The following is a 72,089-nucleotide window of genomic DNA, read 5'->3' on the forward strand; positions in this document are numbered from 1 at the left end:
TCAATATTTTCGAATTGCATCGAGGACCAATCAGAAGCCAGTCAGTACTGATTCTGTCTTGGAACAGTCGGCTGGTCCCATTGGAATAGTCGCCATTAAACTACGGTTGGGATTATATGATACCGGTCGGTCAGTATCAACGTAACTTTGTGTTCTAGGAATAGAGTTCTTCGGGACCATTAACAAGATTAATTACCACCGTTCAATCAAGTATTAGCGGGTGCTACCTACACTGAATCTCAGTGTAAGGTTGTCTTCTCGGTGACGTGTGAGAATAGAAACAATTGAAACAACAATCCAACATAACACGCAAGAATATGTGCGGTTCGCCACATTGAGACATACGACTTCAGTGAATAGACATTTCCATGCCATGTGTGCTCAGTAAAGACGTTTGTACGAGTTAGTAACACGTAAATCATATACAGACTTCGCGTATCTTCTGAAGCTGGACCTATGTATTTTGAGAACATATATTCTTTTTAACGATGACTGGGGACACTGTAGTAATTACATATAGTGTAATATAAAATTAAAAAATATTTTAATAAATCATACTTCGTGTGACAACATGTATACTTCCACAATGAAATTTTCAATAACATCATATTTAAGTGATAAGTGATTGGTGTACTTGCAATTACTGAAAGTATGTGTCCAATAAAATATCCTTGTAAAAAAATTAAATCAGGTATGAAAGTAAAGCCCAGAATATAATATACTTCTTAAAGTGACGGAATCGAATTTTTGAGTGTTTAATAATATACAATTAACCATAACGAGCTCAAGGTGCCCTCACATGCGCAAGTCATACGACTGCACTGCGCAACAACGTCTGCGCAGGTGCCCCACTAACCTAACCTAACCTAACCCAACCCAAACCAACCAAAACGGGGTAATCTGCATCAGTGCAAAATGGTTTCCTGCGCACGAATTTTGGAAAAACCGAATGGATGCTCAGAAATTATTGAAATTTTGTATGGACGTCATGCCACAGGTAAGTTAATGATATTCATACTCTATTATGTCTTATAGCTTTTTAGAAATTCGCACGAAGGCATCAAATTCGTGAGGTGAAGGATGAGCAAAGTCGGCCACGACCACTTATCAAAAAGGATATTAAGCGCTCACACAATCCCCATATAACACAATTAGTGCTTATATGCGTGTAAGACGTCATAAAACGTCTAAAATTACATAATGTTTCCACAAGAAATATTTCTTCCAAAATTGATGCAGTGTAGATGTTGACGCAGATACGTAGCAAATTCATGCTTAACGATGACCCAATCTAACACACTATAACTAAGTATCATGTAACGAAAGAATCGGAATAAACATACGTGAATGATAGTACGTCATTTATTAATATAAATTGCCTCACAAAGAAACTGAATATAAATCTCTGGTACATCAATTGCAATGTTTGGTGGGCGCGGAACTCGTGGCGCACGTCAAACTTGTGGTAACATATTGGTGTCCTATGTCAAATTTCTACAAAATATATCGAAAATATTGCCTCACATTAACTCGAGGACACGACGTACAAACACAATGACGAAGTCTATCAGAAAAATACGGAACCAAAGATAAGACGAGACATCTGTGATGACCTCAATGGAAAGAAATCAATACTTTCGAATGGCATCGAGGACCAATCAGAAGACAGTCATTACTGATTCTGCCTAGAAACAGTCGGCTGGTCCCATTGGAATAGTCGCCATTAAACTACGGTTGGGATTATTTGATACCGGTCGGTCAGTATCAACGTAACTTTGTGTTCTAGGAATAGAGTTCTTCGGGACCATTAACAAGATTAATTACCACCGTTCAATCAAGTATTAACGGGTGCTACCTACACTGAATCTCAGTGTAAGGATGTCTTCTCGGTGGCGTGTGAGAATAGAAACAATTGAAACAACAATCCAACATAACACGCAAGAATATGTGCGGTTCGCCACATTGAGACATACGACTTCAGTGAATGGACATTTCCATGCCATGTGTGCTCAGTAAAGACTTTTATATGAGTTAGTAACACGTAAATCATATACAGACATCGCGTATCTTCTGAAGCTGGACCTATGTATTTTGAGAACATTTATTCTTTATAACGATGACTGGGGGCACTGTAGTAATTACATGTAGTGTAATATAAAATTAAATAAATATTTTAATAAATTATTCTTCGTGTGACAACATATATACTTCCACAATGAAATATTCAATAACATCATATTTAAGTGATAAGTAATTGGTGTACATGCAATTACTGAAAGTATGTGTCCAATAAAATATCCTTTTAAAAAAATTAAATCAGGTATGAAAGTGGAGTCCAGAATATAATATACTTTTTAAAGTGACGGAATCGAATTTTTGAGTGTTTAATAATATACAATTAACCAAAACGAGCTCAAGGTGCCCTCACATGCGCAAGTCATATGACTGCACTGCGCAACAACGTCTGCGCAGCTGCCCCACTAACCTAACCTAACCTAACCCAACACAAACCAACCAAAACGGGGTAATCTGCATCAGTGCAAAATGGTTTCCTGCGCACGAATTTTGGAAAAAGCGAATGGATGCTCAGAAATTATTGAAATTTTGTATGGACGTCATGCCACAGGTAAGTTAATGATATTCATACTCTATTATGTCTTATCGATTTTTAGAAATTCGCACGAAGGCATCAAAGTCGTGAGGTGGAGGATGCGCAAAGTCGGCCACGACGACTTATCAATAACGATATTAAGCGCTCACACAATTCCTATATAACACAATTAGTGCTTAAATGCATGTAAAATGTCATAACACGTCTAAAATTACATAATGTTTCCACAAGAAATATTTCTTCCAAAATTGATGCTGTGTAGATGTTGACGCAAATACGTAGCAGATTCATGCTTAACGATGACCCAATCTAACTCACTATAAATAAGTATCATGTAACGAAAGAATCGGAATAAACATACGTGAATGATAGTACGTCATTTATTAATATAAATCGCCTCACAAAGAAACTGAATATAAATCTCTGGTACATCAATTGCAATGTTTGGTGGGCGCGTAATTCGTGGCGCACGTCAAACTTGTGGTAACATATTGGTGTCCTATGTCAAACTTCTACAAAATATATCGAAAATATTGCCTCACATTTACTCGAGGACACGACGTTCAAACACAATGACGCAGTCTATCGGAAAAATACGGAACCAAAGATAAGACGAGCCATCTGTGACGAACTCAATGGAAAGAAATCAATACTTTCGAATTGCATCGAGGACCAATCAGAAGACAGTCAGTACTGATTCTGTCTTGGAAAAGTCGGCTGGTCCCATTGGAATAGTCGCCATTAAACTACGGTTGGGATTATTCGATTTCTGTCCGTCAGTATCAACCTAACTTTGTGTTCTAGGAATAGAGTTCTTCGGGACCATTAACAAGATTAATTACCACCGTTCAATCAAGTATTAACGGGTGCTACCTACACTGAATCTCAGTGTAAGGATGTGCTGCAAACAGACCTTCTTCAAGTTTTGCTATTATTCTCGAGACATTGTTCAATGGCGCAACAAATATTCGAGCTGAGGAACGACTGGATTTTAGAGCAACACACACCTGAACGCGGTCCTAAATTCGTCAGAATCTGTCGAGAATCGATGAACCAATTTACTGTAACCTGAGTGTCAACCTATCCTAATCTTCGGAACTTATTAAAAACACAGACAGACAGACAGACAGAGAGAGAGATGCTTCAACTGAGTTAACAGTCCTATAATATTTCTTGATGATTTAGACAGGCGTAATACTTCGTTTCTCACTCTGTAAGACAATCCGAACTTGAAAACACTTAGGGAAAGAGATTCAAGAAGATTATTTACTAGCGAGTAGGGGGAAGTAATACTGATAAAGAAAAAGTTATGTAACCGGTACATTAAGCCTTCAACAGAAAATGCTAAACACCAATTAGTTCAATTCTGAAAGTTTACTTCAACGTACGTACCAAGTGCTTTAATTATGATGCCTTTTATATTTATGGATTTTCTATGATTCTCACTATAAACAGCGATCATTTCCTTAAACAGCGTTAACCAGTTGATCTTCGTAATGGTGAAGAGTTGTGTTTTCTCCGCGGTACGGACTGAATTCTTAAATATAATTCAGACGAACTATGATTCTCGGAATAAACAGCGATCATTTCCTTAAACAGCGTTAACCAGTTGTTCTTCGTAATGGTGAAGTGTTGTGTTTTCTTCGCTGTACGGACTGAATTCTTAAATATTATTCAGACGACCTACGGCTTCATGGGGTTAATGATGCTTATTTTTTCATTTCAAAGAGCACACATAAAGTTAATTTATGAACCCTCTTAGGAAGGGAATGAATTATTTCGGAAGATTTAGTAGCGGTGAGACTTAATATTAAACTGTGTTTTTGTATAAAGAGTATCCAGAGATGTGAATCAGACTGCAGTGACTCACGATAGACTCAAATTTCGGTTTCCTTGCAGTTGTAACCCTTCAGTTTCCATAACAGAGGAATTTCATTGATTAGGAAAATACATCAGGTACTCAATTTGACGATATTTTATATTACTATACACAGAATAAACTGAAAGTCCACAAAACTGCAATTTGTATTAGCGAAGAGTAATTATAACTGTTATAAATTACGCCTTCATAGCTTTCTGACTCGAGATACTGTAAACTGGTGCAGCTTTAATTCAATATATATCTCTACTGTGTTGCTACAAGTGGACTTGAATATCAACGCACTTCCTCTTGGTCTACGCTCCTGTATCCCATCACCATCCTTCGGGATACAACGCAGAACGATACTTCGTTCTGATGACTGCCTCAATCAAGCAAAGGATGTTGAAAATGTTTCTCCATATTTTGGGAACCTCTGCTCTATACAGCACTACATTCTAGCAGCTCTGTCTAATTCCATCACCGCGTAAAGAACGCCTACTCAGTCGCGTCCCTGGCAGACGGCTAATCCAAATCAATACAGACTCCGTACGCAATACTCGGTCCACCTAACACCAACAGCATTTCCTTACGAAATTTATCCAACAGAAATGAAGTAAGGACGACCAGTCAGTTTTTAAAATTTCTGTGTCTATACACGAAGAGAAAGGCTTTGACCAGTTAAACGACTGTCAGCTACACGATGACTGCCGTACATGTTTACAACAAGACAGACGCAAGAAACTGGTCTCATACCGCAAGTGTGCGTGTCCATTTGTCTGCATTTTCTCCTTTTCCAATCTTTCCCATCAACAATTCTCAAATGATCTGTAACTTTTCCTTTCTGTTTCAAACTCATAAAAGAACTCGATTCCTTACCGTACGTAGGGGGTTTCAAACATTCTTTGATTTTGGCGATATCGGTACCTTCGCGAAACCCCATCCACGTAGACCAGGCTTTACTCAGACACTACATTACCGTCGAGACATACTAATTTTTAATTTCCCACAGAACACTATCTACGAAAGTCATTATAATTTTTAATCAACCTCGAAATAATACATCACCGTACTCACCCGAGTCCATCGCTCACTGGTGCCTCATCGTTTCAGACGTCTCGAGCCAGACGACGTCACAGAGCAGCGTCCAGGAGCGAGACGTGGAAAAAACTTCAGAGGGTTCACGACGGCGATGAAGAATGATGATATCATAATCACCGTGAATGTGAAGAGGGCTCCGCCAATCACCTCAAAGCAGACATAATAACAAGAATTTATAATTACGTCGCTTCTGTACGTACGCTCTGAAACTCGATCAGTGGGCATTATCTGACAATTTCTCATTGTACTCAGCGGAGTCCTTAGTTCGCTGCTGCTGTAATATAATTTTCGGGTTGTCGTGTTAGCGACCTCACGATGTAAGCGGCCGTCATCCTCACCGCTCCGTGAACCTCAAGTCTTGAACGAGTGTCACGTGGTTGTTACCACTGACCTAGAAGGAGACGGAATGCGTGGGCAGAATCACAGAACAATCAAAACGTAAAATAAAATAATATCTCAGAATACTTAGTTCAGTGTTGCAAAGTCATTTCAGCCATCTTGTCTTGTGCGACCTAGGCCAAGTCACGTTTTATCCTCAACGTACTTTAAGAACTCTCTACTTCAGAGGACGGAATATTTCATGCAACTCACCTTGAATGACTTAAGTAGGCTCTCGTTGTACAGGACGTAGCACCCGAGGACACACAACAGGACACATGTACTCTCGCATGTGCGTTGTCACAGTCCTAGAGAAAAATATATAGACGATCTTATATCACGCCAGACACAAATGCATATAAGTCAGGGTCGTTATCTAGAGCCTCGTACTACCACCACGAAAGCTTCAACAACTCTTTGGCTGTCGAATAAATCGAGAATTAAACCAAACACAAGCTGAGACGTAATATCAAAATGGCCGACTGAAGCCCCAACTTACGTAAAGACTGCGTACATCCGCGCTGTACCGAAGCAGGAGACAGACAACCGGGAAAAACTCAACTTGTTCGGAGAAAACAAGTTTCGCGGAGCATGCTGGGAAAGGCAAAGATGAAAAACTCATCCACCGCGTGTCGGCAGAGATGAATAAGGGGCAGATAAAATTATACGTCCAGTAATAAAACACTCGAAGCGAAAATACTACGAGCAGCGAAAACTCAATGATTTAATCGAATGAAACCAAATCGCGGGACGGAGGGTGAGCCTCAGCCCCTAGACAAGATCTGTTGCCAGGTCGGTTAGTCGAAAGAGTTGGACGACTTGCCTCGCCCACGAGGTCCTGTTTCCTGTAGCGTGCGAGCGCAAAGCCAACGAGTTGGACTCGTCCGACTCGGGCGGTTCGTTGGAACCCGGCGCCCGGGCCATTGTCCGGAGCCGGGTCCGCGCCTCTGCTCGCTCAAGAAACGGCCTGGGCCTCCACCTCCCTTCGTGGGGCGCGGGGTGGTTAGGGCGCGGGGTGGTTAGGGCGCGGGGGTTAGGGCGCGGGGGTTAGAGCGCGGGGGTTAGGGCGCGTTTTGAATTCTGGTTGTGGAACCTATGTGGGATAATATGGGGATTTTTGGTGGGGAATCCTGCAGGATCGTGGGTAATATTATGTGGTGAATCCAGGGGAATATCCTGGGAATCATGGGTTGCGATCGTGGGAAATTCTGTTGGAAATGTTTGGTGGCAGATTCTGCTAGATCTGGGTAGGGAATCCTTTTTTGGGGATCCTAGGAAATCTGTGGGGAATACTAGGATGGTCATGGGGAGTCCTGGTAAATCCGAGGAATCCTGGAGGGGGTAATAGGGGATCCTAGAGGTGATTGTCTTCGGGGATCCTGCCGTGATCCTAGAGGGCAGTGTCCAGGGAATCCTGGGGTCCTAGGGGATCCTGTGGTTCCTGGGATATGGTGATGCTGCAGGGATCCTGAGGGGATGGTCCCGGGGGGGCGATCTTGGGTAGGGGTGAACATGAGGGTTGGCCCAAAGAAGGGGATAGCCCTGGGAAGGGGTGCGACTGGGGTAGTGGCCCTGGGGTAAAGGGTGTGGCCCTAGGATGGCTGGCTAGCAGAAATATTGGTGAGAAGATATAACCTTGAGATTTTTTAAGACCAGTATCTACGAAACTATTGGGCCGAATTTGTCGTGGCTTCCTTGACCTATACGTGACCTCATTTTGACATGAGTATGGTCAATCAGGTATTTGCCGTTTGGCATAAATACGTATGACCTTGAGAATTTTAAAGACCTCTATCTGGCAAACTATTGGGGCGATCTTGTCTTGACTTTGTCATGACCTTGACCTAACAGTGACATCAATGTTACAAGAGAATAATCACTCTGATAACTGATGAAGATGTGAGGGCGAAATAATGTACAACAGTGGTCCCCAACGCGGTGCCCGCGTTGATAAGGAAAGAGGTTATACTGAATAATAAATGCCGTTCAACCATGAACATTATAAAATCAAAGCACAGTTCTCTACGTACTAATGCCCATCTTGACGATTGCGAGCAGCAACATCATCCTACTCTCCCAAATTTGTAAAACTGGCCGCTGAAATGCAGTGCCAAACATCACACTAACTTCCCACTTGAGTAATAATAATTGTACTTATAAAATTAAGTATTTTTGATTGCGTGGTTTCTTGTATCAATAAACGTCGTGTTGTTTTGTGTATTATTTGGTGTCCGTATCTTATTTGTCCAGAGAAAGGAAAAAAAAGGTTGGGGACCACTGACGTAAGGCAATACATGGCAAACATTATCATCAGTGCGTTTGGTGTAATCACGCACGTCTGCTGATATCGAAGTTTCAACGTTCCTACGTGCGGATATCCGTATATCCCATGTATACATAAGATCGAGATTAAATACATTTCTTTTGTACATTCATGTATGTCTGATGGTACTCATGTTGATATGGGTTGCCATTATCCACACATTGAAGGCAGATTCATATTTATTTATGACGGACTTTGCCACAGTACGTATGTGTTTGCCGCGTGGTATTCTACGTCCATACAGCATCCAGTTGATGTGATGTGTCCAGATGGGGGGGAGGAGGTCATAAATGCAGAGGGAGTTAAAGAGAGAAAAGTAATGCCGCACCAGCTTGGCCCAAAAGTTATATTCTGAGCAAAAAATTTCGAAAAGGAATTCCCACATCTAGCATCTTAGCTTGGTAGGTCATGTAATCCTCTACTTACCCCCTCAAACCAGAACTATATTGTAAGATTTGAGGTTTCCACAGCAGATATTGTTTCTGTCATAATTGCGTTTGCGCAAATAGACTGGGAGCTTACGCCTGAATGAGGTACCCATCAACGCTTGTAGGGGGAGGTATTCCCATATGTCATTTCAGATAAATCCATTCAAACAGCACACCCAAGTTACTGCTATTCTTATGGGCACACACTCCAGAAGCATCTATACGTTAATGTGATTAAGTCAAGGTTGTGTACAATGTCTTCCGTGGTTTAATGCGTCACTGGGACATACGATTGTGTGGGTCGTATTAACCCGGTCAGTATCGCACTCCATTGCAGCAAGCTGCCACTACAAACAGTCCTACATATCGGGTGGCCATTATGTCCCATTCCACTTGCATGAATAAACGGAAAATCAGTTAACACTAACACGATATCTAGTTGCTACAGGTTGCAGCGTGAACTTGTAACTTAATCAGTACACGAACTGTAAAGAAGTTCTTGACATAATCTCGCACAGTGCTAGGACAATGGATGTAAAATAAAATGTCGTACCTTTAGTTGCAACGAAGGTAACTGTTGCGAGCAGCGCCAACTGGGACAATCATAATTAATAAGAAAGCTGGTCATGTCGTTGACCGATTAACTAACTAGATGGCTTACCGAACCAGAAGGTTCATCACCGAACTAACCAAAGCCCTCCACCGGACCCTGTCCTGGGCCAACAAAATCCAGTCTCCTTCAATTCCTATCTCCCATAGATCCCGCCTGAGATTATCCTCCCATCTACGTCTAGGTCTCCCCAGAGGTCTCTCCCCCTCAGGCTTCCCGGTGCAAACCTCTTGTCCCATCCATGCACGCTACATGCCCAGACCATCTCATTCTTCTCGACTTAATCACCCTGACAATATTGGGGGAGGAGTACATATTTTTAAGCTCGTCATTGTGCAGTTTTCTCCATGCCCCATCATCTTCTCTCCTAGGCCCAAATATCCTCCTAAACACCCGATTCTCAAACACCTGCAATCTGTGTTCCTCCCTCTGAGTGAGAGACCATGTTTCGCACCCATACCACACAACAGGCAAGATTATTGTTTTGTATATTTTAATCTTCAGGTTCTTAGAAATCAGACGGGAAGACAAAATATTTTGAACTGAGATGTAGCGAGCATTTCCGGAATTTAGTCTCCTCCTAACTTCGTCGTGAGCATCATTTTGAATCGTTTTTGTTGTTCCCAAGTATTTGAACTTTGTCACACTTTCAAAGGATTTATGAGCCACCTTAATGTCTGTCGGGTACATCATCGTGTTCACAAAAGCCCACCACCGGGGTCTATCCTGAGTCAGTTGCATCCAGTTCACTCCATTGAGACCCATCTTCGTAAGATTCGTCTTAATGTTATCTTCCCACCTACGCCGAGGTGTTCCCTTCAGGCCTTGTAAACTTTCAACTCGCCCTAAAAACATCGGCTGAGGAGCTCGTCATGCATTTTTCTCTGTTATCCGTCCCACTCCCGTTTTGGGTCCAGACATCTTCCTCGACACTCTGTTCTCAGAGCCCCTCAGTCTATGTTCCTCCCTGAAAGAGAGAGACCACGTTTTGCACCCATAAATTCTTTGCACTCAATAATAGCAAACATTCCCCGGATTTAATCTGCTGATGTAGGGAGATAATGAGAGGGAGATTTGTCGATAATTAGGCTTGTGAAACCGGAATAAAATTTCTTCTCAGTTCCCTAAAACGCTTTAATAATGTCGATGTATCAAGATATGAAAAGCGTTAGAATTATTGTTCAGAATATAAACCCCACTTCTTAGCATCGACATATTTTTATTTAGATTCTGGGATACGAAACACGTTTAATTCCTTTAAAATTGTAAAAAGTTAATTGCCTACTGGAATATTCTTTTATTATCAATGTTGCCGTGAACACACACAAGTCAATCTAATGTTAATTGAAATTGTGTTAAAAAGAAGACAAGTCTAATTCTAGTACACGAGTTCAAAAATGCAGATGAAAACAATAAATGTGATGAACAATAATAATAAATAGGAATCCCTTACCTCAAACTTTGTTCAATTGTATGAGACCACGACGTCCACCAGCAATGATCGATCTAATCAAAACTAAAATGGAAAGAGTGGAGGGCAGTTTGACAGATTTCTTAATAATTCTTTTATTAGATAAGAACTTGCGTTTTCTATATTAGTAAGAATTGCCACAAACAACATATTCCTTCCACCTAACATTTACCTTGTTACAGCTGAACCTAAACGATAACAAGCCGCTGCATCCAGTCTGTACAGAAAGTCATTATTTCACGGTCACCAACTCTGAAATGACAAATGTTCGTGTAAAAGACAGATCAATGGAAATGTCACCTTATATTTTAAACTGCGGCGTAGCTCAGACTTTTGTGTGGAAGGAAACAATCTTGGATGAAGATAAGTGCAAAATTCCTCTGACAGCATAGCCGAGTTTCCAGAAAATTTCAAAGTGCAATGGCCGTGACATTCCACATGAAACCAGATTCATTCAGAATGGAGTTGCCTCTTTCCACATCCTACGTCATTAGGAACCCTGCTTATTCCAAACTGCATTACAACACTGATATTTAAACACCGCAACCTATCTGCTGTCACACCACAGCGACCAGAATGGCATATCCAGATCACATCAGGTGTTCCGAGTAAAGGTGACGATTCTGAAAAAAAAAGTAAGACAAGTTTACTGCAATTACTGTCATCATCATTATTGCCATCTTCTTCTTCCAAACATCTGATCTGCCATATGCAACTTCCATGCTCATTCTTTTCCTTTCTGACTGCCTCACTAGAATCGTAACAAACTGGTAATATTACCAACTACAAAACATCAGTGCCTTCCTGGACAAACACGTAGTAGCTAGTTTTAACACTTTTCTTAGTATTCAAATTGAGCCGAGTTGTTTTCTAACGATTACGAGGACGAACAAGACCTCAAAACAATGTAGAAATACACGAATTCTGTCGGCCAATGTACAAACGTTCTAGGCTACGCTTCAGGAAGTTGTCAAATGTCACTTTCATAAATTACAAAGGGACCCTTTTCCCCCGCCCAGTAATGTATCCAACGCAACGAATTATGGTCGTATCACGTAGGAAGATGGTGGGGACAAACGAAGTCAAATCAGACGACAAAACGATGAAGTAAAGCAAAAGCGAAAAGCCGTTCAATATGACCTTCATGACTGTGTGTTCGTAAATAATTTGTTTCGGCTACGGTAAAAAAATGATCATTTCCTTGTTAACCAAAGCAACGCGCCATTCATTACGCTAAACTACGTTCAATTTTTCTGCTACCCTTTTTAAAACAATCCGCAAACCTACGCCCACATCTTGGGGCAGATTTTTATTCAAAGTCTTGGTTACTCGTATGGTCACATTTCCAGCAATTACAGAAGCAGCAGTTTGCCAGAAGACAACTGCCTGCCTTCTCTCCCTCGCTCCACACCCAATTCACATAACATGATGGAAGGATGACTGTAAGTGCCAAAGAAACTGGCAGGGTGCTGGGGCCACCAACCCGGTCGCAAATACTTAGACATTCTGTAATGTGGACGTGGGGATTCCCCACTAAGTAAAGGAGAGCCACCAAAAATTTCTTACTTTGAGGAAACATCTCTCCATGACACACCAGCAGCAGCAATCTCAATGTAACAAGTAGAAACACAACAAAATAAAGAAAGCAATTCTACAAAACAATATTTGTATCTGACATTACGTCAATAAACAGTTTTACGAGATGAGTTTTAGTGCACGCTGATTACTGAATTGACAGCATGTCTACACGAGAATTTCTGATTGTGGTCACAATGTTTATTAATATCCCGGGACCCCTTCAACATCGTGATCGTATGTTGATTGACTACCCAATAACAAGATCAATAAAACGTGCAACAAACAAAGCTACGTTCTACCTCCAAGAATCATACGCAAAGGAATCTTCACTCACAGACAGCTCAAACACTCTAATATTTTAACAAAAATCCTGCAAAAGAGCTGTACCACTTAAAGTCCTCTCCCTTCCATTTCAGCGCGGATTCTTACAGTAGTAGTTCTAGAAATGAAAGGAGGGGAGACACGGGTTTCGTATTGTATGCATTTCCTTCCTGATTTCTGCCCTCTAAAAAAATAACTGAGGGTTTTAGTGGGTGCGATATGGGAGCCCAAGATGAGAGGAAGGAGGGGTTATGTAAAAATATATTTATGAGGGAGCAGCTAAGGTGGTCAACGAACACCAAACAGACATCATATATCATTTCATTTCCAGGTCAACAATCTTTAACCAAGCTAAATGGTCAATAACTTCGGCCTGTCTCTCTCTCACACACACAAAAACACAATCTCTACATTCTTCCTATAAACAATCTGACTGACAACACTAACAAATTAGTCTTTCGTAAGCCAAGAACTCTTCACAACCATTTTACAGACATAAAATAACAATCCTGACAACACCAGCACTGGTACATTGTGACCCACATAAGTGGCACTGCCTTTCTATACTTGGTTCCAACCAACCAAACCACTCCTCAATCCTAATGCAAATCCCCTTACCCCACACGCAACCCCGGAATATACCAGAAGTAATACTGAGCCTCATCACATGTCCATGAGACTGACACCTGACAACTCTCAACTTATGGTTAAGTCTCAAATAAATGGAACCTCTGACAGTCATCTCCATTTTTGCAAGCAAATCCAAATTCATAACGAACACCACACCACAAACTTACAAGTTTTGTAACCGATCCCCTTGCTCAACACAGCAAACTCTCAAAATTAACCAAAAGCACAGAAAATATCCCGGCAGCTCCGCTCACTGTGCACAAAACTAAATTACTTACACTGGCAAATGCTCACTTATTAATTAGTAAACAGACCACATTAAAGGCTCCTCAGCACTGCACACATCTCACATGTAACAAAACCTTATCACAAATAGTCACCACCCTCGTCTAAAAAGGATAAATAAACCTCACATTCTGATATCCTATGAACAATATCATGAATGCCTCTAGCGTACCACAGATACTGCAATAATGCCAATCCCTCACCACATTTACGTCTTTCAACATATCAACTCTCACACTTACAATCACAACATCTAAAGTACCTAATAAAATTGGACAGACTCATCTCTCTCACACAACAACCACATCAAACACATTCTAATGCTCATGTACTCACACAACGAATGCCTGGTTCAGACCGATATCAGTCTCTTGCGGATACGAGGTTCCTTCTTTGTCCCAGCAGGTTTAATCTTCTGACATCAAGTCGGTCTGCCAACTGTTGCCGCACGTACTTCAACGCTTCTCTGGCTGGCAGTACGCGGATCACGTGGTGCTCAGTAGAATCTGAAGGATCATTCTGTTTCTCGTAATCTGCTACTCCCAGAAAGAGAAAATACATTCACATTCAAGAAATCAAGACATCACACTCTTCTAAGAACACACAGTTTTACTTCACCAAGCAGTTAACACTCCCACCTTAGCCAATGAACAAGGACCTTCCATTTTCAGAAGACAAATTCTGTCAAGTTCATTACAAACCCATTCACAAGTTAACTTTAAATACGGGTCACAACCAGCGACCTGACAAATTCTTAACTCCCTCGCTCACAGATTCATACTGGAGCCTTTCTTTCCTCCTCCCCAGCAAATTTAAAACATTCGCCAAGTGGGCCATTATTCCACACGTCATAATACTGCAACTACAAACTCTACAACTCACACACGTCACGTCAGACCCACGCAACTTCCCTTGCCACTGATTCAGTGGATATTTAACGAACAGTTCGCTTGCCGTCTGTTTGGAGCCGAGGTGTCCCGGCTTACACGGCTCCCTCTCCTCGTGCCCCATTATGACAGCAAGGGAGTCTATAAACACCAGTCGGTCCATGCCCTTCAGGTTCGCCTGTTTTGATGTCATAAAAAAAGGACGTAAATGAAAGATTAAGAAATGGCAAGCCACTACAACACAGCCAACATCTGTAGCACTTCTACTACTAAGGTGAATTCAACCGACAAGGGGCAAGAGGTAGCCGTATCAATTAGATTTATTTTCCATATCACCATCAGTAATGCCACTTTATAATGCCTTCTGGAAGCAAAGGTGGAAACTTCACCAACAGTAATATAAATTGTTTCAATGTTGAACAATCTAAATTTATAAAACTGAACTCACCAGCTGCCTGTGATATCGCCACCATTGTGCAGTGACACACAAGGAACACCGTCGTAACTCTTTCATGGCTGCAGCAACAAACACTCCTACCAACTTACACAACAGGCCTTACTGGCTGTTCCAGATATGAAGCAGACGCTTTCAACAAGTTCACGTACTAAATGTGGTTTTAAGAGAGATTTCAGGTTCTCACAGTGGTCTTTGGGTTCTAACACCACTTGGACTTACAGAAAACAAACACCGATTATGGTTTTTAAACATTTAATGGTTCGCTATATCAGCTGAAGTTATCGTTGTGACTAAGCGCAATGCCATGAGGCAGTGGGAGCATGGAGGTAAACTCCATGCATTCTCAATTATAGAACTATGTGGAGGTCAGCCTCAAAATGTGGTTCCTTAAACTGGCAAAGAAAAATCACGTTCTTCATTGTTTCTTTGTAGTCTCAATAGAAGAAATAGACAAGTTCTTTATTTCATTAAAAACATTTACTACTTTTCAGGACAAAAGGTCTTCTTCCTTCAATAATGGCATTGTAATTCAGAAAAGAATTTTATTAAACAATTTACTCAAATGGATGAACTTACCTGTGACTGCCATCTGGTGAGTGGCTCTGGCTTGCTTGTCCTGCAATCTGAACGGAATCCCATGGACTGCGGAGATCTCCACATGTGGATCATCAAAACTGCAACAGCGAATCACAATGAGTACAGATAATTACACTCACATCCTAATGTTCAATGGTCACAGCAGTGGCCAATGCAGTAGCTGCTTCCTAAATCAGCAACTGATGTAAGAGGCACAGAGCAAATGGGAAATCTGGGTTTATGATATGACAAAGAAATACATTACTTGTAGAAGCCTCCTGGTACTGGCATGATACTAAACACAAACTAATTGTGATACAGCCTCTAACGGGCTCACTGTACCAGTAAATAATGAGTTCTGGGTGCTCAGAGAAAAATCTATATCAGTGCCTCATAGACTGCCTTGGGACTCGCTTACAATTCTGCGAAGAAAAGCCAGTGATTAACAATCTGTTATGTCATGTTAGTACCATCAGGCTGGAAAAACATCTTTTATTTTGTACACTATTTTAATATCAAGAATGAGGTTAGTTTGACAATATTCTTCTGCCTCCAACTGCTCTTATATACCTTGGACAGGAGAAAAGCTGCTGCACTCTATTCTCATCATCATTAAAATTCAGGGATGCCACCAAGAAACAGCAAATTATTTCCCAGCACTGACGACGGTAGAACGGATCCGTCGTGCTTGACTTCTGAGCACTAGATGCTGTCTCCACGAACTGGAAAACACAACCAACAGTTTCAAGTTATAACGAGTAAGGAAAGTCAAATGTTTTAGTTACAGTAACTTCCATGCGGCATTGTTATAATACTTTCACGTACTGCACTTACTGTAATACTCTAAACACCTTTTCTCCACATCAGGGCGCATGTCATATTTATTTCCAGAAACTTTGGGTTTCATGGACACATAGACTTTTATTTTGCAAGTGGAAACAAGTTTGACAAATCTCAACAACACTGAAATAAAAATTAACTACAAGCATATAATTTTTGTATAGTCTATGCTAACCCTAATAAACGTCAAAAAGGAACGTAGTATACGCGTACCAAGTTATTTAATAATCTTCCACCAACAATTTAAACTCTAAATGATTTAAAGGTGTTCAAGCGTGCATTGAGAGGTCACCTCATCACTCACACTTTCCATTCTGCAGTTTATTTCACCTCTGCTGAAATTTCTTCAGTTTTATGTATATCTATAATCTATATTTAAAGTGGTTTTGCATTTCTATTTAAAATTCTGAGGTTTATGTATATTAATTTGTAATTTTTTTTAATACCTGTATTGCAGAATCTGAAGGTTATGTACATTCACATATGAAACACGTCCTTGCATTGTGTCAAAAGTACTGAGGTTTACATATATTGAATGAAGTCCTGAAGTTTATGTTTATTGTATGAAATGACTTGTACTGCATCCTTTGGATTACTCCTAAGAAGGATCTATGGAATGCAAAGAAACTCTACTCTCTAACATACCTGAATAATGCAATTCCTTATCACACACACTAATAAGGCTTTTTACATGCAAAAGAAAATAATCACAACAATGGCAGGTGTCAAAAGCTGCTTACCTTATAGAGAATAATTTCGTAAATTTAATATACTTCCACTTGCAAGTGAATTTATATTCTGCTTGCTATCATTTGTGGTGGAAAAGTTGGATAATTTTAAAAGAAATACAGATGTACATAATTGAATTACAAGATGTAAACCCTGCTAAATGTCAAAGAGGAGTGTACTTTACACGTGTCAAGTTATTTAATAATTAAAACTCTAAATTGTGATATAAATGTATTCAAGCCTGCACTGAAATTAGCTTTCATACTTGAATTGCAAAATCTGAAGGTTATGTACATTCATATGTGAAACACGTTCTTGTAATTGTGTCAAAAGTACCGAGGTTTACGTATATTGAATGAAGTCCTGAAGTTTATGTTTATTGTATGAAATGACTTGTACTGCATCCTTTGGATTACTCCTAAGAAGGATCTATGGAATGCAAACAAACTCTACTCTCTAACATACCTGAATAATGCAATTCCTTATCCAAGTAACAAACACTCCAGGTGCTTCGTTCTGTCTCGTTCTTCACATCTCCAACTCCAAATAAGCTGCTTCCCCATCACGCACACAACTGATCTTCTGAAACACTGATATTCAGACAAATTGGTCCTCCATGTCTTCGTTGATGCCAGTAAACACACACTACAGCTACAGTTCACATGAAAGTTGCTACTCAGCACATCCCCTGATCTCAAACTCCTCTTTGAGACAGACTAGGCACTCCCACTAAATCTATAACAGTACACCTCCTCGGAAAGCAAGGTATATAATCGCACGAGGGCCTGAGGTCTTCCTTGTGGCATTGTGAGGCATGCTACGAACACCCCATACTTGGTCACTAGGAATCAAAAGTGGGCAACTGTGGTGTGGTGTGGTGTGGTGGCCACATAACCAACATTACAACCTGTAACCCTAGCTGCTTACTTCTAGCTTCTTCACTGCGATAAGCTCTTGCACAAAGTTAAATCAACAGCTACTGAATTTCCACATGCAAGTCACAAAAACAGAGGCTGCCACCACGAGTCTGTGGGTCATCCCAACCGCATCGACTGATGAATTGTGTCCATCATGCACAGTGGTCATGTCAGCTACCGGAGCAAAGTCTTGCTACCTCCGTAGTAATGATGGACTCGAAACTGCATAACGGCTGAAGTATCCCATATGCTTGCATTCACGCCTACCTGAAACAAAACCATGTACAGAAATAAACATCCGCATTGAGAGACCAGTATTAATTCTTACTACGAAGGCACTCTACACCACATTAATAACCTACTGGCAACTAATCCGGCCTTTCGTGCAACCAAAATATTTCCCACTTTACGTACTTCACACAGGAGAAAGATGACAAACATCAGTTCAAATAAACTTGCAAGCATTGGAAATATAAGAGAGTAAAGCTGCACTCGACTGGGCATGCATCCTACTATCACGCCGTCCGAAGTAAACAATAACAGCAGAGGAGCTGCGCCATTTTCTCGCACGCAGGGACGGCAACGTCTGAAAAACAGCGAACACATCCCGCCACCGGCGGAGCATGAGGGATATTCAATGATCAATATGTGCGCACCCTGACGAACTGTCCTGTCATCTACCGACAATACACCTGAGGTACATGCCCGTCCGCGAACACTACACGGCACTGCCGAACCAAATGCTGACTGAAATACCACTCCAAAGACTGTAAAATTATGAAGACCTCAAACTTTATTCCGTGAATACCATTAGTGACACATCTTCTCCTTTAAAAACGACAGGAAGTAAAGAAAAAAATTAAGGCGAAACGAGCTACCAACTTCGCCTATAAGAAACCAACTACCAATCACTTCCATAACCTCAAAAATCATAAAATAATTTATGAATCCAACCACACCCAATAAACTACAGCTCAATCAACTTAGCACGAAGCACTATGAAACAAGTAGCCCACAATTTGCATCTACATCGCCTACATCCTAGGGCACATTTGTCACATAACCTGTCGGTCGCCGTTATGACACTGCTCAGATTGATACCAGACACAACTCTTGAATACCTGCACGTCTACCTATAAATCACCCAGTGAAATCGTCCACGTCCTTTCCAACACGAACTTATCCTCGTCACATTTCATGTTGGCACTCAAGACATCACGGAAATTCAGCACCGACATTCTCCCTACGCGATAATTTCTCACAAGTAATTTTGCAGAAGGGCGAAAACGTCTCGCGAGCTGAGTCATTTGAAAAGTACGACCAACATCACCTATAAGACACCAACTAATAAACATTTCCATAACCTAAATATCTTCCATCATTTATGAAAACAGGTGGGATTTCGTAAACTACAGCTCAATGAACGAAGCACTATAAACGATTATTGCATATGTCGCCACTACACAGCCCCTCTGCTACCAGGTTGTACTTCACGAGCATCTATAACACACCCAACGACCCAGCCCACTGGTGACCGTACTTCAACAACACCAACTTCACTTCGTCAGACTCCATTTTGGCACATGCAGCAATCAACACTTAATACACTACCAACAAAATTAATGCCGGCAATATTCGCTGAAAACCACTTGCAGAAAAACACACACAATCCAGAAAACTCATTGCACTTACCTGACTTACAAAAAGCAATCTCATCACTGGCAAGTCACACTTTTCGATCATAGGACAACTGCTATTGCGCATCTCCCGTTAACGACTGTTTGGAAACTCCCTCTCGGTGGTGATCACCAAGTATTCCCGTTACCTCCCGCTTTGACATCTCTTTACAGATTTACATAGAGAAAATACAAACTAAGTAATGCGTGGTCAGCACACTTTTAAAGCCCTCCTGGGTCAGAGAACGGACACCCACTATTATCAAGACTGTCCGGTATAGCTATGCCAGAGATCTTCATCACCGCACTTCCTAAACGAGTGAAACTGCAGAGCCCCCCCCCCATCTGCTTCCGAACAGATTCACAATGACTGACGTTTTGAAGATCTTTCTGTGGCATTAGCTTGAACTGAGAATGTGAAATGGGATGAAGCAGATAAAAGGAAATAACATATTCTTTCCAGGAAGCAGACTCTTATCAACGCAATGTGATTGCGGCCGACATTTCTACTATTTTACTACACTCCGTAGAACACCCCACACACATAACTAGACATCCACACCTTACACGTTCACATAATTCATATCTAAGTTGCTATCACACTTGCAACACAATTACCACAACAGAGCAAGCCCCTGTCAATGGGTTAAATTTTTAGAAATTATTCGAAAGTCAATTTTCAAAAGGCAAATATCTCCCGATCTGTAGGAATCTGAGAGACAAACCTTATGTCACTTTGAGGGAAACTATATGTCAACTTCCTGTCAGAGTCACGTCAATGTATGTCCAAGGGTTTGGAGGATAGAGACATTTAAATTTTTCGAGATTATTCGAAAGTCAATTATTAAAAGGCAAATATCTCCCGATCTGTAGGAATCTGATACACAAAACTTATGTCACTTTGAGGGAACGTATATGTCAACTTCATGTCATAGTCACGTCAATGTATGTCCAAGGGTTTGGAGGATAGAGACATTTAAATTTTTAGAGATTATTCGAAAGTCAATTTTTAAAAGGCAAATATCTCCCGATCTGTAGGAATCTGAGAGACAAAACTTATGCCACTTTGAGGGAACGTATATGTCAACTTCATGTCATAGACACGTCAATGTATGTCCAAGGGTTTGGAGGATAGAGACATTTAAATTTTTCGAGATTATTCGAAAGTCAATTTTTAAAAAACAAATATCTAACGATCTGTAATCATCTGAGAGACAAACCTTATGTCACTTTGAGGGAACGCATATGTCAACTTTTTGTCATAGTCACGTCAATGTATGTCCAAGGTTTTGGACGATAGAGACATTTAAATCTTTCGAGATTATTCGAAAGTCAATTTTTAAAAGGCAAATATCTCCCGATCTGTAGGCATCTGAGAGACAAACCTTATGTTACTTTGAGGGAACGCATATGTCAACTTCATGTCAGAGTCTCGTCAATGTATGTCCAAGGGTTTGCAGGATAGATACATTTAAATTTTTCGAGATTATTCGAAAGTAAATTTTTGAATAGGCAAATATCTCCCGATCTGTATTAATCTGAGAGACAAAACTTATGTCACTTTGAGGGAACGTATATGTGAACTTCATGTCATAGTCACGTCAATGTATGTCGAAGGGTTTGGAGGATAGAGACATATAAATTTTTAGAGATTATACGAAAGTCAATTATTAAAAGGCAAATATCTCCCGATCTGTAGGCATCTGAGAGACAAAACTTATGTCACTTTGAGGGAACGTATATGTCAACTTCATGTCAGAATCTCGTCAATGTATGTCCAAGGGGTTGGACGATAGAGACATTTAAATTTTTAGAGATTATTCGAAAGTCAATATTTAAAAGGCAAATATCTCCCGATCTGTAGGCATCTGAGAGACAAAACTTATGTCACTTTGAGGGAACGCATATGTCAACTTCATGTCAGAGTCACGTCAATGTATGTCCAAGGGTTTGGAGAATAGAGACATTTTAATTTTACGAGATTATTCGAAAGTAAATTATTAAAAGGCAAATATCTCCCGATCTGTAGGAATCTGAGAGACAAAACTTAAGTCACTTTGAGGGAACGTATATGTAAATCTCCTGTCAGAGTCACGTCAATGTATGTCCAAGGGTTTGGAGGATAGAGACATTTTAATTTTACAAGATTATTCGAAATTCAATTTTTAAAAGGCAAATATCTCCCGATCTGTATTAATCTGAGAGACAAAACTTATGTCACTTTGAGGGAACGTATATGTCAACTTCATATCAGAATCTCGTCAATGTATGTCCAAGGGTTTGGACGATAGACACATTTAAATTCTTCGAGATTATTTGAAAGTCAATATGTAAAAGGCAAATATCTCCCGAACTGTTGGCATCTGAGAGACAAACCTTATGTCATTTTGAGGGAACGGATATGTCAACTTCATGTCAGAGTCTCGTCAATGTATGTATAAGGGTTTGGAGGATAGAGACATTTTAATTTTTCGAGATTATTCGAAATTCAATTTTTAAAAGGCAAATATCTCCCGATCTGTAGGAATCTGAGAGACAAACCTAATGTCACTTTGAGGGAACATATATGTCAACTTCCTGTCAGAGTCACGTCAATGTATGTCCAAGGGTTTGGAGGATAGAGACATTTAAATTTTTAGAGATTATTCGAAAGTAAATTTTTAAAAGGCAAATATCTCCCGATCTGTAGGAATCTGAGAGACAGAACTTATGTCACTTTGAGGGAACGTATATGTAAACGTCCTGTCAGAGTCACGTCAATGTATGTCCAAGGGTTTGGAGGATAGAGATATTTTAATTTTACGAGATTATTCGAAAGTCAATTTTTAAAAGGCAAATATCTCCTGATCTGTAGGAATCTGAGAGACAAAACTTATATCACTTTGAGGGAACGTATATGCCAACTACATGTCAGAATCTCGTCAATGTATGTCCAAGGGTTTGGACGATAGAGAAATTTTAATTTTTCGAGATTATTCGAAAGTCAATTTTTAAAAGGCAAATATCTCCCGATCTGTGGGCATCTGAGAGACAAACCTTTTGTCACTTTGAGGGAAAGCATATGTCAACTAGATGTCAGAATCTCGTCAATGTATGTCCAAGGGTTTGGACGATAGAGATATTTAAATTTTTCGAGATTATTCGAAATTCAATTTCTAAAAGGCAAATATCTCCCGATCTGTAGGCATCTGAGAGACAAACCTTATGTCACATGAGGGAACGCATATGTCAACTTCATGTCAGAGTCTCAACAATGTATGTTAAAGGGTTTGGAGGATAGAGACATTTAAATTTTTCGAGATTATTCGAAAGTCAATTTTTAAAAGGCAAATATCTCCCGATCTGTAGGAATCTGAGAGACAAAACTTATGTCACTTTGAGGGAACGTATATGTCAACTTGCTGTCAGAGGCACGTCAATGTATGTCCAAGGGTTTGGAGGATAGAGACATTTAAATTTTTAGAGATTATTCGAAAGTCAATTTTTGAAAAGGCAAATATCTCCCGATCAATAGGAATCTAAGAGACAAAACTTATGTCACTTTGAGGGAACGTATATGTCAACTTCATGTGAGAATCTCGTCAATGTATGTCCAAGGGTTTGGACGATAGAGACATTTTAATTTTTCGAGATCATTCGAAAGTCAATTTTTAAAAGGCAAATATCTCCCGATCTGTAGGCATCTGAGAGAAAACCCTTATGCCACTTTGAGGGAACGCATATGTCAACTTCATGTCAGAGTCTCGTCAATGTATGTCCAAGGGTTTTGAGGATATAGACATTTTAATTTTTCGAGATTATTCGAAAGTCAATTTTTGAAAAGGCAAATATCTCCCGATCTGTATGAATCTGAGAGACAAAACTTATGTTTTTTGAGGAAACGTATATGTCAACTTCCTGTCATAGTCACGTCAATGTATGTCCAAGGTTTTGGACGATAGAGACATTTAAATTTTTCGAGATTATTCGAAAGTCAATTTTTTAAAGGCAAATATCTCCCGATCTGTAGGCATCTGAGAGACAAACCTTATGTCACTTTGAGGGAACGCATATGTCAACTTCATGTCAGAGTCTCGTCAATGTATGTCCAAGGGTTTGCAGGATAGATACATTTAAATTATTCGAGATTATTCGAAAGTCAATTTTTGAATAGGCAAATATCTTCCGATCTGTATTAATCTGAGAGACAAAACTTATGTCACTTTGAGGGAACGTATATGTGAACTTCATGTCATAGTCACGTCAATGTATGTAGTAGGGTTTGGAGGATAGAGACATATAAATTTTTAGAGATTATTCGAAAGTCAATTATTAAAAGGCAAATATCTCCCGATCTGTAGGCATCTGAGAGACAAAACTTATGTCACTTTGAGGGAACGTATATGTCAACTTCATGTCAGAATCTCGTCAATGTATGTCCAAGGGGTTGGACGATAGAGACATTTAAATTTTTAGAGATTATTCGAAAGTCAATATTTAAAAGGCAAATATCTCCCGATCTGTAGGCATCTGAGAGACAAAACTTATGTCACTTTGAGGGAACGCATATGTCAACTTCATGTCAGAGTCTCGTCAATGTATGTCCAAGGGTTTGGAGGATAGAGACATTTTAATTTTACGAGATTATTCGAAAGTAAATTCTTAAAAGGCAAATATCTCCCGATCTGTAGGAATCTGAGAGACAAAACTGATGTCACTTTGAGGGAACGTATATGCAAATGTCCTGGCAGAGTCACGTCAATGTTTGTCCAAGGGTTTGGAGGATAGAGACATTTTAATTTTACAAGATTATTCGAAATTCAATTTTTAAAAGGCAAATATCTCCCGATCTGTATTAATCTGAGAGACAAAACTTATGTCACTTTGAGGGAACGTATATGTCAACTTCATATCAGAGTCTCGTCAATGTATGTATAAGGGTTTGGAGGATAGAGACATTTTAATTTTTCGAGATTATTCGAAATTCAATTTTTAAAAGGCAAATATCTCCCGATCTGTAGGAATCTGAGAGACAAACCTAATGTCACTTTGAGGGAACATATATGTCAACTTCCTGTCAGAGTCACGTCAATGTATGTCCAAGGGTTTGGAGGATAGAGACATTTAAATTTTTAGAGATTATTCGAAAGTAAATTTTTAAAAGGCAAATATCTCCCGATCTGTAGGAATCTGAGAGACAGAACTTATGTCACTTTGAGGGAACGTATATGTAAACGTCCTGCCAGAGTCACGTCAATGTATGTCCAAGGGTTTGGAGGATAGAGATATTTTAATTTTACGAGATTATTCGAAAGTCAATTTTTAAAAGGCAAATATCTCCTGATCTGTAGGAATCTGAGAAACAAAACTTATATCACTTTGAGGGAACGTATATGCCAACTACATGTCAGAATCTCGTCAATGTATGTCCAAGGGTTTGGACGATAGAGAAATTTTAATTTTTCGAGATTATTCGAAAGTCAATTTTTAAAAGGCAAATATCTCCCGATCTGTGGGCATCTGAGAGACAAACCTTTTGTCACTTTGAGGGAAAGCATATGTCAACTAGATGTCAGAATCTCGTCAATGTATGTCCAAGGGTTTGGACGATAGAGATATTTTAATTTTTCGAGATTATTCGAAAGTCAATTTCTAAAAGGCAAATATCTCCCGATCTGTAGGCATCTGAGAGACAAACCTTATGTCACATGAGGGAACGCATATGTCAACTTCATGTCAGAGTCTCAACAATGTATGTTAAAGGGTTTGGAGGATAGAGACATTTAAATTTTTCGAGATTATTCGAAAGTCAATTTTTAAAAGGCAAATATCTCCCGATCTGTAGGAATCTGAGAGACAAAACTTATGTCACTATGAGGGAACGTATATGTCAACTTGCTGTCAGAGGCACGTCAATGTATGTCCAAGGGTTTGGAGGATAGAGACATTTAAATTTTTAGAGATTATTCGAAAGTCAATTTTTGAAAAGGCAAATATCTCCCGATCAATAGGAATCTAAGAGACAAAACTTATGTCACTTTGAGGGAACGTATATGTCAACTTCATGTGAGAATCTCGTCAATGTATGTCGAAGGGTTTGGACGATAGAGACATTTTAATTTTTCGAGATCATTCGAAAGTCAATTTTTAAAAGGCAAATATCTCCCGATCTGTAGGCATCTGAGAGACAACCCTTATGCCACTTTGAGGGAACGCATATGTCAACTTCATGTCAGAGTCTCGTCAATGTATGTCCAAGGGTTTTGAGGATATAGACATTTTAATTTTTCGAGATTATTCGAAAGTCAATTTTTGAAAAGGCAAATATCTCCCGATCTGTATGAATCTGAGAGACAAAACTTATGTTTTTTGAGGAAACGTAAATGTCAACTTCCTGTCATAGTCACGTCAATGTATGTCCAAGGTTTTGGACGATAGAGACATTTAAATTTTTCGAGATTATTCGAAAGTCAATTTTTAAAAGGCAAATATCTCCCGATCTGTAGGCATCTGAGAGACAAACCTTATGTCACTTTGAGGGAACGCATATGTCAACTTCATGTCAGAGTCTCGTCAATGTATGTCCAAGGGTTTGCAGGATAGATACATTTAAATTATTCGAGATTATTCGAAAGTCAATTTTTGAATAGGCAAATATCTCCCGATCTGTATTAATCTGAGAGACAAAACTTATGTCACTTTGAGGGAACGTATATGTGAACTTCATGTCATAGTCACGTCAATGTATGTCGTAGGGTTTGGAGGATAGAGACATATAAATTTTTAGAGATTATTCGAAAGTCAATTATTAAAAGGCAAATATCTCCCGATCTGTAGGCATCTGAGAGACAAAACTTATGTCACTTTGAGGGAACGTATATGTCAACTTCATGTCAGAATCTCGTCAATGTATGTCCAAGGGGTTGGAGGATAGAGACATTTTAATTTTACGAGATTATTCGAAAGTAAATTTTTAAAAGGCAAATATCTCCCGATCTGTAGGAATCTGAGAGACAAAACTTATGTCACTTTGAGGGAACGTATATGTAAATGTCCTGTCAGAGTCACGTCAATGTATGTCCAAGGGTTTGGAGGATAGAGACATTTTAATTTTACAAGATTATTCGAAATTCAATTTTTAAAAGGCAAATATCTCCCGATCTGTATTAATCTGAGAGACAAAACTTATGTCTCTTTGAGGGAACGTATATGTCAACTTCATGTCAGAATCTCGTCAATGTATGTCCAAGGGTTTGGACGATAGACACATTTAAATTCTTCGAGATTATTTGAAAGTCAATATGTAAAAGGCAAATATCTCCCGATCTGTAGGCATCTGAGGGACAAACCTTATGTCATTTTGAGGGAACGCATATGTCAACTTCATGTCAGAGTCTCGTCAATGTATGTATAAGGGTTTGGAGGATAGAGACATTTTAATTTTTCGAGATTATTCGAAAGTCAATTTTTAAAAGGCAAATATCTCCCGATCTGTAGGAATCTGAGAGACAAACCTAATGTCACTTTGAGGGAACATATATGTCAACTTCCTGTCAGAGTCACGTCAATGTATGTCCAAGGGTTTGGAGGATAGAGACATTTAAATTTTTAGAGATTATTCGAAAGTAAATTTTTAAAAGGCAAATATCTCCCGATCTGTAGGAATCTGAGAGACAGAACTTATGTCACTTTGAGGGAACGTATATGTAAACGTCCTGTCAGAGTCACGTCAATGTATGTCCAAGGGTTTGGAGGATAGAGATATTTTAATTTTACGAGAAAATTCGTAAGTCAATTATTAAAAGGCAAATATCTCCCGATCTGCAGGAATCTGAGAGACAAAACTTATATCACTTTGAGGGAACGTATATGCAAACTACATGTCAGAATCTCGTCAATGTATGTCCAAGGGTTTGGACGATAGAGAAATTTTAATTCTTCGAGATTATTCGAAAGTCAATTTTTAAAAGGCAAATATCTCCCGATCTGTAGGCATCTGAGAGACAAACCTTATGTCACATGAGGGAACGCATATGTCAACTTCATGTCAGAGTCTCGTCAATGTATGTTAAAGGGTTTGGAGGATAGAGACATTTAAATTTTTCTAGATTATTCGAAAGTCAATTTTTAAAAGGCAAATATCTCCCGATCTGTAGGAATCAGAGAGACAAAACTTATGTCACTTTGAGGGAACGTATATGTCAACTTGCTGTCAGAGGCACGTCAATGTATGTCCAAGGGTTTGGAGGATAGAGACATTTAAATTTTTAGAGATTATTCGAAAGTCAATTTTTGAAAAGGCAAATATCTCCCGATCAATAGGAATCTAAGAGACAAAACTTATGTCACTTTGAGGGAACGTATATGTCAACTTCATGTGAGAATCTCGTCAATGTATGTCCAAGGTTTGGACGATAGAGACATTTTAATTTTTCGAGATCATTCGAAAGTCAATTTTTAAAAGGCAAATATCTCCCGATCTGTAGGCATCTGAGAGACAACCCTTATGCCACTTTGAGGGAACGCATATGTCAACTTCATGTCAGAGTCTCGTCAATGTATGTCCAAGGGTTTTGAGGATATAGACATTTTAATTTTTCGAGATTATTCGAAAGTCAATTTTTGAAAAGGCAAATATCTCCCGATCTGTATGAATCTGAGAGACAAAACTTATGTCACTTTGAGGGAACGTATATGTCAACTTCATGTCATAGTCACGTCAATGTATTTCGAAGGGTTTGGAGGATAGAGAAATTTAAATTTTTAGAGATTATTCGACAGTCAATTTTTAAAAGGCAAATATCTCCCAATCTGTTTGAATCTGAGAGACAGAACTTATGTCACTTTGAGGAAACGTATATGTCAAATTCCGGTCAGAGTCACGTCAATGTATGTCCAAGGGTTTGGAGGATAGAGACATTTAAATTTTTAGAGATTATTCGAAAGTCAATTTATGAAAAGGCAAATATCTCCCGATCTGTAGGAATCAGAGAGACAAAACTTATGTCACCTTGAGGGAACGTATATGTCAACTTCATGTCAGAATCTCGTCAATATATGTCCAAGGGTTTGGACGACAGAGACATTTTAATTTTTCGAGATTATTCGAAAGTCAATTTTTAAAAGGCAAATATCTCCCGATCTGTAGGCATATGAGAGACAAAACTTATGTCACTTTGAGGGAACGCATATGTCAACTGCATGTCAGAGTCTCGTCAATGTATGTCCAAGGGTTTGGACGATAGAGACATTTTAATTTTTCGAGATTATTTGGAAGTGAATTATTTAGAGGCAAATATCTCCCGATCCGTAGGAATCTGAGAGACAAAACTAATGTCACTTTGAGGGAATATATATGTCAACTTCCTGACAGAGTCACGTCAATGTATGTCCAAGGGTTTGGAGGATAGAGACATTTAAATTTTTAGATATTATTCGAAAGTCAATTTTTAGAAGGCAAATATCTAACGATCTGTAGGCATCTGAGAGACAGAACTTATGTCACTTTGAGGGAACGTATATGTAAACGTCCTGTCAGAGTCACGTCAATGTATGTCCAAGGGTTTGGAGGATAGAGATATTTTAATTTTACGAGAAAATTCGAAAGTCAATTTTTAAAAGGCAAATATCTCCCGATCTGTAGGAATCTGAGAGACAAAACTTATATCACTTTGAGGGAACGTATATGCAAACTACATGTCAGAATCTCGTCAATGTATGTCCAAGGGTTTGGACGATAGAGAAATTTTAATTCTTCGAGATTATTCGAAAGTCAATTTTTAAAAGGCAAATATCTCCCGATCTGTAGGCATCTGAGAGACAAACCTTATGTCACATGAGGGAACGCATATGTCAACTTCATGTCAGAGTCTCGTCAATGTATGTTAAAGGGTTTGGAGGATAGAGACATTTAAATTTTTCTAGATTATTCGAAAGTCAATTTTTAAAAGGCAAATATCTCCCGATCTGTAGGAATCTGAGAGACAAAACTTATGTCACTTTGAGGGAACGTATATGTCAACTTGCTGTCAGAGGCACGTCAATGTATGTCCAAGGGTTTGGAGGATAGAGACATTTAAATTTTTAGAGATTATTCGAAAGTCAATTTTTGAAAAGGCAAATATCTCCCGATCAATAGGAATCTAAGAGACAAAACTTATGTCACTTTGAGGGAACGTATATGTCAACTTCATGTGAGAATCTCGTCAATGTATGTCCAAGGGTTTGGACGATAGAGACATTTTAATTTTTCGAGATCATTCGAAAGTCAATTTTTAAAAGGCAAATATCTCCCGATCTGTAGGCATCTGAGAGACAACCCTTATGCCACTTTGAGGAAACGCATATGTCAACTTCATGTCAGAGTCTCGTCAATGTATGTCCAAGGGTTTTGAGGATATAGACATTTTAATTTTTCGAGATTATTCGAAAGTCAATTTTTGAAAAGGCAAATATCTCCCGATCTGTATGAATCTGAGAGACAAAACTTATGTCACTTTGAGGGAACGTATATGTCAACTTCATGTCATAGTCACGTCAATGTATGTCCAAGGGTTTGGAGGATAGAGACATTTAAATTTTTAGAGATTATTCGAAAGTCAATTTTTGAAAAGGCAAATATCTCCCGATCTGTATGAATCAGAGAGACAAAACTTATGTCACCTTGAGGGAACGTATATGTCAACTTCATGTCAGAATCTCGTCAATATATGTCGAAGGGTTTGGACGACAGATACATTTTAATTTTTCGAGATTATTCGAAAGTCAATTTTTAAAAGGCAAATATCTCCCGATCTGTAGGCATATGAGAGACAAAACTTATGTCACTTTGAGGGAACGCATATGTCAACTGCATGTCAGAGTCTCGTCAATGTATGTCCAAGGGTTTGGACGATAGAGACATTTTAATTTTTCGAGATTATTTGGAAGTGAATTATTTAGAGGCAAATATCTCCCGATCCGTAGGAATCTGAGAGACAAAACTAATGTCACTTTGAGGGAATATATATGTCAACTTCCTGACAGAGTCACGTCAATGTATGTCCAAGGGTTTGGAGGATAGAGACATTTAAATTTTTAGATATTATTCGAAAGTCAATTTTTGAAGGCAAATATCTAACGATCTGTAGGCATCTGAGAGACAAAACTTATGTCACTTTGAGGGAACATATATGTCAACTTCATGTCAGAGTCTCGTCAATGTATGTTCAAGGGTTTGGAGGATAGAGACATTTTAATTTTTCGAGATTATTCGAAAGTCAATTTTTAAAAGGCAAATATCTCCCGATCGGTAGGCATCTGAGAGACAACACTTATGTCACTTTGTGGGAACATATATGTCAACTTCATGTCAGAGTCTCGTCAATGTATGTCCAAGGGTTTGGACGATAGAGATATTTTAATTTTTCGAGATTATTCGAAAGTCAATTTCTAAAAGGCAAATATCTCCCGATCTGTAGGCATCTGAGAGACAACACTTATGTCACTTTGAGGGAACATATATGTCAACTTCATGTCAGAGTCTCGCCAATGTATGTCCAAGGGTTTGGACGATAGAGATATTTTAATTTTTCGAGATTATTCGAAAGTCAATTCCTAAAAGGCAAATATCTCCCGATCTGTAGGCATCTGAGAGACAAACCTTATGTCACATTGAGGGAACGCATATGTCAACTTCATGTCAGAGTCTCGTCAATGTATGTTCAAGGGTTTGGAGGATAGAGACATTTTAATTTCTCGAGATTATTCGAAAGTCAATTTTTAAAAGGCAAATATCTCCCGATCTGTAGGAATCTAAGAGACAAAACTTATGTCACTTTGAGGGAACGTATATGTCAACTTGCTGTCAGAGGCACGTCAATGTATGTCCAAGGGTTTGGAGGATAGAGACATTTAAATTTTTAGAGAATATTCGAAAGTCAATTTTTGAAAAGGCAAATATCTCCCGATCGATAGGAATCTAAGAGACAAAACTTATGTCACTTTGAGGGAACGTATATGTCAACTTCATGTGAGAATCTCGTCAATGTATGTCCAAGGGTTTGGAAGATAGAGACATTTTAATTTTTCGAGATTATTCGAAAGTCAATTTTTAAAAGGCAAATATCTCCCGATCTGTAGGCATCTGAGAGACAAACCTTATGCCGCTTTGAGGGAACGTATATGTCAACTTGCAGTCAGAGGCACGTCAATGTATGTCCAAGGGTTTGGAAGATAGAGACATTTAAATTTTTCGAGATTATTTGAAAGTCAATTTTTAAAAGGCAAATATCTCCCGATCTATAGGCATCTGAGAGACAAACCTTATGTCACTTTGAGGGAACGCATATGTCAACTTCATGTCAGAGTCTCGTCAATGCATGTCCAAGGGTTTGGAGGATAGAGACATTTTAATTTTTCGAGATTATTCGAAAGTCAATTTTTGAAAAGGCAAATATCTCCCGATCTGTATTAATCTGAGAGACAAAACTTATGTCACTTTGAGGGAACGTATATGTCAACTTCATGTCATAGTCACGTTAATGTATGTCGAAGGGTTTGGAGGAAAGAGACATTTTAATTTTTCGAGATTATTCGAAAGTCAATTTTTAAAAGGCAAATATCTCCCGATCTGTAGGAATCTGAGAGACAAATCTTATGTCACTTTGAGGGAACGTATATGTCAACTTCCTGTCAGAGTCACGTCAATGTATGTCCAAGGGTTTGGAGGATAGAGACATTTAAATTTTTAGAGATTATTCTAAAGTCAATTTTTAAAAGGCAAATATCTCCCGATCTGTAGGAATCTTAGAGACAAAACTTATGTCACTTTGAGGGAACGTATATGTAAATGTCCTGTCAGAGTCACGTCAACGTATGTTCAAGGGTTTGGAGGATAGAGATATTTTAATTTTTCGAGATTATTCGAAAGTCAATTTTTGAAAAGGCAAATATCTCCCGATCTGTATTAATCTGAGAGACAAAACTTATGTCACTTTGAGGGAACGTATATGTCAACTTCATGTCATAGTCACGTTAATGTATGTCGAAGGGTTTGGAGGAAAGAGACATTTTAATTTTTCGAGATTATTCGAAAGTCAATTTTTAAAAGGCAAATATCTCCCGATCTGTAGGAATCTGAGAGACAAATCTTATGTCACTTTGAGGGAACGTATATGTCAACTTCCTGTCAGAGTCACGTCAATGTATGTCCAAGGGTTTGGAGGATAGAGACATTTAAATTTTTAGAGATTATTCTAAAGTCAATTTTTAAAAGGCAAATATCTCCCGATCTGTAGGAATCTTAGAGACAAAACTTATGTCACTTTGAGGGAACATATATGTAAATGTCCTGTCAGAGTCACGTCAACGTATGTTCAAGGGTTTGGAGGATAGAGATATTTTAATTTTTAGAGATTATTCTAAAGTCAATTTTTAAAAGGCAAATATCTCCCGATCTGTAGGCATCTGAGAGACAAACCTTATGTCACTTTGAGGGAACGTATATATCAACTACATGTCAGAATCTCGTCGATGTATGTCCAAGGGTTTGGACGATAGTGATATGTTAATTTTTCGAGATTATTCGAAAGTCAATTTTTAAAAGGCAAATATCTCCCGATCTGTATTCATCTGAGAGACAAACCTTATGTCACTTTGAGGGAACGCATATGTCAACTTCATGTCAGAATCTCGTCAATGTGTGTCCAAGGGTTTGGACGATAGAGACATTTAAATTTTTAGAGATTATTCGAAAGTCAATTTTTAAAAGGCAAATATCTCCCGATGTGTAGGCATCTGAGAGAAACCTTATGTCACTTTGAGGGAACATATATGTCAACTTCATGTGAGAATCTCGTCAATGTATGTCCAAGGGTTTGGACGATAGAGACATTTGAATTTTTCGAGATCATTCGAAAGTCAATTTTTAAAAGGCAAATATCTCCCGATCTGTAGGCATCTGAGAGACAACCCTTATGCCACTTTGAGGGAACGCATATGTCAACTTCATGTCAGAGTCTCGTCAATGTATGTCCAAGGGTTTTGAGGATATAGACATTTTAATTTTTCGAGATTATTCGAAAGTCAATTTTTGAAAAGGCAAATATCTCCCGATCTGTATGAATCTGAGAGACAAAACTTATGTTTTTTGAGGAAACGTATATGTCAACTTCCTGTCATAGTCACGTCAATGTATGTCCAAGGTTTTGGACGATAGAAACATTTAAATTTTTCGAGATTATTCGAAAGTCAATTTTTAAAAGGCAAATATCTCCCGATCTGTAGGCATCTGAGAGACAAACCTTATGTCACTTTGAGGGAACGCATATGTCAACTTCATGTCAGAGTCTCGTCAATGTATGTCCAAGGGTTTGCAGGATAGATACATTTAAATTATTCGAGATTATTCGAAAGTCAATTTTTGAATAGGCAAATATCTCCCGATCTGTATTAATCTGAGAGACAAAACTTATGTCACTTTGAGGGAACGTATATGTGAACTTCATGTCATAGTCACGTCAATGTATGTCGTAGGGTTTGGAGGATAGAGACATATAAATTTTTAGAGATTATTCGAAAGTCAATTATTAAAAGGCAAATATCTCCCGATCTGTAGGCATCTGAGAGACAAAACTTATGTCACTTTGAGGGAACGTATATGTCAACTTCATGTCAGAATCTCGTCAATGTATGTCCAAGGGGTTGGACGATAGAGACATTTAAATTTTTAGAGATTATTCGAAAGTCAATATTTAAAAGGCAAATATCTCCCGATCTGTAGGCATCTGAGAGACAAAACTTATGTCACTTTGAGGGAACGCATATGTCAACTTCATGTCAGAGTCTCGTCAATGTATGTCCAAGGGTTTGGAGGATAGAGACATTTTAATTTTACGAGATTATTCGAAAGTAAATTCTTAAAAGGCAAATATCTCCCGATCTGTAGGAATCTGAGAGACAAAACTTATGTCACTTTGAGGGAACGTATATGTAAATGTCCTGTCAGAGTCACGTCAATGTATGTCCAAGGGTTTGGAGGATAGAGACATTTTAATTTTACAAGATTATTCGAAATTCAATTTTTAAAAGGCAAATATCTCCCGATCTGTATTAATCTGAGAGACAAAACTTATGTCACTTTGAGGGAACGTATATGTCAACTTCATATCAGAATCTCGTCAATGTATGCCAAGGGTTTGGACGATAGACACATTTAAATTCTTCGAGATTATTTGAAAGTCAATATGTAAAAGACAAATATCTCCCGAACTGTAGGCATCTGAGAGACAAACCTTATGTCATTTTGAGGGAACGGATATGTCAACTTCATGTCAGAGTCTCGTCAATGTATGTATAAGGGTTTGGAGGATAGAGACATTTTAATTTTTCGAGATTATTCGAAATTCAATTTTTAAAAGGCAAATATCTCCCGATCTGTAGGAATCTGAGAGACAAACCTAATGTCACTTTGAGGGAACATAAATGTCAACTTCCTGTCAGAGTCACGTCAATGTATGTCCAAGGGTTTGGAGGATAGAGACATTTAAATTTTTAGAGATTATTCGAAAGTAAATTTTTAAAAGGCAAATATCTCCCGATCTGTAGGAATCTGAGAGACAGAACTTATGTCACTTTGAGGGAACGTATATGTAAACGTCCTGTCAGAGTCACGTCAATGTATGTCCAAGGGTTTGGAGGATAGAGATATTTTAATTTTACGAGATTATTCGAAAGTCAATTTTTAAAAGGCAAATATCTCCTGATCTGTAGGAATCTGAGAGACAAAACTTATATCACTTTGAGGGAACGTATATGCCAACTACATGTCAGAATCTCGTCAATGTATGTCCAAGGGTTTAGACGATAGAGAAATTTTAATTTTTCGAGATTATTCGAAAGTCAATTTTTAAAAGGCAAATATCTCCCGATCTGTGGGCATCTGAGAGACAAACCTTTTGTCACTTTGAGGGAAAGCATATGTCAACTATATGTCAGAATCTCGTCAATGTATGTCCAAGGGTTTGGACGATAGAGATATTTTAATTTTTCGAGATTATTCGAAAGTCAATTTCTAAAAGGCAAATATCTCCCGATCTGTAGGCATCTGAGAGACAAACCTTATGTCACATGAGGGAACGCATATGTCAACTTCATGTCAGAGTCTCAACAATGTATGTTAAAGGGTTTTTTAGGATAGAGACATTTAAATTTTTCGAGATTATTCGAAAGTCAATTTTTAAAAGGCAAATATCTCCCGATCTGTAGGAATCTGAGAGACAAAACTTATGTCACTTTGAGGGAACGTATATGTCAACTTGCTGTCAGAGGCACGTCAATGTATGTCCAAGGGTTTGGAGGATAGAGACATTTAAATTTTTAGAGATTATTCGAAAGTCAATTTTTGAAAAGGCAAATATCTCCCGATCAATAGGAATCTAAGAGACAAAACTTATGTCACTTTGAGGGAACGTATATGTCAACTTCATGTGAGAATCTCGTCAATGTATGTCCAAGGGTTTGGACGATAGAGACATTTTAATTTTTCGAGATCATTCGAAAGTCAATTTCTAAAAGGCAAATATCTCCCGATCTGTAGGCATCTGAGAGACAACCCTTATGCCACTTTGAGGGAACGCATATGTCAACTTCATGTCAGAGTCTCGTCAATGTATGTCCAAGGGTTTTGAGGATATAGACATTTTAATTTTTCGAGATTATTCGAAAGTCAATTTTTGAAAAGGCAAATATCTCCCGATCTGTATGAATCTGAGAGACAAAACTTATGTTTTTTGAGGAAACGTATATGTCAACTTCCTGTCATAGTCACGTCAATGTATGTCCAAGGTTTTGGACGATAGAGACATTTAAATTTTTCGAGATTATTCGAAAGTCAATTTTTAAAAGGCAAATATCTCCCGATCTGTAGGCATCTGAGAGACAAACCTTATGTCACTTTGAGGGAACGCATATGTCAACTTCATGTCAGAGTCTCGTCAATGTATGTCCAAGGGTTTGCAGGATAGATACATTTAAATTATTCGAGATTATTCGAAAGTCAATTTTTGAATAGGCAAATATCTCCCGATCTGTATTAATCTGAGAGACAAAACTTATGTCACTTTGAGGGAACGTATATATAAACTTCATGTCATAGTCACGTCAACGTATGTTCAAGGGTTTGGAGGATAGAGATATTTTAATTTTTCGAGATTATTCGAAAGTCAATTTTTGAAAAGGCAAATATCTCCCGATCTGTATTAATCTGAGAGACAAAACTTATGTCACTTTGAGGGAACGTATATGTCAACTTCATGTCATAGTCACGTTAATGTATGTCGAAGGGTTTGGAGGAAAGAGACATTTTAATTTTTCGAGATTATTCGAAAGTCAATTTTTAAAAGGCAAATATCTCCCGATCTGTAGGAATCTGAGAGACAAATCTTATGTCACTTTGAGGGAACGTATATGTCAACTTCCTGTCAGAGTCACGTCAATGTATGTCCAAGGGTTTGGAGGATAGAGACATTTAAATTTTTAGAGATTATTCTAAAGTCAATTTTTAAAAGGCAAATATCTCCCGATCTGTAGGAATCTTAGAGACAAAACTTATGTCACTTTGAGGGAACGTATATGTAAATGTCCTGTCAGAGTCACGTCAACGTATGTTCAAGGGTTTGGAGGATAGAGATATTTTAATTTTTAGAGATTATTCTAAAGTCAATTTTTAAAAGGCAAATATCTCCCGATCTGTAGGCATCTGAGAGACAAACCTTATGTCACTTTGAGGGAACGTATATATCAACTACATGTCAGAATCTCGTCGATGTATGTCCAAGGGTTTGGACGATAGTGATATGTTAATTTTTCGAGATTATTTGAAAGTCAATTTTTAAAAGGCAAATATCTCCCGATCTGTATTCATCTGAGAGACAAACCTTATGTCACTTTGAGGGAACGCATATGTCATCTTCATGTCAGAATCTCGTCAATGTGTGTCCAAGGGTTTGGACGATAGAGACATTTAAATTTTTAGAGATTATTCGAAAGTCAATTTTTAAAAGGCAAATATCTCCCGATGTGTAGGCATCTGAGAGAAACCTTATGTCACTTTGAGGGAACATATATGTCAACTTCATGTGAGAATCTCGTCAATGTATGTCCAAGGGTTTGGACGATAGAGACATTTTAATTTTTCGAGATCATTCGAAAGTCAATTTTTAAAAGGCAAATATCTCCCGATCTGTAGGCATCTGAGAGACAACCCTTATGCCACTTTGAGGGAACGCATATGTCAACTTCATGTCAGAGTCTCGTCAATGTATGTCCAAGGGTTTTGAGGATATAGACATTTTAATTTTTCGAGATTATTCGAAAGTCAATTTTTGAAAAGGCAAATATCTCCCGATCTGTATGAATCTGAGAGACAAAACTTATGTTTTTTGAGGAAACGTATATGTCAACTTCCTGTCATAGTCACGTCAATGTATGTCCAAGGTTTTGGACGATAGAAACATTTAAATTTTTCGAGATTATTCGAAAGTCAATTTTTAAAAGGCAAATATCTCCCGATCTGTAGGCATCTGAGAGACAAACCTTATGTCACTTTGAGGGAACCCATATGTCAACTTCATGTCAGAGTCTCGTCAATGTATGTCCAAGGGTTTGCAGGATAGATACATTTAAATTATTCGAGATTATTCGAAAGTCAATTTTTGAATAGGCAAATATCTCCCGATCTGTATTAATCTGAGAGACAAAACTTATGTCACTTTGAGGGAACGTATATGTGAACTTCATGTCATAGTCACGTCAATGTATGTCGTAGGGTTTGGAGGATAGAGACATATAAATTTTTAGAGATTATTCGAAAGTCAATTATTAAAAGGCAAATATCTCCCGATCTGTAGGCATCTGAGAGACAAAACTTATGTCACTTTGAGGGAACGTATATGTCAACTTCATGTCAGAATCTCGTTAATGTATGTAAAAGGGGTTGGACGATAGAGACATTTAAATTTTTAGAGATTATTCGAAAGTCAATATTTAAAAGGCAAATATCTCCCGATCTGTAGGCATCTGAGAAACAAAACTTATGTCACTTTGAGGGAACGCATATGTCAACTTCATGTCAGAGTCTCGTCAATGTATGTCCAAGGGTTTGGAGGATAGAGACATTTTAATTTTACGAGATTATTCGAAAGTAAATTCTTAAAAGGCAAATATCTCCCGATCTGTAGGAATCTGAGAGACAAAACTTATGTCACTTTGAGGGAACGTATATGTAAATGTCCTGTCAGAGTCACGTCAATGTATGTCCAAGGGTTTGGAGGATAGAGACATTTTAATTTTACAAGATTATTCGAAATTCAATTTTTAAAAGGCAAATATCTCCCGATCTGTATTAATCTGAGAGACAAAGTTATGTCACTTTGAGGGAACGTATATGTCAACTTCATATCAGAATCTCGTCAATGTATGTCCAAGGGTTTGGACGATAGACACATTTAAATTCTTCGAGATTATTTGAAAGTCAATATGTAAAAGACAAATATCTCCCGAACTGTAGGCATCTGAGAGACAAACCTTATGTCATTTTGAGGGAACGGATATGTCAACTTCATGTCAGAGTCTCGTCAATGTATGTATAAGGGTTTGGAGGATAGAGACATTTTAATTTTTCGAGATTATTCGAAATTCAATTTTTAAAAGGCAAATATCTCCCGATCTGTAGGAATCTGAGAGACAAACCTAATGTCACTTTGAGGGAACATATATGTCAACTTCCTGTCAGAGTCACGTCAATGTATGTCCAAGGGTTTGGAGGATAGAGACATTTAAATTTTTAGAGATTATTCGAAAGTAAATTTTTAAAAGGCAAATATCTCCCGATCTGTAGGAATCTGAGAGACAGAACTTATGTCACTTTGAGGGAACGTATATGTAAACGTCCTGTCAGAGTCACGACAATGTATGTCCAAGGGTTTGGAGGATAGAGATATTTAAATTTTACGAGATTATTCGAAAGTCAATTTTTAAAAGGCAAATATCTCCCGATCTGTGGGCATCTGAGAGACAAACCTTTTGTCACTTTGAGGGAAAGCATATGTCAACTAGATGTCAGAATCTCGTCAATGTATGTCCAAGGGTTTGGACGATAGAGATATTTTAATTTTTCGAGATTATTCGAAAGTCAATTTCTAAAAGGCAAATATCTCCCGATCTGTAGGCATCTGAGAGACAAACCTTATGTCACATGAGGGAACGCATATGTCAACTTCATGTCAGAGTCTCAACAATGTATGTTAAAGGGTTTGGAGGATAGAGACATTTAAATTTTTCGAGATTATTCGAAAGTCAATTTTTAAAAGGCAAATATCTCCCGATCTGTAGGAATCTGAGAGACAAAACTTATGTCACTTTGAGGGAACGTATATGTCAACTTGCTGTCAGAGGCACGTCAATGTATGTCCAAGGGTTTGGAGGATAGAGACATTTAAATTTTTAGAGATTATTCGAAAGTCAATTTTTGAAAAGGCAAATATCTCCCGATCAATAGGAATCTAAGAGACAAAACTTATGTCACTTTGAGGGAACGTATATGTCAACTTCATGTGAGAATCTCGTCAATGTATGTCCAAGGGTTTGGACGATAGAGACATTTTAATTTTTCGAGATCATTCGAAAGTCAATTTTTTAAAGGCAAATATCTCCCGATCTGTAGGCATCTGAGAGACAACCCTTATGCCACTTTGAGGGAACGCATATGTCAACTTCATGTCAGAGTCTCGTCAATGTATGTCCAAGGGTTTTGAGGATATAGACATTTTAATTTTTCGAGATTATTCGAAAGTCAATTTTTGAAAAGGCAAATATCTCCCGATCTGTATGAATCTGAGAGACAAAACTTATGTTTTTTGAGGAAACGTATATGTCAACTTCCTGTCATAGTCACGTCAATGTATGTCCAAGGTTTTGGACGATAGAGACATTTAAATTTTTCGAGATTATTCGAAAGTCAATTTTTAAAAGGCAAATATCTCCCGATCTGTAGGCATCTGAGAGACAAACCTTATGTCACTTTGAGGGAACGCATATGTCAACTTCATGTCAGAGTCTCGTCAATGTATGTCCAAGGGTTTGCAGGATAGATACATTTAAATTATTCGAGATTATTCGAAAGTCAATTTTTGAATAAGCAAATATCTCCCGATCTGTATTAATCTGAGAGACAAAACTTATGTCACTTTGAGGGAACGTATATATGAACTTCATGTCATAGTCACGTCAACGTATGTTCAAGGGTTTGGAGGATAGAGATATTTTAATTTTTCGAGATTATTCGAAAGTCAATTTTTAAAAGGCAAATATCTCCCGATCTGTAGGAATCTGAGAGACAAATCTTATGTCACTTTGAGGGAACGTATATGTCAACTTCCTGTCAGAGTCACGTCAATGTATGTCCAAGGGTTTGGAGGATAGAGACATTTAAATTTTTAGAGATTATTCTAAAGTCAATTTTTAAAAGGCAAATATCTCCCGATCTGTAGGAATCTTAGAGACAAAACTTATGTCACTTTGAGGGAACGTATATGTAAATGTCCTGTCAGAGTCACGTCAACGTATGTTCAAGGGTTTGGAGGATAGAGATATTTTAATTTTTAGAGATTATTCTAAAGTCAATTTTTAAAAGGCAAATATCTCCCGATCTGTAGGCATCTGAGAGACAAACCTTATGTCACTTTGAGGGAACGTATATATCAACTACATGTCAGAATCTCGTCGATGTATGTCCAAGGGTTTGGACGATAGTGATATGTTAATTTTTCGAGATTATTCGAAAGTCAATTTTTAAAAGGCAAATATCTCCCGATCTGTATTCATCTGAGAGACAAACCTTATGTCACTTTGAGGGAACGCATATGTCAACTTCATGTCAGAATCTCGTCAATGTGTGTCCAAGGGTTTGGACGATAGAGACATTTAAATTTTTAGAGATTATTCGAAAGTCAATTTTTAAAAGGCAAATATCTCCCGATGTGTAGGCATCTGAGAGAAACCTTATGTCACTTTGAGGGAACATATATGTCAACTTCATGTGAGAATCTCGTCAATGTATGTCCAAGGGTTTGGACGATAGAGACATTTGAATTTTTCGAGATCATTCGAAAGTCAATTTTTAAAAGGCAAATATCTCCCGATCTGTAGGCATCTGAGAGACAACCCTTATGCCACTTTGAGGGAACGCATATGTCAACTTCATGTCAGAGTCTCGTCAATGTATGTCCAAGGGTTTTGAGGATATAGACATTTTAATTTTTCGAGATTATTCGAAAGTCAATTTTTGAAAAGGCAAATATCTCCCGATCTGTATGAATCTGAGAGACAAAACTTATGTTTTTTGAGGAAACGTATATGTCAACTTCCTGTCATAGTCACGTCAATGTATGTCCAAGGTTTTGGACGATAGAAACATTTAAATTTTTCGAGATTATTCGAAAGTCAATTTTTAAAAGGCAAATATCTCCCGATCTGTAGGCATCTGAGAGACAAACCTTATGTCACTTTGAGGGAACGCATATGTCAACTTCATGTCAGAGTCTCGTCAATGTATGTCCAAGGGTTTGCAGGATAGATACATTTAAATTATTCGAGATTATTCGAAAGTCAATTTTTGAATAGGCAAATATCTCCCGATCTGTATTAATCTGAGAGACAAAACTTATGTCACTTTGAGGGAACGTATATGTGAACTTCATGTCATAGTCACGTCAATGTATGTCGTAGGGTTTGGAGGATAGAGACATATAAATTTTTAGAGATTATTCGAAAGTCAATTATTAAAAGGCAAATATCTCCCGATCTGTAGGCATCTGAGAGACAAAACTTATGTCACTTTGAGGGAACGTATATGTCAACTTCATGTCAGAATCTCGTCAATGTATGTCCAAGGGGTTGGACGATAGAGACATTTAAATTTTTAGAGATTATTCGAAAGTCAATATTTAAAAGGCAAATATCTCCCGATCTGTAGGCATCTGAGAGACAAAACGTATGTCACTTTGAGGGAACGCATATGTCAACTTCATGTCAGAGTCTCGTCAATGTATGTCCAAGGGTTTGGAGGATAGAGACATTTTAATTTTACGAGATTATTCGAAAGTAAATTCTTAAAAGGCAAATATCTCCCGATCTGTAGGAATCTGAGAGACAAAACTTATGTCACTTTGAGGGAACGTATATGTAAATGTCCTGTCAGAGTCACGTCAATGTATGTCCAAGGGTTTGGAGGATAGAGACATTTTAATTTTACAAGATTATTCGAAATTCAATTTTTAAAAGGCAAATATCTCCCGATCTGTATTAATCTGAGAGACAAAACTTATGTCACTTTGAGGGAACGTATATGTTAACTTCATATCAGAATCTCGTCAATGTATGTCCAAGGGTTTGGACGATAGACACATTTAAATTCTTCGAGATTATTTGAAAGTCAATATGTAAAAGACAAATATCTCCCGAACTGTAGGCATCTGAGAGACAAACCTTATGTCATTTTGAGGGAACGGATATGTCAACTTCATGTCAGAGTCTCGTCAATGTATGTATAAGGGTTTGGAGGATAGAGACATTTTAATTTTTCGAGATTATTCGAAATTCAATTTTTAAAAGGCAAATATCTCCCGATCTGTAGGAATCTGAGAGACAAACCTAATGTCACTTTGAGGGAACATATATGTCAACTTCCTGTCAGAGTCACGTCAATGTATGTCCAAGGGTTTGGAGGATAGAGACATTTAAATTTTTAGAGATTATTCGAAAGTAAATTTTTAAAAGGCAAATATCTCCCGATCTGTAGGAATCTGAGAGACAGAACTTATGTCACTTTGAGGGAACGTATATGTAAACGTCCTGTCAGAGTCACGTCAATGTATGTCCAAGGGTTTGGAGGATAGAGATATTTTAATTTTACGAGATTATTCGAAAGTCAATTTTTAAAAGGCAAATATCTCCTGATCTGTAGGAATCTGAGAGACAAAACTTATATCACTTTGAGGGAACGTATATGCCAACTACATGTCAGAATCTCGTCAATGTATGTCCAAGGGTTTGGACGATAGAGAAATTTTAATTTTTCGAGATTATTCGAAAGTCAATTTTTAAAAGGCAAATATCTCCCGATCTGTGGGCATCTGAGAGACAAACCTTTTGTCACTTTGAGGGAAAGCATATGTCAACTAGATGTCAGAATCTCGTCAATGTATGTCCAAGGGTTTGGACGATAGATATATTTCAATTTTTCGAGATTATTCGAAAGTCAATTTCTAAAAGGCAAATATCTCCCGATCTGTAGGCATCTGAGAGACAAACCTTATGTCACATGAGGGAACGCATATGTCAACTTCATGTCAGAGTCTCAACAATGTATGTTAAAGGGTTTGGAGGATAGAGACATTTAAATTTTTCGAGATTATTCGAAAGTCAATTTTTAAAAGGCAAATATCTCCCGATCTGTAGGAATCTGAGAGACAAAACTTATGTCACTTTGAGGGAACGTATATGTCAACTTGCTGTCAGAGGCACGTCAATGTATGTCCAAGAGTTTGGAGGATAGAGACATTTAAATTTTTAGAGATTATTCGAAAGTCAATTTTTGAAAAGGCAAATATCTCCCGATCAATAGGAATCTAAGAGACAAAACTTATGTCACTTTGAGGGAACGTATATGTCAACTTCATGTGAGAATCTCGTCAATGTATGTCCAAGGGTTTGGACGATAGAGACATTTTAATTTTTCGAGATCATTCGAAAGTCAATTTTTAAAAGGCAAATATCTCCCGATCTGTAGGCATCTGAGAGACAACCCTTATGCCACTTTGAGGGAACGCATATGTCAACTTCATGTCAGAGTCTCGTCAATGTATGTCCAAGGGTTTTGAGGATATAGACATTTTAATTTTTCGAGATTATTCGAAAGTCAATTTTTGAAAAGGCAAATATCTCCCGATCTGTATGAATCTGAGAGACAAAACTTATGTTTTTTGAGGAAACGTATATGTCAACTTCCTGTCATAGTCACGTCAATGTATGTCCAAGGTTTTGGACGATAGAGACATTTAAATTTTTCGAGATTATTCGAAAGTCAATTTTTAAAAGGCAAATATCTCCCGATCTGTAGGCATCTGAGAGACAAACCTTATGTCACTTTGAGGGAACGCATATGTCAACTTCATGTCAGAGTCTCGTCAATGTATGTCCAAGGGTTTGCAGGATAGATACATTTAAATTATTCGAGATTATTCGAAAGTCAATTTTGAATAGGCAAATATCTCCCGATCTGTATTAATCTGAGAGACAAAACTTATGTCACTTTGAGGGAACGTATATATGAACTTCATGTCATAGTCACGTCAACGTATGTTCAAGGGTTTGGAGGATAGAGATATTTTAATTTTTCGAGATTATTCGAAAGTCAATTTTTGAAAAGGCAAATATCTCCCGATCTGTATTAATCTGAGAAACAAAACTTATGTCACTTTGAGGGAACGTATATGTCAACTTCTTGTCAGAATCTCGTCAATGTATGTCCAAGGGGTTGGACGATAGAGACATTTAAATTTTTAGAGATTATTCGAAAGTCAATATTTGAAAGGCAAATATCTCCCGATCTGTAGGTATCTGAGAGACAAAACTTATGTCACTTTGAGGGAACGCATATGTCAACTTCATGTCAGAGTCTCGTCAATGTATGTCCAAGGGTTTGGAGGATAGAGACATTTTAATTTTACGAGATTATACGAAAGTAAATTCTTAAAAGGCAAATATCTCCCGATCTGTAGGAATCTGAGAGACAAAACTTATGTCACTTTGAGGGAACGTATATGTAAATGTCCTGTCAGAGTCACGTCAATGTATGTCCAAGGGTTTGGAGGATAGAGACATTTTAATTTTACAAGATTATTCGAAATTCAATTTTTAAAAGGCAAATATCTCCCGATCTGTATTAATCTGAGAGACAAACCTTATGTCATTTTGAGGGAACGCATATGTCAACTTCATGTCAGAGTCTCGTCAATGTATGTATAAGGGTTTGGAGGATAGAGACATTTTAATTTTTCAAGATTATTCGAAAGTCAATTTTTAAAAGGCAAATATCTCCCGATCTGTAGGAATCTGAGAGACAAACCTAATGTCACTTTGAGGGAACATATATGTCAACTTCCTGTCAGAGTCACGTCAATGTATGTCCAAGGGTTTGGAGGATAGAGACATTTAAATTTTTAGAGATTATTCGAAAGTAAATTTTTAAAGGCAAATATCTCCCGATCTGTAGGAATCTGAGAGACAGAACTTATGTCACTTTGAGGGAACGTATATGTAAACGTCCTGTCAGTGTCACGTCAATGTATGTCCAAGGGTTTGGAGGATAGAGATATTTTAATTTTACGAGAAAATTCGAAAGTCAATTTTTAAAAGGCAAATATCTCCCGATCTGTAGGAATCTGAGAGACAAAACTTATATCACTTTGAGGGAACGTATATGCAAACTACATGTCAGAATCTCGTCAATGTATGTCCAAGGGTTTGGACGATAGAGAAATTTTAATTCTTCGAGATTATTCGAAAGTCAATTTTTAAAAGGCAAATATCTCCCGATCTGTAGGCATCTGAGAGACAAACCTTATGTCACATGAGGGAACGCATATGTCAACTTCATGTCAGAGTCTCGTCAATGTATGTTAAAGGGTTTGGAGTATAGAGACATTTAAATTTTTCTAGATTATTCGAAAGTCAATTTTTAAAAGGCAAATATCTCCCGATCTGTAGGAATCTGAGAGACAAAACTTATGTCACTTTGAGGGAACGTATATGTCAACTTGCTGTCAGAGGCACGTCAATGTATGTCCAAGGGTTTGGAGGATAGAGACATTTAAATTTTTAGAGATTATTCGAAAGTCAATTTTTGAAAAGGCAAATATCTCCCGATCAATAGGAATCTAAGAGACAAAACTTATGTCACTTTGAGGGAACGTATATGTCAACTTCATGTGAGAATCTCGTCAATGTATGTCCAAGGGTTTGGACGATAGAGACATTTTAATTCTTCGAGATCATTCGAAAGTCAATTTTTAAAAGGCAAATATCTCCCGATCTGTAGGCATCTGAGAGACAACCCTTATGCCACTTTGAGGGAACGCATATGTCAACTTCATGTCAGAGTCTCGTCAAAGTATGTCCAAGGGTTTTGAGGATATAGACATTTTAATTTTTCGAGATTATTCGAAAGTCAATTTTTGAAAAGGCAAATATCTCCCGATCTGTATGAATCTGAGAGACAAAACTTATGTCACTTTGAGGGAACGTATATGTCAACTTCATGTCATAGTCACGTCAATGTATTTCGAAGGGTTTGGAGGATAGAGAAATTTAAATTTTTAGAGATTATTCGAAAGTCAATTTTTAAAAGGCAAATATCTCCCAATCTGTTTGAATCTGAGAGACAGAACTTATGTCACTTTGAGGGAACGTATATGTCAACTTGCTGTCAGAGGCACGTCAATGTATGTCCAAGGGTTTGGAGGATAGAGACATTTAAATTTTTAGAGATTATTCGAAAGTCAATTTTTGAAAAGGCAAATATCTCCCGATCAATAGGAATCTAAGAGACAAAACTTATGTCACCTTGAGGGAACGTATATGTCAACTTCATGTCAGAATCTCGTCAATATATGTCCAAGGGTTTGGACGACAGAGACATTTTAATTTTTCGAGATTATTCGAGAGTCAATTTTTAAAGGCAAATATCTCCCGATCTGTAGGCATATGAGAGACAAAACTTATGTCACTTTGAGGGAACGCATATGTCAACTGCATGTCAGAGTCTCGTCAATGTATGTCCAAGGGTTTGGACGATAGAGACATTTAAATTTTTCGAGATTATTTGGAAGTGAATTATTTAGAGGCAAATATCTCCCGATCCGTAGGAATCTGAGAGACAAAACTAATGTCACTTTGAGGGAATATATATGTCAACTTTCTGACAGAGTCACGTCAATGTATGTCCAAGGGTTTGGAGGATAGAGACATTTAAATTTTTAGATATTATTCGAAAGTCAATTTTTAGAAGGCAAATATCTAACGATCTGTAGGCATCTGAGAGACAAAACATATGTCACTTTGAGGGAACATATATGTCAACTTCATGTCAGAGTCTCGTCAATGTATGTTCAAGGGTTTGGAGGATAGAGACATTTTAATTTTTCGAGATTATTCGAAAGTCAATTTTTAAAAGGCAAATATCTCCCGATCGGTAGGCATCTGAGAGACAACACTTATGTCACTTTGAGGGAACATATATGTCAACTTCATGTCAGAGTCTCGTCAATGTATGTCAAAGGGTTTGGACGATAGAGATATTTTAATTCTTCGAGATTATTCGAAAGTCAATTTCTAAAAGGCAAATATCTCCCGATCTGTAGGCATCTGAGAGACAACACTTATGTCACTTTGAGGGAACATATATGTCAACTTCATGTCAGAGTCTCGTCAATGTATGTCCAAGGGTTTGGACGATAGAGATATTTTAATTTTTCGAGATTATTCGAAAGTCAATTTCTAAAAGGCAAATATCTCCCGATCTGTAGGCATCTGAGAGACAAACCTTATGTCACATTGAGGGAACGCATATGTCAACTTCATGTCAGAGTCTCGTCAATGTATGTTCAAGGGTTTGGAGGATAGAGACATTTTAATTTTTCGAGATTATTCGAAAGTCAATTTTTAAAAGGCAAATATCTCCCGATCTGTAGGAATCTAAGAGACAAAACTTATGTCACTTTGAGGGAACGTATATGTCAACTTGCTGTCAGAGGCACGTCAATGTATGTCCAAGGGTTTGGAGGATAGAGACATTTAAATTTTTAGAGATTATTCGAAAGTCAATTTTTGAAAAGGCAAATATCTCCCGATCGATAGGAATCTAAGAGACAAAACTTATGTCACTTTGAGGGAACGTATATGTCAACTTCATGTGAGAATCTCGTCAATGTATGTCCAAGGGTTTGGAAGATAGAGACATTTTAATTTTTCGAGATTATTCGAAAGTCAATTTCTAAAAGGCAAATATCTCCCGATCTGTAGGCATCTGAGAGACAAACCTTATGTCACATTGAGGGAACGCATATGTCAACTTCATGTCAGAGTCTCGTCAATGTATGTTCAAGGGTTTGGAGGATAGAGACATTTTAATTTTTCGAGATTATTCGAAAGTCAATTTTTAAAAGGCAAATATCTCCCGATCTGTAGGAATCTAAGAGACAAAACTTATGTCACTTTGAGGGAACGTATATGTCAACTTGCTGTCAGAGGCACTACAATGTATGTCCAAGGGTTTGGAGGATAGAGACATTTAAATTTTTAGAGATTATTCTAAAGTCAATTTTTGAAAAGGCAAATATCTCCCGATCGATAGGAATCTAAGAGACAAAACTTATGTCACTTTAAGGGAACGTATATGTCAACTTCATGTGAGAATCTCGTCAATGTATGTCCAAGGGTTTGGACGATAGAGACATTTTAATTTTTCGAGATCATTCGAAAGTCAATTTTTAAAAGGCAAATATCTCCCGATCTGTAGGCATCTGAGAGACAACCCTTATGCCACTTTGAGGGAACGCATATGTCAACTTCATGTCAGAGTCTCGTCAAAGTATGTCCAAGGGTTTTGAGGATATAGACATTTTAATTTTTCGAGATTATTCGAAAGTCAATTTTTGAAAAGGCAAATATCTCCCGATCTGTATGAATCTGAGAGACAAAACTTATGTCACTTTGAGGGAACGTATATGTCAACTTCATGTCATAGTCACGTCAATGTATTTCGAAGGGTTTGGAGGATAGGGAAATTTAAATTTTTAGAGATTATTCGAAAGTCAATTTTTAAAAGGCAAATATCTCCCAATCTGTTTGAATCTGAGAGACAGAACTTATGTCACTTTGAGGGAACGTATATGTCAACTTGCTGTCAGAGGCACGTCAATGTATGTCCAAGGGTTTGGAGGATAGAGACATTTAAATTTTTAGAGATTATTCGAAAGTCAATTTTTGAAAAGGCAAATATCTCCCGATCAATAGGAATCTAAGAGACAAAACTTATGTCACCTTGAGGGAACGTATATGTCAACTTCATGTCAGAATCTCGTCAATATATGTCCAAGGGTTTGGACGACAGAGACATTTTAATTTTTCGAGATTATTCGAAAGTCAATTTTTAAAGGCAAATATCTCCCGATCTGTAGGCATATGAGAGACAAAACTTATGTCACTTTGAGGGAACGCATATGTCAACTGCATGTCAGAGTCTCGTCAATGTATGTCCAAGGGTTTGGACGATAGATACATTTTAATTTTTCGAGATTATTTGGAAGTGAATTATTTAGAGGTAAATATCTCCCGATCCGTAGGAATCTGAGAGACAAAACTAATGTCACTATGAGGGAATATATATGTCAACATTCTGACAGAATCACGTCAATGTATGTCCAAGGGTTTGGAGGATAGAGACATTTAAATTTTTAGATATTATTCGAAAGTCAATTTTTAGAAGGCAAATATCTAACGATCTGTAGGCATCTGAGAGACAAAACGTATGTCACTTTGAGGGAACATATATGTCAACTTCATGTCAGAGTCTCGTCAATGTATGTTCAAGGGTTTGGAGGATAGAGACATTTTAATTTTTCGAGATTATTCGAAAGTCAATTTTTAAAAGGCAAATATCTCCCGATCGGTAGGCATCTGAGAGACAACACTTATGTCACTTTGAGGGAACATATATGTCAACTTCATGTCAGAGTCTCGTCAATGTATGTCAAAGGGTTTGGACGATAGAGATATTTTAATTCTTCGAGATTATTCGAAAGTCAATTTCTAAAAGGCAAATATCTCCCGATCTGTAGGCATCTGAGAGACAACACTTATGTCACTTTGAGGGAACATATATGTCAACTTCATGTCAGAGTCTCGTCAATGTATGTCCAAGAGTTTGGACGATAGAGATATTTTAATTTTTCGAGATTATTCGAAAGTCAATTTCTAAAAGGCAAATATCTCCCGATCTGTAGGCATCTGAGAGACAAACCTTATGTCACATTGAGGGAACGCATATGTCAACTTCATGTCAGAGTCTTGTCTCTGTATGTTAAAGGGTTTGGAGGAAAGAGACATTTTAATTTTTCGAGATTATTCGAAAGTCAATTTTTAAAAGGCAAATATCTCCCGATCTGTAGGAATCTGAGAGACAAATCTTATGTCACTTTGAGGGAACGTATATGTCAACTTCCTGTCAGAGTCACGTCAATGTATGTCCAAGGGTTTGGAGGATAGAGACATTTAAATTTTTAGAGATTATTCTAAAGTCAATTTTTAAAAGGCAAATATCTCCCGATCTGTATGAATCTTAGAGACAAAACTTATGTCACTTTGAGGGAACGTATATGTAAATGTCCTGTCAGAGTCACGTCAACATATGTTCAAGGGTTTGGAGGATAGAGATATTTTAATTTTTAGAGATTATTCTAAAGTCAATTTTTAAAAGGCAAATATCTCCCGATCTGTAGGCATCTGAGAGACAAACCTTATGTCACTTTGAGGGAACGTATATATCAACTACATGTCAGAATCTCGTCGATGTATGTCCAAGGGTTTGGACGATAGTGATATGTTAATTTTTCGAGATTATTCGAAAGTCAATTTTTAAAAGGCAAATATCTCCCGCTCTGTATTCATCTGAGAGACAAACCTTATGTCACTTTGAGGGAACGCATATGTCAACTTCATGTCAGAATCTCGTCAATGTGTGTCCAAGGGTTTGGACGATAGAGACATTTAAATTTTTAGAAATTATTCGAAAGTCAATTTTTAAAAGGCAAATATCTCCCGATGTGTAGGCATCTGAGAGAAACCTTATGTCACTTTGAGGGAACGCATATGTCAAATTCATGTCAGAGTCTCGTCAATGTATGTCCAAGGGTTTGGACGATAGAGACATTTTAATTTTTCGAGATTATTTGAAAGTCAATTTTTAAAAGGCAAATATCTCCCGATCTGTAGGCATCTGAGAGACAAACCTTATGTCACTTTGAGGGAACGTATATGTCAACTTCATGTCATAGTCACGTCAATGTATGTCCAAGGGTTTGGAGGATAGAGACATTTAAATTTTTAGAGATTATTTGAAAGTCAATTTTTAAAAGGCAAATATCTCCCGATCTGTAGGCATCTGAGAGACAAACCTTATGTCACTTTGAGGGAACGCATATGTCAACTTCATGTCAGAGTCTCGTCAATGTATGTCCAAGGTTTTGGACGATAGAGACATTTTAATTTTTCGAGATTATTCGAAAGTCAATTTTTAAAAGGCAAATATCTCCCGATCTATAGGCATCTGAGAGACAAACCTTATGTCACCTTGAGGGAACGCATATGTCAACTTCATTTCGGAGTCTCGTCAATGCATGTCCAAGGGTTTGGAGGATAGAGACATTTAAATTTTTCGAGATTATTTGAAAGTCAATTTTTAAAAGGCAAATATCTCCCGATTGTAGGCATCTGAGAGAAACCTAATGTCACTTTGAGGGAACGCAGATGTCAACTTCATGTCAGAGTCTCGTCAATGTATGTTCAAGGGTTTGGAGGATAGAGACATTTTAATTTTTCGAGATTATTCGAAAGTCAATTTTTAAAAGGCAAATATCTCCCGATCTGTAGGAATCTGAGAGACAAACCTTATGTCACTTTGAGGGAACGCATATGTAAATGTCCTGTCAGAGTCACGTCAATGTATGTCCAAGGGTTTGGAGGATAGAGACATTTAAATTTTAAGAGATTATTCGAAAGTCAATTTTTAAAAGGCAAATATCTCCCGATCTGTAGGAATCTGAGAGACGAAACATATGTCTCTTAGAGGGAACGTATATGTAAATGTCCTGTCAGAGTCACGTCTATGTATGTCCAAGGGTTTGGAGGATAGAGATATTTTCATTTTTCGAGATTTTTCGAAAGTCAATTTTTAAAAGACAAATATCTCCCGATCTGTATTAATCTGAGAGACAAAACTTATGTTACTTTGAAGGAACGTATATGTCAACTACATGTTAGAATCTCGTCAATGTATGTCCAAGGGTTTGGACGATAGAGATATTTTAATTTTTCGAGATTATTCGAAAGTCAATTTCTAAAAGGCAAATATCTCCCGATCTGTAGGCATCTGAGAGACAAACCTTATGTCATTTTGAGGGAACGCATATGTCAACGTCATGTCAGAGTCTCGTCAATGTATGTCCAACGGTTTGGAGGATAGAGACATTTAAATTTTTAGAGATTATTTGAAAGTCTATTTTTAAAAGGCAAATATCTCCCTATCTGTAGGCATCTGAGAGACAAACCTTATGTCACTTTGAGGGAACGCATATGTCAACTTCATGTCAGAGTCTCGTCAATGTATGTCCAAGGTTTTGGACGATAGAGACATTTAATTTTTCGAGATTATTCGAAAGTCATTTTTTAAAAGGCAAATATCTCCCGATCTGTAGGCATCTGAGAGACAAACCTTATGTAACTTTGAGGGAACGCATATGTCAACTTCATGCCAGAGTCTCGTCAATGTATGTCCAAGGGTTTGGAGGATAGAGACATTTTAATTTTTCGAGATTATTCGAAAGTCAATTTTTAAAAGGCAAATATCTCCCGATCTGTAGGATTCTGAGAGACAAAACTAATGCCACTTTGAGGTAACCTATATATGTCAACTACATGTCAGAGTCTCGTCAAAGTATGTCCAAACGTTTGGAGGATAGAGACATTTGAATTTTTCGAGATTATTCGAAAGTCAATCTTTAAAGGCAAATATCTCCCGATCTGTAGGCATCTGAGAGACAAAACGTATGTCACTTTGAGAGAACGAAAATATCAACTTCATGTCAGAGTCTCGTCAATATATGTCCAAGGGTTTGGAGGATAGAGACATTTTAATTGTTCGTGATTATTCGAAAGTCAATTTTTGAAAAGGCAAATATCTCCCGATCTGTAGGAATCTGAGAGACAAAACTTATGTCACTTTGAGGGAACGTATATGTCAACTTCATGTCACAGTCACGTCAATGTATGTCCAAGGGTTTGGAGGATAGAGACATTTTATTTTTTCGAGATTATTCGAAAGTCAATTTTTGAAAAGGCAAATATCTTCCGATCTGTATTAATCTGAGAGACAAAACTAATGTCACTTTGAGGGAACGTATATGTCAACTCCTTGTCATAGTCACGTCAATGTATGTCGAAGGGTTTGGAGGCAAGAGACATTTTAATTTTTCGAGATTATTCAAAAGTCAATTATTAAAAGGCAAATATCTCCCGATCTGTATTAATCTGAGAGACAAAACTTATGTCACTTTGAGGGAACGCATATGTCAACTTCATGTCAGAGTCTCGTCAATGTATGTCCAAGGTTTTGGACGATAGAGACATTTAAATGTTTCGAGATTATTCGAAAGTCAACTTTTAGAAGGCAAATATCTCCCGATCTATAGGTATCTGAGAGACAAACCTTATGTCACTTGAGGGAACGCATATGTCAACTTCATGTCAGAGTCTCGTCAATGCATGTCCAAGGGTTTGGAGGATAGAGACATTTTAATTTTTCGAGATTATTCGAAAGTCAATTTTTGAAAAGGCATATATCTCCCGATCTGTATTAATCTGAGAGACAAAACTTATGTCACTTTGAGGGAACGTATATGTCAACTTCATGTCATAGTCACGTCAATGTATGTCGAAGAATTTGGAGGAAAGAGACAATTTAATTTTTCGAGATTATTCGAAAGTCAATTTTTAAAAGACAAATATCTCCCGATCTGTAGGAATCTGAGAGACAAACCTTATGTCACTTTGAGGGAATGTATATGTCAACTTCCTGTCAGAGTCACGTCAATGTATGTCCAAGGGTTTGGAGGATATAGACATTTACATTTTTAGAGATTATTCTAAAGTCAATTTTTAAAAGGCAAATATCTCCCGATCTGCAATAATCTGAGAGACAAAACTTATGTCACTTTGAGGGAACGTATATGTAAATGTCCTGTCAGAGTCACGTCAATGTATGTCCAAGGGTTTGGAGGATAGAGACATTTAAATTTTTAGAGATTATTTGAAAGTCAATTTTAAATAGGCAAATATCTAACAATCTGTAGGCATCTGAGAGACAAACCTTATGTCACTTAGAGTGAACGTATATGTCAACTTCATGTCAGAATCTCGTCAATGTATGTAAAAGGGTTTGGACGATAGAGACATTTAAATTTTTAGAGATTATTCGAAAGTCAATTTTTAAAAGGCAAATATCTCCCGATTGTAGGCATCTGAGAGAAACCTTATGTCACTTTGAGGGAACGCAGATGTCAACTTGCTGTCAGAGGCACGTCAATGTATGTCCAACGGTTTGGAGGATAGAGACATTTAAATTTTTAGAGATTATTTGAAAGTCAATTTTTAAAAGGCAAATATCTCCCGATCTGTAGGAATCTGAGAGACAAAACTTATGTCACTTTGAGGGAACGTATATGTCAACATCCTGTCAGAGTCACGTCAATGTATGTCCAAGGGTTTGGAGGATAGAGACATTTAAATTTTTAGAGATTATTCGAAAGTCAATTTTTGAAAAGGCAAATATCTCCCGATCTGTTGGAATCAGAGAGACAAAACTTGTGTCACCTTGAGGGAACGTATATGTCAACTAGATGTCAGAATCTCGTCAATGTATGTCCAAGGGTTTGGACGATAGAGATATTTTAATTTTTCGAGATTATTCGAAAGTCAATTTCTAAAAGGCAAATATCTCCCGATCTGTGTTCTTCTGAGAGACAAACCTTATGTCACATTGAGGGAACGCATATGTCAACTTCATGTCAGAATCTCGTCAATGTATGTTCAAGGGTTTGGAGGATAGAGACACTTTAAATTTTTCGAGATTATTCGAAAGTCAATTTTTAAAAGGCAAATATCTCCCGATCTGTAAGAATCTGAGAGACAAAACTTATGTCACTTTGAGGGAACGTATATGTCAACTTGCTGTCAGAGGCACGTCAATGTATGTCCAAGGGTTTGGAGGATAGAGACATTTAAATTTTTAGAGATTATTCGAAAGTCAATTTTTGAAAAGGCAAATATCTCCCGATCAATAGGAATCTAAGAGACAAAACTTATGTCACTTTGAGCGAACGTATATGTCAACTTCATGTGAGAATCTCGTCAATGTATGTCCAAGGATTTGGACGATAGAGACATTTTAATTTTTCGAGATTATTCGAAAGTCAATTTTTAAAAGGCAAATATCTCCCGATCTGTAGGCATCTGAGAGACAACCCTTATGCCACTTTCAGGGAACGCATATGTCAACTTCATGTCAGAGTCTCGTCAATGTATGTCCAAGGGTTTGGAGGATAGAGACATTTTAATTTTTCGAGATTATTCGAAAGTCAATTTTTGAAAAGGCAAATATCTCCCGATCTGTATTAATCTGAGAGACAAAACTTATGTCACTTTGAGGGAACGTATATGTCAACTTCATGTCATAGTCACGTCAATGTATTTCGAAGGGTTTGGAGGATAGAGACATTTAAATTTTTAGAGATTATTCGAAAGTCAATTATTAAAAGGCAAATATCTCCCAATCTGTTGGAATCTGAGAGACAAAACTTATGTCACTTTGAGGGAACGTATATGTCAACTTCCGGTCAGAGTCACGTCAATGTATGTCAAAGGGTTTGGAGGATAGAGACAATTAAATTTTTAGAGATTATTCGAAAGTCAATTTTTGAAAAGGCAAATATCTATCGATCTGTAGGAATGAGAGAGACAAACCTTATGTCACCTTGAGGGAACGTATATGTCAACTAGATGTCAGAATCTCGTCAATGTATGTCCAAGGGTTTGGACGATAGAGATATTTTAATTTTTCGAAATTATTCGAAAGTCAATTTCTAAAAGGCAAATATCTCCCGATCTGTAGGCATCTGAGAGACAAACCTTATGTCACATTGAGGGAACGCATATGTCAACTTCATGTCAGAGTCTCGTCAATGTATGTTCAAGGGTTTGGAGGATAGAGACATTTTAATTTTTCGAGATTATTCGAAAGTCAATTTTTAAAAGGCAAATATCTCCCGATCTGTAGGAATCTGAGAGACAAAACTTATGTCACTTTGAGGGAACGTATATGTCAACTTGCTGTCAGAGGCACGTCAATGTATGTCTAAGGGTTTGGAGGATAGAGACATTTAAATTTTTAGAGATTATTCGAAAGTCAATTTTTGAAAAGGCAAATATCTCCCGATCAATAGGAATCTAAGAGACAAAACTTATGTCACTTTGAGGGAACGTATATGTCAACTTCATGTGAGAATCTCGTCAATGTATGTCCAAGGGTTTGGACGATAGAGACATTTTAATTTTTCGAGATTATTCGAAAGTCAATTTTTAAAAGGCAAATATCTCCCAATCTGTTGGAATCTGAGAGACAAAACTTATGTCACTTAGAGGGAACGTATATGTCAACTTCATGTCAGAATCTCGTCAATGTATGTCCAAGGGTTTGGACGATAGAAACATTTTAATTTTTCGAGATTATTCGAAAGTCAATTTTTAAAAGGCAAATATCTCCCGATCTGTAGGCATATGAGAGACAACCCATATGTCACTTTGAGGGAACGCATATGTCAACTGCATGTCAGAGTCTCGTCAATGTATGTCCAAGAGTTTGGACGATAGACACATTTTAATTTTTCGAGATTATTTATAAGTCTATTTTTAAAGGCAAATATCTTCCGATCCGTAGGAATCTGAGAGACAAAACTGATGTCACTTTGAGGGATTATATATGTCAACTTCCTGTCAGAGTCACGTCAATGTATGTCCAAGGGTTTGGAGGATAGAGACATTTAAATTTTTAGAGATTATTCGAAAGTCAATTTTTAGTCGGCAAATATCTACCGATCTGTAGGCATCTGAGAGACAAAACGTATGTCACTTTGATGGAACATATATGTCAACTTCATGTCAGAGTCTCGTCATTGTATGTTCAAGGGTTTGGAGGATAGAGACATTTTAATTTTTCGAGATTATTCGAAAGTCAATTTTTAAAAGGCAAATATCTCCCGATCTGTAGGCATCTGAGAGACAAAACTTATGTCACTTTGAGGGAACATATATGTCAACTTCAGGTCAGAGTCTCGTCAATGTATGTCCAAGGGTTTGGACGATAGAGATATTTTAATTTTTCGAGATTATTCGTAAGTCAATTTCTAAAAGGCAAATATTTCCCGATCTGTAGGCATCTGAGAGACAAACCTTATGTCACATTGAGGGAACGCATATGTCAACTTCATGTCAGAGTCTCGTCAATGTATGTTCAAGGGTTTGGAGGATAGAGACATTTTAATTTTTCGAGATTATTCGAAAGTCAATTTTTAAAAGGCAAATATCTCCCGATCTGTAGGAATCTGACAGACAAAACTTATGTCACTTTGAGTTAACGTATATGTCAACTTGCTGTCAGAGGCACGTCAATGTATGTCCAAGGGTTTGGAGGATAGAGACATTTAAATTTTTAGAGATTATTCGAAAGTCAATTTTTTAAAGGCAAATATCTCCCGATCAATAGGAATCTAAGAGATAAAACTTATGTAACTTTGAGGGAACGTATATGTCAACTTCATATGAGAATCTCGTCAATGTATGTTAAAGTGTTTGGACGATAGAGACATTTTAATTTTTCGAAATTATTCGAAAATCAATTTTTAAAAGGCAAATATCTCCCGATCTGTAGGCATCTGAGAGACAAACCTTATGCCACTTTGAGGGAACGTATATGTCAACTTGCAGTCAGAGGCACGTCAATGTATGTCCAAGGGTTTGGAGGATAGAGACATTTAAATTTTTAGAGATTATTTGAAAGTCAATTTTTAAAAGGCAAATATCTCCCGATCTGTAGGAATCTGAGAGACAAAACTTATGTCACTTTGAGGGAACGTATATATCAACTTCCTGTCAGAGTCACGTCAATGTATGTCCAAGGGTTTGGAGGATAGAGACATTTAAATTTTTAGAGATTATTCGAAAGTCAATTTTTGAAAAGGCAAATATCTCCCGATCTGTATTAATCTGAGAGACAAAACTTATGTCACTTTGAGGGAACGTATATGTCAACTTCCGGTCAGAGTCACGTCAATGTATGTCCAAGGGTTTGGAGGATAGAGACATTTAAATTTTTATAGAATATTCGAAAGACAATTTTTAAAAGGCAAATATCTCCCGATCTGTAGGAATCAGAGAGACAAAACTTATGTCACTTAGAGGGAACGTATATGTTAACTTCATTTCAGAATCTCGTCAATGTATGTCCAAGGGTTTGGACGATAGAGAGATTTTAATTTTTCGAGATTATTCGAAAGTCAATTTTTAAAAGGCAAATATCTCCCGATCTGTAGGCATATGAGAGACAACCCTTAAGTCACTTTGAGGGAACGGATATGTCAACTGCATGTCAGAGTCTCGTCAATGTATGTCCAAGGGTTTTGACGATAGAGACATTTTAATTTTTCGAGATTATTTGGAAGTGAATTATTTAAAGGCAAATATCTCCCGATCCGTAGGAATCTGAGAGACAAAACTAATGTCACTTTGAGGGAATATATATGTCAACTTTCTGTCAGAGTCACGTCAATATATGTCCAAGGGTTTGGAGGATAGTGACATTTAAATTTTTAGAGATTATTCGAAAGTCAATTTTTAGAAGGCAAATATCTAACGATCTGTTGGCATCTGAGAGACAAAACGTATGTCACTTTGAGGGAACATATATGTCAACATCATGTCAGAGTCTCGTCAATGTATGTTCAAGGATTTTTTAAGGATAGAGACATTTTAATTTTTCGAGATTATTCGAAAGTCAATTTTTAAAAGGCAAATATCTCCCCATCTGTAGGAATCTGAGAGACAAAACTTATGTCACTTTGAGGGAACGTATATATCAACTTCCTGTCAGAGTCACGTCAATGTATGTCCAAGGGTTTGGAGGATAGAGACATTTAAATTTTTAGAGATTATTCGAAAGTCAATTTTTGAAAAGGCAAATATCTCCCGATCTGTAGGAATGTGAGAGACAAAACTTATGTCACTTAGAGGGAACGTATATGTCAACTTTATGTCAGAATCTCGTCAATGTATGTCCAAGGGTTTGGAGGATAGAGACATTTTAATTTTTAGAGATTATTCGAAAGTCAATTTTTGAAAAGGCCAATATCTCCCGATCTGTAGGAATGTGAGAGACAAAACTTATGTCACTTAGAGGGAACGTATATGTCAACTTCATGTCAGAATCTCGTCATTGTATGTCCAAGGGTTTGGACGATAGAGACATTTTAATTTTTCGAGATTATTCGAAAGTCAATTTCTAAAAGGCAAATATCTCCCGATCTGTAGGCATCTGAGAGACAACCCTTATGCCACTTTGAGGGAACGCATATGTCAACTTCATGTCAGAGTCTCGTCAATGTATGTGCAAGGGTTTGGAGGATAGAGACATTTTAATTTTTCGATATTATTCGAAAGTCAATTATTGAAAAGGCAAATATCTCCCGATCTGTATTAATCTGAGAGACAAAACTTATGTCACTTTGAGGGAACGTATATGTCAACTTCATGTAATAGTCACGTCAATGTATTTCGAAGGGTTTGGAGGATAGAGACATTAAAATTTTAGAGATTTTTCGAAAGTCAATTTTTAAAAGGCAAATATCTCCCAATCTGTTGGAGTCTGAGAGACAAAATTTATGTCACTTTGAGGGAACGTACATGTCAACTTCATGTGAGAATCTCGTCAATGTATGTCCAAGGGTTTGGACGATAGAGACATTTTAATTTTTCGAGATTATTCGAAAGTCAATTATTAAAAGGCAAATATCTCCCGATCTGTAGGCATCTGAGAGACAAACCTTATGCCACTTTGAGGGAACTTATATGTCAACTTGCAGTCAGAGGCACGTCAATGTATGTCCAAGGGTTTGGAGGATAGAGACATTTAAATTTTTAGAGATTATTTGAAAGTCAATTTTTAAAAGGCAAATATCTCCCGATCTGTAGGAATCTGAGAGACAAAATTTATGTCACTTTGAGGGAACGTATATATCAACTTCCTGTTAGAGTCACGTCAATCTATGTCCAAGGGTTTGGAGGATAGAGACATTTAAATTTTTAGAGATTATTCGAAAGTCAATTTTTGAAAAGGCAAATATCTCCCGATCTGTAGGAATCAGAGAGACAAAACTTATGTCACCTTGAGGGAACGTATATGTCAACTAGATGTCAGAATCTCGTCAATGTATGTCCAAGGGTTTGGACGATAGAGATATTTTAATTTTTCGAGATTATTCGAAAGTCAATTTTTGAAAAGGCAAATATCTCCCGATCTTTAGGCATCTGAGAGACAAACCTTATGTCACATGAGGGAACGCATATGTCAACTTCATGTCAGAGTCTCGTCAATGTATGTTAAAGGGTTTGGAGTATAGAGATATTTTAATTTTTCGAGATTATTCGAAAGTCAATTATTAAAAGGCAAATATCTCCCGATCTGTATTAATCTGAGAGACAAAACTTATGTCACTTTGAGGGAACATATATGTCAACTTCATGTCAGAGTCTCGTCAATGTATGTTCAAGGGTTTGGAGGATAGAGACATTTTGATTTTTCGAGATTATTCGAAAGTCAATTTTTAAAGGCAAATATCTCCCGATCTGTAGGAATCTGAGAGACAAAACATATGTCACATTGAGGGAACGTATATATCAACTTCCTGTCAGAGTCACGTCAATGTATGTCCAAGGGTTTGGAGGATAGAGACATTTAAATTTTTAGAGATTATTCGAAAGTCAATTTTTGAAAAGGCAAATATCTCCCGATCTGTAGGAATCAGAGAGACAAAACTTATGTCACCTTGAGGGAACGTATATGTCAACTAGATTGCAGAATCTCGTCAAAGTATGTCAAAGGGTTTGGACGATAGAGATATTTTAATTTTTCGAGATTATTCGAAAGTCAATTTCTAAAAGGCAAATATCTCCCGATCTGTAGGCATCTGAGAGACAAACCTTATGTCACATGAGGGAACGCATATGTCAACTTCATGTCAGAGTCTCGTCAATGTATGTTAAAGGGTTTGGAGGATAGAGACATTTAAATTTTACGAGATTATTCGAAAGTCAATTTTTAAAAGGCAAATATCTCCCAATCTGTAGGAATCTGAGAGACAAAACTTATGTCACTTTGAGGGAACGTATATGTCAACTTGCTGTCAGAGGCACGTCAATGTATGTCCAAGGGTAGGAGGATAGAGACATTTAAATTTTTAGAGATTATTCGAAAGTCAATTTTTGAAGAGGCAAATATCTCCCGATCAATAGGAATCTAAGAGACAAAACTTATGTCACTTTGAGGGAACGTATATGTCAACTTCATGTGAGAATCTCGTCAATGTATGTCCAAGGGTTTGGACGATAGAGACATTTTAATTTTTCGAGATCATTCGAAAGTCAATTTTTAAAAGGCAAATATCTCCCGATCTGTAGGCATCTGAGAGACAACCCTTATGTCACTTTGAGGGAACGCATATGTCAACTGCATGTCAGAGTCTCGTCAATGTATGTCCAAGGGTTTGGACGATAGAGACATTTTAATTTTTCGAGATTATTTGGAAGTGAATTATTTAGAGGCAAATATCTCCCGATCCGAAGGAATCTGAGAGACAAAACTAATGTCACTTTGAGGGAATATATATGTCAACTTCCTGTTAGAGTCATGTCAATCTATGTCCAAGGGTTTGGAGGATAGAGACATTTAAATTTTTAGAGATTATTCGAAAGTCAATTCTTAAAAGGCAAATATCTAACGATCTGTAGGCATCTGAGAGACAAAACTTATGTCACTTTGAGGGAACATATATGTCAACTTCATGTCAGAGTCTCGTCAATGTATGTTCAAGGGTTTGGAGGATAGAGACATTTTAATTATTCGAGATTATTCAAAAGTCAATTTTTAAAAGGCAAATATCTCCCGATCTGTAGGCATCTGAGAGACAAAACTTATGTCACTTTGAGGGAACATATGTGTCAACTTCATGTCAGAGTCTCGTCAATGTATGTCCAAGGGTTTGGACGATAGAGATATTTTAATTTTTCGAGATTATTCGAAAGTCAATTTCTAAAAGGCAAATATCTCCCGATCTGTAGGCATCTGAGAGACAAACCTTATGTCACATTCAGGGAACGCATATGTCAACTTCATGTCAGAGTCTCGTCAATGTATGTTCAAGGGTTTGGAGGATAGAGACATTTTAATTTTTCGAGATTATTCGAAAGTCAATTTTTAAAAGGCAAATATCTCTCGATCTGTAGGAATCTGAGAGACAAAACTTATGTCATTTTGAGGGAACGCATATGTCAACTTGCTGTCAGAGGCACGTCAATGTATGTCCAAGGGTTTGGAGGATAGAGACATTTAAATTTTTAGAGGTTATTCGAAAGTCAATTTTTGAAAAGGCAAATATCTCCCGATCGATAGGAATCTAAGAGACAAAACTTATGTCACATTGAGGGAACGTATATGTCAACTTCATGTGAGAATCTCGAAAATGTATGTCCAAGGGTTTGGACGATAGAGACATTTTAATTTTTCGAGATTATTCGAAAGTCAATTTTTAAAAGGCAAATATCTCCCGATCTGTAGGCATCTGAGAGACAAACCTTATGCCACTTTGAGGGAACGTATATGTCAACTTGCAGTCAGAGGCACGTCAATGTTTGTCCAAGGGTTTGGAGGATAGAGACATTTAAATTTTTAGAGATTAATTGAAAGTCAATTTTTAAAAGGCAAATATCTCCCGATCTGTAGGAATCTGAGAGACAAAACTTATGTCACTTTGAGGGAACGTATACATCAACTTCCTGTCAAAGTCACGTCATTGTATGTCCAAGGGTTTGGAGGATAGAGACATTCAAATTTTTAGAGATTATTCGAAAGTCAATTTTTGAAAAGGCAAATATCTCCCGATCTGTAGGAATCAGAGAGACAAAACTTATGTCACCTTGAGGGAACGTATATGTCAACTAGATGTCAGAATCTCGTCAATGTATGTCCAAGGGTTTGGACGATAGAGATATTTTAATTTTTCGAGATTATTCGAAAGTCAATTTCTAAAAGGCAAATATCTCCCGATCTGTAGGCATCTGAGAGACAAACCTTATGTCACATGAGGGAACGCATATGTCAACTTCATATCAGAGTCTCGTCAATGTATGTTAAAGGGTTTGGAGGATAGAGACATTTTAATTTTTCGAGATTATTCGAAAGTCAATTATTTAAAGGCAAATATCTCCCGATCTGTATTAATCTGAGAGACAAAACTTATGTCACTTTGAGGGAACATATATGTCAACTTCATGTCAGAGTCTCGTCAATGTATGTTAAAGGGTTTGGAGGATAGAGACATTTAAATTTTACGAGATTATTCGAAAGTCAATTTTTAAAAGGCAAATATCTCCCGATCTGTAGGAATCTGAGAGACAAAACTTATGTCACTTTGAGGGAACGTATATGTCAACTTGCTGTCAGAGGCACGTCAATGTATGTCCAAGGGTTTGGAGGATAGAGACATTTAAATTTTTAGAGATTATTCGAAAGTCAATTTTTGAAGAGGCAAATATCTCCCGATCAATAGGAATCTAAGAGACAAAACTTATGTCACTTTGAGGGAACGTATATGTCAACTTCATGTGAGAATCTCGTCAATGTATGTCCAAGGGTTTGGACGATAGAGACATTTTAATTTTTCGAGATCATTCGAAAGTCAATTTTTAAAAGGCAAATATCTCCCGATCTGTAGGCATCTGAGAGACAACCCTTATGTCACTTTGAGGGAACGCATATGTCAACTGCATGTCAGAGTCTCGTCAATGTATGTCCAAGGGTTTGGACGATAGAGACATTTTAATTTTTCGAGATTATTTGGAAGTGAATTATTTAGAGGCAAATATCTCCCGATCCGAAGGAATCTGAGAGACAAAACTAATGTCACTTTGAGGGAATATATATGTCAACTTCCTGTTAGAGTCACGTCAATCTATGTCCAAGGGTTTGGAGGATAGAGACATTTAAATTTTTAGAGATTATTCGAAAGTCAATTTTTAAAAGGCAAATATCTAACGATCTGTAGGCATCTGAGAGACAAAGCTTATGTCACTTTGAGGGAACATATATGTCAACTTCATGTCAGAGTCTCGTCAATGTATGTTCAAGGGTTTGGAGGATAGAGACATTTTAATTATTCGAGATTATTCGAAAGTCAATTTTTAAAAGGCAAATATCTCCCGATCTGTAGGCATCTGAGAGACAAAACTTATGTCACTTTGAGGGAACATATGTGTCAACTTCATGTCAGAGTCTCGTCAATGTATGTCCAAGGGTTTGGACGATAGAGATATTTTAATTTTTCGAGATTATTCGAAAGTCAATTTCTAAAAGGCAAATATCTCCCGATCTGTAGGCATCTGAGAGACAAACCTTATGTCACATTCAGAGAACGCATATGTCAACTTCATGTCAGAGTCTCGTCAATGTATGTTCAAGGGTTTGGAGGATAGAGACATTTTAATTTTTCGAGATTATTCGAAAGTCAATTTTTAAAAGGCAAATATCTCTCGATCTGTAGGAATCTGAGAGACAAAACTTATGTCATTTTGAGGGAACGCATATGTCAACTTGCTGTCAGAGGCACGTCAATGTATGTCCAAGGGTTTGGAGGATAGAGACATTTAAATTTTTAGAGGTTATTCGAAAGTCAATTTTTGAAAAGGCAAATATCTCCCGATCGATAGGAATCTAAGAGACAAAACTTATGTCACATTGAGGGAACGTATATGTCAACTTCATGTGAGAATCTCGAAAATGTATGTCCAAGGGTTTGGACGATAGAGACATTTTAATTTTTCGAGATTATTCGAAAGTCAATTTTTAAAAGGCAAATATCTCCCGATCTGTAGGCATCTGAGAGACAAACCTTATGCCACTTTGAGGGAACGTATATGTCAACTTGCAGTCAGAGGCACGTCAATGTTTGTCCAAGGGTTTGGAGGATAGAGACATTTAAATTTTTAGAGATTAATTGAAAGTCAATTTTTAAAAGGCAAATATCTCCCGATCTGTAGGAATCTGAGAGACAAAACTTATGTCACTTTGAGGGAACGTATACATCAACTTCCTGTCAAAGTCACGTCATTGTATGTCCAAGGGTTTGGAGGATAGAGACATTCAAATTTTTAGAGATTATTCGAAAGTCAATTTTTGAAAAGGCAAATATCTCCCGATCTGTAGGAATCAGAGAGACAAAACTTATGTCACCTTGAGGGAACGTATATGTCAACTAGATGTCAGAATCTCGTCAATGTATGTCCAAGGGTTTGGACGATAGAGATATTTTAATTTTTCGAGATTATTCGAAAGTCAATTTCTAAAAGGCAAATATCTCCCGATCTGTAGGCATCTGAGAGACAAACCTTATGTCACATGAGGGAACGCATATGTCAACTTCATATCAGAGTCTCGTCAATGTATGTTAAAGGGTTTGGAGGATAGAGACATTTTAATTTTTCGAGATTATTCGAAAGTCAATTATTTAAAGGCAAATATCTCCCGATCTGTATTAATCTGAGAGACAAAACTTTTGTCACTTTGAGGGAACATATATGTCAACTTCATGTCAGAGTCTCGTCAATGTATGTTAAAGGGTTTGGACGACAGAGACATTTTAATTTTTCGAGATTATTCGAAAGTCAATTTTTAGAAGGCAAATATCTAACGATCTGTTGGCATCTGAGAGACAAAACGTATGTCACTTTGAGGGAACATATATGTCAACATCATGTCAGAGTCTCGTCAATGTATGTTCAAGGGTTTGGAGGATAGAGACATTTTAATTTTTCGAGATTATTCGAAAGTCAATTTTTAAAAGGCAAATATCTCCCGATCTGTAGGAATCTGAGAGACAAAACTTATGTCACTTTGAGGGAACGTATATATCAACTTCCTGTCAGAGTCACGTCAATGTATGTCCAAGAGTTTGGAGGATAGAGACATTTAAATTTTTAGAGATTATTCGAAAGTCAATTTTTGAAAAGGCAAATATCTCCCGATCTGTAGGAATGTGAGAGACAAAACTTATGTCACTTAGAGGGAACGTATATGTCAACTTCATGTCAGAATCTCGTCAATGTATGTCCAAGGGTTTGGAGGATAGAGACATTTAAATTTTTAGAGATTATTCGAAAGTCAATTTTTGAAAAGGCCAATATCTCCCGATCTGTAGGAATGTGAGAGACAAAAATTATGTCACTTAGAGGGAACGTATATGTCAACTTCATGTCAGAATCTCGTTAATGTATGTCCAAGGGTTTGGACGATAGAGACATTTTAATTTTTCGAGATTATTCGAAAGTCAATTTCTAAAAGGCAAATATCTCCCGATCTGTAGGCATCTGAGAGATAAAACTTATGTCACTTTGGGGGAACGTATATATCAACTTCCTGTCAGAGTCACGTCATTGTATGTCCAAGGGTTTGGAGGATAGAGACATTTAAATTTTTAGAGATTATTCGAAAGTCAATTTCTGAAAAGGCAAATATCTCCCGATCTGTAGGAATCAGAGAGACAAAACGTATGTCACCTTGAGGGAACGTATATGTCAACTAGATGTCAGAATCTCGTCAATGTATGTCCAAGGGTTTGTACGATAGAGATATTTTAATTTTTCGAGATTATTCGAAAGTCAATATCTAAAAGGCAAATATCTCCCGATCTGTAGGCATCTGAGAGACAAACCTTATGTCACATGAGGGAACGCATATGTCAACTTCATGTCAGAGTTTCGTCAATGTATGTTAAAGAGTTTGGGGGATAGAGACATTTTAATTTTTCGAGATTATTCGAAAGTCAATTATTAAAAGGCAAATATCTCCCGATCTGTATTAATCTGAGAGACAAAACTTATGTCACTTTGAGGGAACGTATATGTCAACTTCATGTCATAGTCACGTCAATGTATTTCGAAGGGTTTGGAGGATAGAGACATATAAATTTTTAGAGATTAATCGGAAGTCAATTTTTAAAAGGCAAATATCTCCCAATCTGTTGGAATCTGAGAGACAAAACTTATGTCACTTTGAGGGAACGTATATGTCAACTTCCGGTCAGAGTCACGTCAATGTATGTCCAAGGGTTTGGAGGATAGAGACATTTAAATTTTTATAGATTATTCGAAAGACAATTTTTAAAAGGCAAATATCTCCCGATCTGTAGGAATCTGAGAGACAAAACTTATGTCACTTAGAGGGAACGTATATGTCAACTTCATTTCAGAATCTCGTCAATGTATGTCCAAGGGTTTGGACGATAGAGAGATTTTAATTTTTCGAGATTATTCGAAAGTCAATTTTTAAAAGGCAAATATCTCCCGATCTGTAGGCACATGAGAGACAACCCTTATGTCACTTTGAGGGAACGCATATGTCAACTGCATGTCAGAGTCTCGTCAATGTATGTCCAACGGTTTGGACAATAGAGACATTTTAATTTTTCGAGATTATTTGGAAGTGAATTATTTAAAGGCAAATATCTCCCGTTCCGTATGAATCTGAGAGACAAAACTAATGTCACTTTGAGGGAACGTATATGTCAACTTCATGTGAGAATCTCGTCAATGTATGTCCAAGGGTTTGGAGGATAGAGACATTTAAATTTTTAGAGATTATTCGAAAGTCAATTTTTGAAATGGCAAATATCTCCCGATCAATAGGAATCTAAGAGACAAAACTTATGTCGCTTTGAGGGAACGTATATGTCAACTTCATGTGAGAATCTCGTCAATGTATGTCCAAGGGTTTGGAGGATAGAGACATTTAAATTTTTAGAGATTATTCGAAAGTCAATTGTTAGAAGGCAAATATCTAACGATCTGTAGGCATCTGAGAGACAAAACTTATGTCACTTTGAGGGAACATATATGTCAACTTCATGTCAGAGTCTCGTCAATGTATGTTCAAGGGTTTGGAGGATAGAGACATTTGAATTTTTCGAGATTATTCGAAAGTCAATTTTTAAATGGCAAATATCTCCCGATCTGTAGGCATCTGAGAGACAACACTTATGTCAGTTTGAGGGAACATATATGTCAACTTCATGTCAGAGTCTCGTCAATGTATGTCCAAGGGTTTGGACGATAGAGATATTTTAATTTTTCGAGATTATTCGAAAGTCAATTTCTAAAAGGCAAATATCTCCCGATCTTTAGGCATCTGAGAGACAAACCTTATGTCACATTGAGGGAACGCATATGTCAACTTCATGTCAGAGTCTCGTCAATGTATGTTCAAGGGTTTGGTGGATAGAGACATTTTAATTTTTCGAGATTATTCGAAAGTCAATTTTTAAAAGGCAAATATCTCCCGATCTGTAGGAATCTGAGAGACAAAACTTATGTCACTTTGAGGGAACGTATATGTCAACTTGCTGTCAGAGGCACGTCAATGTATGTCCAAGGGTTTGGAGGATAGAGACATTTAAATTTTTAGAGATTATTCGAAAGTCAATTTTTGAAAAGGCAAATATCTCCCGATCGATAGGAATCTAAGAGACAAAACTTATTTCACTTTGAGGGAACGTATATGTCAACTTCATGTGAGAATCTCGTCAATGTATGTCCAAGGGTTTGGACGATAGAGACATTTTAAATTTTTCGAGATTATTCGAAAGTTAATTTTTAAAAGGCAAATATCTCTTGATCTGTAGGCATCTGAGAGACAAACCTTATGCCACTTTGAGGGAACGTATATGTTAACTTGCAGTCAGAGGCACGTCAATGTATGTCCAAGGGTTTGGAGGATAGAGACATTTAAATTTTTAGAGATTATTTGAAAGTCAATTTTTAAAAGGCAAATATCTCCCGATCTGTAGGAATCTGAGAGACAAAACATATGTCACTTTGAGGGAACGTATATATCAACTTCCTGTCAGAGTCACGTCAATGTATGTCCAAGGGTTTGGAGGATAGAGACATTTAAATTTTTAGAGATTATTCGAAAGTCAATTTTTGAAAAGGCAAATATCTCCCGATCTGTAGGAATCAGAGAGACAAAACTTATGTCACCTTGAGGGAACGTATATGTCAACTAGATGTCAAAATCTCGTCAATGTATGTCCAAGGGTTTGGACGATAGAGATATTTTAATTTTTCGAGATTATTCGAAAGTCAATAACTAAAAGGCAAATATCTCCCGATCTGTAGGCATCTGAGAGACAAACCTTATGTCACATGAGGGAACGCATATGTCAACTTCATGTCAGAGTCTCGTCAATGTATGTTAAAGAGTTTGGAGGATATAGACATTTTAATTTTTCGAGATTATTCGAAAGTCAATTTTTAAAAGGCAAATATCTCCCGATCTGTAGGAATCTGAGAGACAAAACTTATGTCACTTTGAGGGAACGTATATGTCAACTTGCTGTCAGAGGCACGTCAATGTATGTCCAAGGGTTTGGAGGATAGAGACATTTAAATTTTTAGAGATTATTCGAAAGTCAATTTTTGAAAAGGCAAATATCTCCCGATCAATAGGAATCTAAGAGACAAAACTTATGTCACTTTGAGGGAACGTATATGTCAACTTCATGTGAGAATCTCGTCAATGTATGTCCAAGGGTTTTGAGGATAGAGACATTTTAATTTTTCGAGATTATTCGAAAGTCAATTTTTGAAAAGGCAAATATCTCCCGATCAATAGGAATCTGAGAGACAAAACTTATGTCACTTTGAGGGAACGTATATGTCAACTTCATGTCAGAATCTCGTCAATGTATGTCCATGGGTTTGGACGACAGAGACATTTTAATTTTTCGAGATTATTCGAAAGCCAATTTTTTAAAGGCAAATATCTCCCGATCTGTAGGCATATGAGAGACAACCCGTATGTCACTTTCAGGGAACGCATATGTCAACTGCATGTCAGAGTCTCGTCAATGTATGTCCAAGGGTTTGGACGATAGAGACATTTTAATTTTTCGAGATTATTTGGAAGTGAATTATTTAGAGGCAAATATCTCCCGATCCGTAGGAATCTGAGAGACAAAACTAATGTCACTTTGAGGGAATATATATGTCAACTTCCTGTCAGAGTCACGTCAATGTATGTCCAAGGGTTTGGAGGATAGAGACATTTAAATTTTTAGAGATTATTCGAAAGTCAATTTTTAGAAGGCAAATATCTAACGATCTGTAGGCATCTGAGAGACAAAACTTATGTCACTTTGAGGGAACGTATATGTCAACTAGATGTCAGAATCTCGTCAATGTATGTCCAAGGGTTTGGACGATAGAGATATTTTAATTTTTCGAGATTATTCGAAAGTCAATTTCTAAAAGGCAAATATCTCCCGATCTGTAGGCATCTGAGAGACAAACCTTATGTCACATGAGGGAACGCATATGTCAACTTCATGTCAGAGTCTCGTCAATGTATGTTAAAGGGTTTGGAGGAAAGAGACATTTTAATTTTTCGAGATTAATCGAAAGTCAATTTTTAAAAGGCAAATATCTCCCGATCTGTAGGAATCTGAGAGACAAAACTTATGTCACTTTGAGGGAACGTATATGTCAACTTGCTGTCAGAGGCACGTCAATGTATGTCCAAGGGTTTGGAGGATAGAGACATTTAAATTTTTAGAGATTATTCGAAAGTCAATTTTTGAAAAGGCAAATATCTCCCGATCAATAGGAATCTAAGAGACAAAACTTATGTCACTTTGAGGGAACGTATATGTCAACTTCGTGTCAGAGTCTCGTCAATGTATGTTCAAGGGTTTGGAGGATAGAGACATTTTAATTTTTCGAGATTATTCGAAAGTCAATTTTTAAAAGGCAAATATCTCCCGATCTGTAGGCATCTGAGAGACAACCCTTATGCCACTTTGAGGGAACGCATATGTCAACTTCATGTCAGAGTCTCGTCAATGTATGTCCAAGGGTTTGGAGGATAGAGACATTTTAATTTTTCGAGATTATTCGAAAGTCAATTTTTGAAAATGCAAATATCTCCCGATCTGTAGGCATCTGAGAGACAACCCTTATGCCACTTTGAGGGAACGCATATGTCAACTTCATGTCATAGTCACGTCAATGTATTTCGAAGGGTTTGGAGGATAGAGACATTTAAATTTTTAGAGATTATTCGAAAGTCAATTTTTAAAGGCAAATATCTCCCAATATGTTGGAATCTGAGAGACAGAACTTATGTCACTTTGAGGG

General features: G+C 37.5%; 1 protein-coding gene and 1 long non-coding RNA gene across 8 annotated transcripts; both read right to left on the reverse strand.

Moving 5' to 3' along the window:
* Positions 1-5,871: 5,871 nt before the first annotated feature.
* LOC147871858 (transcription-associated protein 1-like) lies at positions 5,872-16,381 on the reverse strand. Of its 5 annotated transcripts, none has more exons than XM_087360050.1 (6): positions 16,085-16,381; positions 15,515-15,612; positions 14,930-15,015; positions 13,931-14,659; positions 10,953-11,032; positions 5,872-6,256 (listed from the first exon to the last, which is right to left on the reverse strand). In XM_087360050.1, exons 2-4 carry the CDS (start codon positions 15,525-15,527, stop codon positions 14,324-14,326), a joined length of 435 nt encoding a protein of 144 aa, XP_087216176.1. In that variant the 5' UTR covers positions 15,528-15,612; positions 16,085-16,381; the 3' UTR covers positions 5,872-6,256; positions 10,953-11,032; positions 13,931-14,323. The 5 variants fall into 5 exon arrangements, with proteins under 5 accessions (XP_087216176.1, XP_087216178.1, XP_087216175.1 ...); XM_087360052.1 differs by lacking the exon at positions 5,872-6,256 and having other exon boundaries at positions 10,587-11,032; positions 13,931-14,130; positions 14,477-14,659; XM_087360049.1 differs by lacking the exon at positions 5,872-6,256 and adding an exon at positions 10,587-10,825.
* A 1,274-nt stretch (positions 16,382-17,655) lies between these two features.
* On the reverse strand, positions 17,656-20,385 carry LOC147871859 (uncharacterized). 3 transcript variants are annotated; one of them, XR_015538235.1, is made up of 3 exons: positions 19,693-20,385; positions 18,359-18,586; positions 17,656-18,263 (listed from the first exon to the last, which is right to left on the reverse strand). It is a non-coding gene; the product is annotated as an uncharacterized LOC147871859 (long non-coding RNA). The 3 variants fall into 3 exon arrangements; XR_015538234.1 differs by lacking the exon at positions 18,359-18,586 and having other exon boundaries at positions 17,656-18,267; positions 19,693-20,382; XR_015538236.1 differs by lacking the exon at positions 19,693-20,385 and having other exon boundaries at positions 17,656-18,267; positions 18,415-19,682.
* Between the last annotated feature and the right edge of the window lie 51,704 nt (positions 20,386-72,089).

This window comes from Zootermopsis nevadensis, unplaced genomic scaffold, assembly GCF_977971745.1.
Source record: "Zootermopsis nevadensis isolate Lab colony 2312 unplaced genomic scaffold, Znev_1.0 Znev_ptg000037l, whole genome shotgun sequence".
Taxonomy (NCBI): domain Eukaryota; kingdom Metazoa; phylum Arthropoda; class Insecta; order Blattodea; family Termopsidae; genus Zootermopsis; species Zootermopsis nevadensis.

Bases quoted from the DNA above. Each gene is read 5' to 3' on its own strand.
- LOC147871858 (XM_087360050.1), bottom strand. The intron at 14,660-14,929 runs GTGAGTTCAGTT...ACATCAAAACAG, and splicing joins GGCGATATCACAGGCAGCTG to GCGAACCTGAAGGGCATGGA.